The sequence below is a fragment of the Arachis ipaensis genome, chromosome B9 (assembly GCF_059453495.1).
Source record: "Arachis ipaensis isolate K30076 ecotype BB chromosome B9, ASM5945349v1, whole genome shotgun sequence".
Classification (NCBI taxonomy): domain Eukaryota; kingdom Viridiplantae; phylum Streptophyta; class Magnoliopsida; order Fabales; family Fabaceae; genus Arachis; species Arachis ipaensis.
Genome location: NC_142444.1, coordinates 38,482,305 through 38,554,393, shown reverse-complemented (window position 1 = coordinate 38,554,393; position 72,089 = coordinate 38,482,305). Strand labels below are relative to the sequence as shown.

Below are 72,089 nucleotides of genomic sequence, written 5' to 3'. Positions count from 1 at the left end.
AGGGTTACTCAACAGCACGGATTGTCGAAGGCTTTCAGAATTTGGTCACGTTATATCGTCTTTTTCGTGGTGGTTTCATTAAGCTCCGATATCTACATAAAGATATCTTCTATGTCATTAGAGTGAAGGACCATAACATGTTCACGAAGGCAATACTTTATAGTTATGTTAAAGGTTCATTAGTTGATTCCTTATTGATCAGGGAAAAAACTAATTTCGGGTGACACATTCTTCTATGAGGTTGAGAAATTCCATTGGTCAACCTACAAAAAAAGTAAAAGTAAAAAGAGGCTCATGAGTATATGTATTGGAGATCAAATTTATATCAAGAAACAGAGAAAAATTGGCATTCAGAAAAAAAATTCCTTCGCTCTGGGAATTAACTTGGGTTAAGTTTAATTTTGGTCTCTAACGTAGGGGTCGAAAATCGGAATCGTCTCTAACTTTTTTTTTTGCTACAAAATGATCCCCCAAGTTTCAGTTTGTTTTAAAATCGTCATTTTTACCAATTTTATTTTTTTATTACCAAATTACCCCTCATTAAAAAATTATAAAATAAAATAAATATAAAATAAATAAATAAAAAAAGAAGAAAGAAAGGGATACGAGAAGGGGGTGGGGAGAGAAAGAAAGCAGGGGGGCGCGAGAAAAAGGGGGGAGGGGCGAGGGGGAGGGAAGGGGGACCACCGCACCACCGCACCACCGCACCACCACCTTCTTCTTCTTCTTCTTCTTCTTCTTCTTCTTCTTCTTCTTCTTCTTCTTCTTCTCTCCTCGCCACCGCCACCGGTCTTCATTACCTCCGCCGCCGCTCTTCGCTGCCGCCGCCGCTCTGCTCCTCGGGAAAAGGGGGAAGGGAACGAGAAGGAAGAAGAGGGGGGGAGGGGGTTTCGGGAAGAAGAGGGGGAAGGGTCCTCGCCGCTGCCACCGATCTTCACGGACGCTGCCGCTCTTCGCTCGGCCGACGGGGTCGCTGCTCCTCGCCGGTTTCTGGTTTCTGGTTTCTTGTGGTTTCTTCTGGTTCTGCTGCTTCTGCATGCTTATGATTATCAATCTGGTTTTTGTGTTGTTGTTGTTCTTTTGATTCCATTATCCATTGAGTTATAAGTTATGGGGTTTTGTTTTTCTGATTTTGGGTTCTGAGTTTTGAAGATGACGATGATTTTGAGTTCTGGGTTGTTGTTCTTCTATTATTGTTGTTCTTCTATTTCTTGCTTTTTTTATTGTTGTTTGTTTGAGTTCAGATGATGATTTTTTCTAAGTTCTTGAGTTTTGATGATGATGATTTTTCTGAGTTCTGAGTTCTGATTTGGCTTGAATTTGGAATTTTGATGCTGCTTAGATCCATTGTTGTTCTTTTGGGTTTGTGCATCTGCTTCTGGTTTCTGGTTAATGTTGAGGAAGAAGAGGGGAGGGAAGGGTATTTTTGTCCGTCGGACGATTTTAAAACAAACTGAAACTTTGGGGACCATTTTGTAGCCAAAAAAAAGTTGGGGACAAAACAAATTTTCAACTCCTACGTTAGGGACCAAAATCGAACTTAACCCGAATTAACTCATATAAGAAAAATACATCTGTAAGTAAGTTTAAGTCATTTAATCCCATTTCTGCCCACCATGTTTTAGATCTGAACCTTTATCCAATTAACCATGAATCAAACGATTTGTCTTCATTTAGCCATAACTCCATGGGATGTAATATTCCAACTCTCTGTGTTGAAAACATTTGTCAGCCATGCACTGGTTCTTTTGTTCATTCGAAGTTACATATTTTTTAAATGTTTCTCCAAAGGATTCAAAATTCCATTTTAATAACCGTGAATTTTCAAACATTATACCTGCTTAGAAAGAACCAAAATGTGCGCTTTCTATGAACCAAAACGTAAAGTTTGGCAATATTACTAATAACTGTGTACCGAAGTATAGTGACCCTTCAAGATATTCATCCCTTCCTATTAAGTTCCATGACTTTTTAAATGTGTCACCATATGAGCAATATGTACAGCTGCCTAACCGTCCCTTTTTCTCCTCTGGTTTCAATGCACCATCATTCATCGAGTTCTTACCGGATGCATGTAACAAGAAGATTTATACGTACTCTTACATATGCTTTGTAACCAAGGATGAGATTGAATACGGCACACTGGTAATTTATATGCATTTTTTAGCTTTTCTTCTCATTAGTCTTCATTAATATTTATAAACTCTAATTTATTAGCTTATTATGGTTGTTAATTCTTCATACAAGTTTTGCACCCTGAATTTGTTATGCATGCATTCCCATCCAAGTTTGATTACGTTCGTGTGGTTTAAAAAGGTGGAATCTCATACCACATGGGGCTGCGATAGACTTCTATGAATGGTTTCTTTCATGCAGTAATGAACAAGGGATGGAGATCTTTTGCAAATTATAATTCTCTTCACCATGGAAGCATGTTGAGATTTATGGTGTCGTCCTTAAATGAGACATTAATGTTTGCAGAGGTGCTGAAATGTTGAATTTGGCTGGTTAGTATAAGTGTTAATTGGTTTATTAGCTGAACTTTCTTTATATTCCACAACTCTTTTGTTAACTCACTTATTGAACCATGTCACTAAAGATCACTCATATTCATCAGCCACTAGGAGAAACAGTTCAAATTCTTATTAGTGTTTGTATTAAGTGGTTCATCAAGTTACTTTGCCTATGTTACTTTTTGACTCATCTTCTGTTACATTTTATTTCTTTTTTCATCTACTACTTAATTTTGATAACTTCATGGAACCCATGATATTTGACAGTATTTCACTTAGAATCACCCATCTCGATAAGATAATTTAGACAATGTCACAACAAATATGGGAAAAATTTAGAGTATACAAATTTTTTTATTTGAGTTTTCATTGATAAGGTTCTAACCATTTTTTTTAGTATAGTTTACTTATTACTTGCCGGAATGGATTTACTCGCGTTTGTGTGGAGGCAATTTTCCTATTAAATTTTAAAAAACACACGGTAAGTATATACATAAGTATAAAATGTCCACTTTAAAATAATACGTTTGTCCCCTATTTTATTTTTTGTAATGTATGTATCCAAAAAGATAAATTCTATCTAACTCTCTCTAAATAAAGGATAATTTATTCCTTTATGAAATATCTTATTATTATTGGATAAAATAAGTTCACTTATCATAGTTAAATTATTAATCTAACCTAAATTATGTTAACCTAATTAACTCATTATGGTATAACCTTTTTTACAAATTATAAAAATCACTAGAAGCTGACTACTTTATAATTTTTTTTAAAAGAATAAATCACACGTCTATTAATTTATTTCAATCACAAAATAAAAAATCTAAAAAAAAAAACAAATACAAAAACCAAAGAGACACAAAATTTAAAATTTTAAAAACACTTTCTTAATAATTTTCTCTAACTTTCCTTATGCTTTCAAAACTCTTCTTTATTCCTCTTTACAATTAAATTAGATCTATTGAAAACATTTCAAAATAATCAAATTTTTTACATATTTGGCTTTCAAATTAATGGAAATGATCGATAATAAATAGATATAATTAGTTAATAATAGTAATGAAGAAGATTTTTTAAAAAAAGTTAAGAAACCAAGATACATAACATTTTTAGAATTTTAAAATTTTGGTGTCCCTTGAATTTTTTATTTATTCTTTTTTTATTTTGAGAATTTTTTTATTTTATGATTGAAAATTAATTAATAAAAATATATTATGAAAAAATAAAAAATTTATAAATTTAATCTTTTTAATAATGTTTATAATTTGTAAAAAAAGGTTACGTCATGATTAATTGATTAGATTAACAAGTTAGATTAAAGGTTAAATTTAACCATACTAAACCCTTTTATTTCATTTCATTTAATAAGTAAGACATGTCACAAGGGGTAACTTACCTTTTAATTTAGAGAGGATTGGGTAGAATTCAACATAAAAAATTACTCGAATAAAAATTGAGACTATTAATGTTTAATATTTTGTTTGAAATTTAATTTAGATAACATATATTATATATTGTTTATCTTTTTATTATTTTATTTTATTTGATTCCGATTTACATATAATAAATATTTGATTAAAAAAAATTTCTTCCACGAATATTAAATTATTAAATCTACAATTCAATGACAAAAAATATTTGAATAATTGATTGATAGAAAAAAGAGAAACTATCTATAAGTATATTTAAATAATAATGTTTTTTTTGTTTTGAATTTTTGTCGTTCTAGCCATTTTTTTTGTGTTTCTTTCCTTAATCCTATACTTTTTATAGATTCTTTAACTATTATGCTATAATTTTTTTTGTACTATATAAAAAATAATAAATAAAATGTGAGTTGATGGATACAAATAATATTTGAAAGGAAATTAATAGTAATAATAAACATATTATGTAACATTGCTAAAATTCATAACTAAGAAAAAATATTTCTTAATTGATATACATTTTGATGTGTTAATTAAAGTAATTAAATTTTGACTCAATAATTTTAGATCTCATAGTTTAAATACGCTGATGTTAATTTTTTAACCCAAGTTATTTTTGTTTCTATTACTAAAATTTTCTAAGCCTCTTCCCTGATTATTTGATATTGTATAATTTTAATGAACGAAGTATCTAAATAAAAAATAATATAATACTAAATTGGCTTGAGATATTTTTTTCATACAGAATTTAACCTACGTTATATTTATGTAGCCATCTCAAAATAATTATAGTTAACAAGTAACCTTAAATAATTATTTATTCACTCATGCATAGTTCAATGTGATTGAACTACACACTGTCATTTCTATTATTATAGTCATTCTTTTCATGCCTTTTTATGATGAACTACCCAACATACGTACGTATTATGTGTAGTCCTCAAACTCATGCCTTTTAATTGATTAATTAACTTGCTAAACTTTTTTTACACTTCACATTATTAAACTTTCATTTCTTTACCACTTTTTCGTTCCTCCGTCATAAAATGTAATATTTTCCTATTTTTATTACAATTTATTGTTATAAGGATTCGTTCAACCACACTGTTAATCACTTGCACATATATTTATATATATATATTATCAATTATCAATTATAATTTATTAATTTTAGAGAAATATATACTTACCTTATCTTTTTACTATTCATTAGTAGTTTTAAATTAGTTACAACAATTTTTCTTTAAGCAAGTCAATCTTGAATGGACTCCATCGATTACCATATTAGCCCAAAGTTAGCTAAGCTAAGGAGAAGATTAATCATGAAGCAGAAAATTAGAGAGAGGAATCAAAGAAGTTTTGAGGCTGGGCTGAGTACTGGTTAGTTTGACAACTACAAAGTATTTCAATATATTGATTTTCAAATTTGCTATGTATTCATGTGTTATTGAATATTGTTAAAAAAATAATTCAGCCATCGTCCACTATCCATTTCTTCCTCTCAAAAAACCAGCAACATCTCTAAGAAATTATTCTTCAAACTCAACCGAAGAAAATGTTATGGATTCTTCTACTGCTGAGTCTCATGTCTTTATTGATAAAGTACATGATGGGCCATTGGGCCACGTGAGAAAAACAAATCAACGAGTATATGCAAAAAAATATTGCATAGCAATAATGATTTACGTCAGCTACTATCAAATAATTCGATTGGTAGGTAAATATTTAATTAAAGTACTTTTAATTTTTTATCTTCTTAATAATAAATATAATTTTTTTGGAACAAAATACTGTTAATTTTTATGTCCACAGAATCAATTGGCCATTAACTAATGTTTATGTTGTCAGCGAATTGTTCTTCGCATTTCTCCATTCAGTCTAGAATCAAAACAACTGGGAAAGAGAACTCATATCATCAAACGAATTGCATGGGTGATCAACCTTCCTCGAGTTGTTATATAATGAAGTTTTCTCCAAATATCACAAGTAGTGGCAGATCGAATTCACCTGAATGGTAAGTACGTTATTATTATTAAATTAATCTATAATGAAATTATTATTTTATATACTTAATTATTATGATGTTTAGCTCAAATTTTTTTATGAACTCAAATTAGATGTTTAAGATTAATTTTTTTAGTTTTAATGTTATACTGTAGTCTTTGTACCTAATTATTATTAAGCTATTTTTTTAATGGAACTATTAGTTTAGATACTTAATTATTATAATGTTTAGTTTAATTTTTTTTATGAAGACGTCAAATTATTAGTTTAAGAATTTCTTTTTTAGTTTGAATGTTAGACCCCAGTCTATAGTCCAACGTAACAGGCAGATTACCAATTCAGTTAACCATCAATGTGATTCAGAAATTCTAGAAGCTCATCAAGATCACGAAAGTATTATTTTATTTATGTGTAATAAATATTAATATGCGGTATTTATTTAATATTAAATTCAATTATGCATAAATGCCTTTCAGTTATAGATGGATTTGACAACATTGTATTAGAGAATGATATCATTGATCGTGATAATTCATATAACAATGAAGGTATTATTATATCACTTAATACAACAACAAAAATTTTATACATAAAATTTATCTGTATGGTTTTGTTTAATTTATATAAAAAATAATTTTTAGACGTAGAGCACAATGTATGTGGTACATTATTTACTCCTTTAGTTAAAGAAGGTAACTCATGTAATTTTTTTTCATTTAATTTATGAAATTACATTATTAATATTTTATTATTACACAATCTTAAAATTGATACATATGCAGATACTTGGGATGCTGGTGATCTGATTTATAATCGTGTTTATTGTAAAGCAGCAATGTAGGAAGGTAAGAGACTCTCAAAAAGTGTGAGAAACAAAATTGCAAAGTTTGGATTATGTTGCATGGACGAAAAGGTTGAGCTCCCAAATCTTAAAAAGTTCCTATCTGTCTCGAAGAGTTGCATTGTAATGATAATGAAAAAGGAAAATACTTTCGAAAACACATACGTAAGTTTAATTCAATGTTTGCTTTCACGTCGATGGCTGAAAAAATTAATCGTAGCGTCAATAATGGCTCAGCTCCACCTACACTTTCAATCAGCGATCAAAATTACCTTTCAATTGGTAGTTTACTTCCAGTTGAAAATTATAGGCCCAAATTTGCCCAGCTTTATATTTATGATACAGAGAATGAAATCGAAAATCGAATATCTTCTGTGAGGTATATAATACTCTGCATTTTTTTTACGTTGATGAAATATTATTTCTCAATTCTTTTAAAAATAAGATTTAATTTATTTTCATTAACTTTATACCAATTCCGTTGATTCATCAAATGCTATTGAAAGACAAATTGTCCACGACCTAAAGGAAATGTTGATAACCACAATCAACTGGCGAGGAGTTTTCGTTATGCTAGAGAAAGGTTCAAGAATGAGAATAGTCCGGATATTAAGATGAAGCTTATTCATAACAGGGTTAAGGATGGAAGACTATACAATTTACCAACTGCTTTAGAGGTTGCTATTTTAATTGTTGGAGACATTGATGAATCTATTTTAGACAGAGATATAATCATCGAAACCACTTCCAAGAAGTTACAAAGGATTGACGTTCTTCACCCATTGTACTTGCCCCTTCAGTATCCCTTATTATTCCCCTATGGAGAAGACGGTTTTAGACCAGGAATTGAAACTTCTGTACGCCATGGAAGTACTTCTTCACATAAGAGAAAAAATATAAGCACGAGAGAGTTCTTTTCATATCAAATTCAGATGAGATTTGAAGATTCTCCGATTTTATTTTATTCTAGGAGATTATTTCAGCAGTTCTTGGTGGATGCTTACACTATGATAGAGTCTGAACGTCTTAGCTTCATACAAAACAACCAAACCTAAATTGAGGGTTGATAAGTACAGCTCTCTACATGAGTCATTAGTTAGAGGCGAAGCAAATGCTGTGGCTACTGGTCAACGTATAATCCTTCCAAGTAGTTTCACCGGTGGTCCAAGATATATGTTTAATAATTGTAAAGATGCTTTTGAAATTTGCAAATATGTATGATACCCAAGTTATTTTATCACAATAACATGCAATCCTGAATGGGATGAGATTAAACGTCTATTAAAGGACACAGGTCTTAAAGTTGAAGATCGACCCGACATAGTGTCTAGGATCTTTCACATAAAGTTGAATGAGCTTATTATGGACTTTAAGCACGGGAGATTCTTTGGCAAGATATCTGAATGTGATTAATATATTATTCTTTATTTAACTAGATTTCATCTAATATCTTTAACGTATTGTCTAATTTTTTGCAGATATATGTACTGTAGAATTTCAGAAACGCAGCTTACCACATGCTCATATTCTATTGTTCATGGATCCCAAACACACACCTAAATCTCCAAATGACATTGACAACATGATTTGTGCTGAGATACCAGATAAGTTACGTAGACCTAAGCTCTATGCAGCAATAGAGAAGTTCATGGTTCATGGACCATGTGGTCGTCATAATAAGAACAGTCCTTGCATGATCAATGGTCGTTGCTCTAAATTCTACCTAAAATAATTTCAAAGAACAACTATCATTGATGAAGCTGGTTTCCCAAAATATAAAAGGCTTGACAATAGGCGCACAATTTTAAAAAAGAACGCAGTTCTTGACAATTCTTTCATTGTACCCTACAATCCATCACTGCTTTTAAAGTATGGTTGTCACATTAATGTCGAGCATACATGTCAGACATCTCCAATAAAATATCTATTCAAGTATGTTCACAAAGGCAATGATAGGGTCACAGCTGCTTTTTATCAATCAACAGGTGATGGTGATTGCCAACAAGTTGTTGATGAGATACGTAATTATTATAACTGTAGGTACATATCTGCCTGTGAGGCTGCTTGGAGAGTATTTGGGTATGACATACAACAAAAAGAGCCTTTGGTAATTAGACTACCTTTTCATTTACCCAATGAACATCCAGTTGTCTTTAGAGATCATGAAAACATCATTGATGTCATAGAAAGGGTGGATGGCAAGCTCACTAAGTTGTTAGCATGGATGCTCGCTAATCAGTTGTTTCCTTTTGGCCGGTCTCTTACATACAGCCAATTCCCTAAGAAATTTGTATGGAAAGAGGACATATCAATGTAGATGCCAAGGAAGCAAGGATTTTCAATTTGTAGGTTGACCCATGTGCCGCGTGGCAATGGAGAAGACTACTACCTCAGACTTCTTCTGAACATTCAGAAAGGGTGCATGAGTTTCATCCATCTTTGAACGGTAGATGGTGTTGTGTATTCAACATTCAAAGAAGCGTGTTATGCTTTAGGTTTGTTGCAAGATGATAAAGAATTTATTGACGCTATGTTGGAAGCAAGCACGTGGGCTTTTGCAAGATACATTCGAGATCTATTTGTTGTTCTTTTACTATCAAACAACATCTCGAGTCCTATAAAGGTTTGGGAACAGTGTTATCATATATTATGTGAAGGTATCCTTTATTCTCATAGGAAGGCTATGCATTGCGAAGGTTGTATATTTAATTATATTCTATTATTATGTATATACATAACACCACACTAACAATAGTTGTTGTATGTACTGCAGAGTTACAACTTTCTGAAGAGCAAATTCTTAATCTAACTCTTTCCAAGATTGAGGAAAAATTACAAGCTAATGGGTAGATCGCTTAAGGAGTATGATCAGATGCCTCTCCCTACTATCGATGCTCTAGATGCCATAGATGATCCTCTAATAATGGATGAGATGAACTTCGATTTATCCCTGCTTAAGGAGGAGTTGCAGAATAATTTACCCACAATGAATTTGGAGCAGCGTGAAGCATTTGATAAGGTGATTAGTGCTGTAAATGATGATGTTGGAGGCTTTTTTTTTTGTATATGGATATGGTGGTACTGGAAAGACATACCTCTACAAGACACTATCAGCTGCTATACGGAGTAGAGGTGAAATTGTTCTAAATGTGGCATCCAGTGGGATTGCATCCTTATTACTCCCCAATGGTCGTACGACTCATTCAAGATTTAAGATACCACTTGATCTAAATGAAGACTCTATGTGTTGTATCAAGCAACGTACTTCGTTAGCCAAATTGGTATGTAAAGCAAAGCTTATTATATGGGATGAAGCACCAATATTGAATAAGCTATGTTATGAAGAATTGGACAAATGCTTGCGGGATATTCTGAGATATGAGAAATGTTATAATCCAGATCTTCCTTTTGGTGGCAAGGTTGTTTTGTTAGGCGATGATTTTAGGCAGATTCTTCCAGTCATACTGACGAACTGATTTTCTGCTAGTAAAGAATTTTATAAAAGTAATCGCATTGGTAGTATAGTTTCTAAACCAACAGAGAATCTTTTCGTACAAAAGTTTGGTTGTCACAAGTAACAAAACCCAATAAAATTTATAACCGAAGTATTTAAACCTCGGGTCGTCTCTCAAGGAATTGCAGGGAAGTATGATTTATTATTGGTTATGAAATTGTATATTTTTTTGGGTTTTTGAAATAAGGAACAAGTAATTTAAATGGCAAGAAAAATAAATTAATAATTAGAAAAACTCTTGGCAAGGTATGAGAACTGGAAATCACATCCTAGTTATCCTTATCAGGTGTGATGAGAATTGTTATTGCTCCCACTTAGTTAACCCTTACTAAATAAAGGAAAGTCAAGTGGACCAATTAATTTGATTCCTCAAGTCCTAGTCAACTCCTGTGGAAAGACTAGCTTTAGAGGGATCCAAATCAACCAGCAAGAATTTCAATTTTCAATCAACAGCTGAGTTTGACAACTCAAGTGTCACCAATTACTCAACCAGAGCCAAAAAGGGAGAAAATCTACTCGAATAAAAATGCCTTGAATTGGAAGCATCAATAACATAAATAAAAAAAAGCAATCCCAAATCTGAAATACCTCAAATTGCATTTAAACATAAATTCAAATCTAACATGAAGAGTTCATAAGCCAAATTGGCTAAATAAGTAATTACCAAGAGAAATAGAGCAACTAAAGTAATAGAATAAATAAAAGTAGATAAGAGAAACTAAATTTAAAAGAACATAGAACCTGGAATGCAGAAGAAGTAAACCTAACCTTTAAGAGAAATTCTAATCCTAAATCCTAAGAGAGAGGAGAGAGCCTCTCTCTCTCTAAAACTACATCTAAAACCTAAAATTATGAATAATGAATATTGTATTTTTGAATGGATAGATTCTCCCACTTTATAGCCTCTAATCTGTGTTTTCTGGGTCGAAAACTGGGTCAGAAACAGCCCAAAAATTGCTAGGGGCGAATTTTGCCACGTGCAGGTCGCTGATTTTCTGCAGAACCACACATGCGCGTGGATTCATGCATGCGCGTCACTTATCGTCAGAGAAACTATGGCATATTATATATCATTTCGAAGCCCCAGACGTTAGCTTTCCAACGCAACTAAAACCGCCTCGTTTGGATCTCTGTAGCTCAAGTTATGACTGTTTGAGTGCGAAGAGGTCAGGCTGGACAACTTAGCAATTTCTTCAAGTTCTTGTATTCCTTCTATTTTTGCAAGCTTCCTCTTTATTCTCTAAGCCATTCCTGTCCTATAAAGCCTGAAACACTTAAAACACAAATCACGGCATCGAATGGTATAAAGGAGAATTAAAATATACTAATTAAAGATCTCTAGGAAGCAAGTTTTCAGCGATAAAACAATACTAGGAACGAAAATATAAAATCATGCAATTAGTATGAATAAGTGGTTGAAGACTTGATGAAACCACTCAATTAATACAAGATAAACCATAAAATAGTGGTTTATCACATACCAATGGGCTCACGTCAAGACATTGTGCAGTCTTCGATAAATTCATCATATCTCTGGGAATTCCGCACAGTTATGAAGCTAACAACCAACATGCGGCTTACTGTTGGAGCTAACCACACTCAACTAAGATAGATTTCACAATTTGCTGAGTGGTTGTTGACTATTGGTGATGGTTTGGCAGGTGATTCTACTGATGGAGAAAGCAAAGTTAACATACCTGAAGACATCCTTATTCATGACAATGAAGATGGTTTCAATTCTTTGGTTAATTTTGTGTATCCAAATTTGTTGCTAAATTTAAACAATGGGTCGTACTTTAGAGACAGAACAATACTTGCCCCTACACTTGATATTGTCAACGATGTTAACAAGCACATAATGAAATCTTTAATTAGAGAGGCGAAGACCTACCTTAGCTCTGATTCATTGTCCGTAGAGGAAGGTAACATGGAATCTGAATTAGATACAATCACTTCAGATGTTCTCAATTCTATAAATTGTTCAGCCTTGTCTCCTCACGTGTTGACTCTTAAAGAAGGTGTATCAGTAATGTTACTACGAAACATTAATCAATCAAATGGGCTATGCAATGGCACAAGATCACAGGTACGCAGGTTAGGTAATCATGTTATTGAATGTATCACATTAACAGGAGATAAAGCAGGTCAAGTGGTTTTGATACCACAGATGAACATGATACCCAACAATGCTACTATTCCTTTTAGGTTTCAAAGGAGGCAATTTCCATTAGTTGTTTCATTTTCTATGACTATTAACAAGTCTCAGGGTCAAACTTTAACAACTGTGGGATTGTACTTGCCGAAACCTATTTTTACCCATGGTCAACTATATGTTGCTCTATCAAGGGTAAAATCAAAATCCGGTTTAAAGGTATTAATTGAGAATAATTCATTAAAGACAAAAGGTAATACCATCAATGTTGTTTATAGAGAAGTATTTAAGAACCTCAGTGACCGTGTATAATTCCAAAATTTTGTTGTCAATATATAATAATCACAACTTTTCTGTCGTCTATCAAGTTATTATTTTATACATGATTATAAAGTTAGCCTTCGTAAACCACTTTGTTAACATGTTCATTATATTATTACAATTACAATATGTTTTGCTTATTATTTAACAGAGGCACTTTTATCATAAGATGTCCATGACTTAATTATAACTTTATTTTTCATTAAAATTATCATACCGTGCATCGCACGGGGCACTTCACTAGTTAGACTCTAAAATCAACAAAAATAGCAATTCAGAATCTGAGAATCATTAGAACCAACTCCAGTTTCATAAACATAGGCAACTCAACAAAACAAAATAAGAAAAAATTAACAAAATCAGTAACTCAGAATGACGAACCCTAAATCAACAACTCAATTATTAACAACAGTAAAACCAGCAAATTTAGAAGAGACGACGAGGAAGCGGCGACACCGGCAAACACAATATAATCCAAGTCACAATGCTTACCGGCGGCGAGAAGGAAGGAGAGTGACGGCCACAACAGAGGAGATGGCGACACCAGCAAACACAGAGAGAGAAAGAGAGCTCGAATAGAAGAGACAACGGAGGTTCCTACAACGGTGACACAGCTCCTGCGACAGCGACGGAGCTTTCGCATGCGATGCCTCTTCCAAGTGGAGACGAGTTTGGCGATGACAACGAAGCGTGGCTGTGGGGGATGCGGTGGCTGCAGGGCCAGAGAGCTGGAGGGCTAGGGTTCTTTATGCTCTAAATTAGTGAATTTCTAATGTTCACTTCAGTTTCAGAGAGGATTCAGAGAGGAGAGGAATGGGGCTTGGGTGCGTTAGGAAATGGGGATTTAGGGGTTTTCTTTCTTTTTTAGGAATTTAAAATGGCACCGTTTGGAGAGGTTTTAAACCCAAAATCCTTTAAAAAATCGGTCGATTCCAGCGGTTTACCGGTTAACCATCGGTTCGATCGATTTTTTGACCGGTTTTTTGCAAACTAACTAGTCTGGTAACCGATTCTCAGTTATTCCAGTTGAACCAGTCAGTCCAGTTTAGTTTTCAGAACTATGACAAAAACTTATTTAGATTCTAATAAAATTCAAATGTAGTCCTTAGGTCGAATTATATGTCACGTTCAAAAGTTATTCTAATCCGAATTATATGTCACTTATTCAAAATTAGAGTGATTGAAAATCATGCATGTGTCGTACACTAATTAAACCACTATTCCTAGCCGAATTCAAAGAGCCATGTGAAAGAGTTTTCAAGGTTTAATTCAAATATCAAATTTTCCAATTATAATAAAAGAATTCAAAAGGGATTAGCATGGCTTCCGATGATACTAATCCGAATGAAGAATGAATAATTCAATCATGAAATAGATCAATGCAAGACTTCAAAATAAAATAAACGTATATTAATAACCCATAGAAAACATAAACAGAACTTCTACCCTTTTGAGTTACCCATGAAAAACGAAAGAAAACAATGAAAAGAAGTTAAGTGGAGGAACTGAATCTCCTTCTCTGTGAATAAGGTTCACTTATTTATATCTTAAATTCTAGAATTCAAATTCAAACTATCCTAATCTTATCTTTCAAAAAGAAAGATAAGATAACTACTTACCGACTTCAATTTCAAATTCAAAACAATAACTCAAATCAAATCATAACAACCAAATCTATTATGTTTTTAGAAAGAATTAATAACTAATATTCTAAAGTATTCAATCTTTTATATGTGATTAACACTTCTAATGATGTGGATAATTAAGCTTGGACCTTAATTGTTTCTTCCTAGAATTGTAATTAACTTTAAGTCAGGTTTATATTAGAGAAAATTGGGCAAAAAATCCAAAAATTCTGCTTCCAGGAAGTACATATACGCCGAACGTAGGTGCAGGTCCACCGGGTGTGCAGGAGGCTAGGAAGGGGCCGCCGGACGTGGAGGATGGTCTGTCGGGGTACATATACAAATTAATAAATTTTTGTATATTAATTTAAATTGATAAATAATCTTTTTTATGTAAAAAAAAAAGAAGTCAGGTTTATATAGTCTCATTTCGCATACATTATCTCTGCCTGTATCATCCACATTCATGCAGTACAACACCACTATTTCTCCCATTTAAAAATTAAATTGTGTATATAACATGGCTGTTTTTTTTTTTTTTTGTTATGGAAAGTAATAACATGTTAAACCATGAAATGGACGTGTACCAAAAAATTGTACTGCTATGGTGTAAGAACTAAAACGCAAGTTGCGTTTTGAACCTGTTTATTTTTTTTAATTTTGAAATACACTAAACGTAAGTTACGTTTTGTCATTTCCATTTTTTTTATTTTGTTTTAGGCTAAACGTACGTTGTGTTTTGGGAGCCAGAAAATTCAAAATTTTTTTGAAGCCCACAAACACAGGTTGCGTTTTTTGAGTGTCAGAAACTTTTTCTTGGAAGCCCAAAATGCAAGTTGCGTTTTGTACACAAAAAAAATATTTAAATTTGCAGCTTTGCCTATAAATACGAAGTCCGGTTTCATTCATCTTCATCTTTACTTCCCCTCTTACTCTTTCTTGCATAAAGTCCTTAGTGGTGTGTTTTTTGGCAGTTAACTATGTCAAAAAAATAGAGTTAGTTGAGGCTGAAGTTATGGAAAATGTTGCAAATTTGCGAGTATATTATAACGGTGAGGTTATATCAAACACGCATGAAGGAGTGACTTTTGTTTGAAAATGTCCATTTTCATTTGCTATTCCATGTACCATGAGTTTTGTCGAGTTGCAAAATGGTCTTTGTAATAACATTCAAAGCCACATTTTGAAAAGGGTGAGCAATCTTTTATATAGAAGTCCTGTGCAAGTATTTGGTGGGCTAATTCAGTTTCAAATAATGCCCATCACTGATGATGCCAGTATGCAGCAGATGTTGTATATTTATCAATAAACCCGACCTCAAGTATCGATGATAGAGCTGTACGTTGAGTTTGAATAGCAGTCGGGGATGGGTGCAGTCGGCGACGAGGTCAATGTTGATGAACTCGGGGATATAGATTGGGAAGAAGATAATAATGACAGTGAAGAGGAATTCGAAGCTAACTATGAAGTCGATGACGAAAACGATGACAAAGACTTGGCAGGTAATCCGGCGGTGCAAAATGAAGCGAATGCGATTGTAAGGCAGCACCCGTTTGGTGTTCCATCTTTTATGCGGACTCTAGATCTCGAAGCCATGCATGCCCCAGAATTTCTTGAGTTTGCGAATATGGGTATGATATGATTATTAACTCAAGTTTCCTATAGCACCTATTTTATTTTCCTTGTCTGACTGATGGTGGTGCGCATGTCGTAGGTGAAGGCAACACTGTGGCGGAAGATGGCGAGTTTAGTGTCGAAATGGAATTTGGTTCGAGAGAGTCGGTGATATCTGCAATCAAAAGCTACACCATCTCTAGAGGAGTTAATTACACTGTGTATGAGTCTGAGCTGCAAACATTCTATGCGAAATGCAAGGGGTATGGTGCGGGGTGCGACTGGCTTATCCGAGCTAGCTTGATTCGGAAAAAAGCTTGTTGGGAGATCAGGAGATACAATGGCAAGCACACGTGCACCATGGCACGATTTCACAAGATCATGCCAAGTTGGACTCGGACACAATTGCGGATGCCATTAGGCCGTTGGTCGAATCAGATCCCTCGATAAAGGTGAAGTTTGTTATTGCAGAAGTTCAATCCAGGTTCAACTACACTGTGAGTTATCGCAAGGTTTGGTTGGCAAAGCAGAAAGCTATCACAAAGGTTTTCAGTGATTGGAAAGTTTCTTACCAGACTCTTCCAGTATGGTTAAAAGTAATGACGGTGAAGATGCCAAGGTCTCGTGTTCAAATTAAAACGCTCCCCGTTTACCGTGAGAGTGAGGAGGTTCAAGCTGTAAGAGTTCTGCACTGTATTTTTTGGAGCTTCTATACGTGTATTGTAGCATTCAGACACTGCAAGCCACTAATGCAGGTTGATGACACGCACCTGTACGGAAAATATAAAGGTGCACTTCTAGTAGTGGTTGCATAAGATGGGAATCAAAACATTGTGCCTATTGCATTTGCGATAGTCGAGGGCGAGACAGCAGACGCATGGGAGTTTTTCCTAACCAATTTGCGGAGATATGTTGTTACCATTGATGGTGTGGGTATTATTTCTGACCGCCATACCTCCATCGACACTGCAATAGCTCGCAGTAACGGTGCATGGTCACCACCAAGGGCGTGGCACATGTACTGCATTTGGCACATCGGGTCCAACTTCTTAAGGAGGTTCAAGGATCCATATTTGCATAAACTCGTGGTGAACACAGGTATTTCAACTCGCTGTTATGGTTTTATTCATAGTAAATTTGTGGCATCTGCTTATGATTAAATGGTTTGTTCAACAGGCTATTCTAGGACGGAGCAGGAGTACAACAAAAACTACGAAAGGGTTAAAGAGCGGGGTGAGGTATATACTCAATGGTGCGATGAGATCGGTGTTGAGAGATGGGTGTTAGCATTCGATAGTGGTCATCGTTGGGGATATATGACGACAAACTTGGTAGAGTGCATAATTTCTGTCCTGAAGGGTGCACACAACCTTCCTGTAACTGCCCTTGTCCGGTCAACTTTCTATCGGCTGAATGAATTGTTCACTCGGAAGAGTATCGAGGCTCATGAGCATCTCCGCAACGGATTCACGTATTCAGAATTTTCAACGAAGAGAGTTGAAGAAAGCTTTTGACGTGTAGGAAACAGTGTGGTCAACCGGTTCAACAGGCGCAACGAGATGTTTGAGGTTCGCAAAATGCAAGATGGTACCATTTACACTGTTAACCTTATGCAACGACACTGCGAGTGTGGCCATTTCCAGGTCGAGTGACTTCCATGTCGCCACGTGCTTGCATGTTGCGCAAACCAGCGTCTTGATTGGAAAGTATACGTGCATGATGTGTACAAGATGTCTGAAATTTGCAAGGTTTATAGTGGCGAGTTTGTTCCGATGGGTGACCCATCTACGTGGGATAGATACGAAGGAGCGAAGGTGATCGCCAACTGGATATTGAGGCGCGCAACAAAAGGAAAAAACCGAAGTCAACCTGCTACTTGAATGAGATGGATTCGCGGGATATGCATGGTCCTCGCCGGTGCACTATATGTGGACACGAGGGACATAGCCGCAGCCGATGTCCTCAGCGCGCAGGTCCAAGCTCCGCTGGAGGTCATTAGTGGTTAAGCTTTTCAATGTAACTTTGTTATGACTTACTTCACAATTATATGTTACTTTTTTTGTAACGTTGTCATTTACTTTAACCTAGTTAACAATTTATAATAAATAAAGTTTTTAACCTCGTTATTTAATTTTTTAGAGAATGAACATTTCGATCCAAACAGAGTTATACGAGAACAAAGCTAAATATGTCATAATAATAATACTAAACAGAATCATCTAAATATAAGATACGACACTGAACACAAATCTGAATACAATACTGAATACAAGATCAACTGCAACAGACTACTTCCTCGACGCCTTCTTTGAATACAAGGATGGGGTGTATTTGTCCGGAGGCGCAGTCTGTGTCCGTAAGTTATACGTATGTCCCTGAGCCACACCGGCATCCAGCCCACTGCCAACGCCAGGACCACCAAAATCTGTCATGCTCGCACCACCAGTGTCATACAAACCGGAGCCACTCATCCCCAGAGCACTCGCTCCACTGATAAACCACTATTTTATGATTTATCTTGTGCTCAATAGAGTGGTTTTTATCAAGTCTTTGCTCACTTATTCATATAATTTGCATGGTTTTACAATTCCTTCATTATTCTATGATATATGTGAAAACATGTTTCCTAGGCCTTAAAACTGTTAATATTAATTATCCTTTATTACCATTCGATGCTGTGATCTGTGTGTTAAGTATTTTCAGGCTTTATAGGGCAGGAATGGCTTAGAGGACAGAAAGGAAACATGCAAAAGTGGAAGGAACGCGCAAAAATGAAGTTTTGAAGAAACTGACAGTGACGCGCACGCATGAATGACGCGGATGCGTGACAAGGAAAATGCCAAATCACGCGCACGCGTGACCTACGCGTACGCATGACAGACGCCACGTGCAGAAAGTTGCAGAATTCGCCCCCAGCAATTTCTGGGCCCCTTTTCGGCCCAAATCCAAGCCCGAGGACACAAAATAGAGGCTGGAGAATGGAGGAATCAATTCATTCAACATTTATTAATCATTCATTCAGAATTCACAATTTAGGTTTTAGATGTAGTTTTCTAGAGAGAGAGGCTCTCTCCTCTCTCTAGGTTTTAGGATTTAGGATTTCTCTTAGTTTTAGGTTTGTTTCTTCCCAATTCCAGGTTCAATGTCCCTTTAATTTATGTTCTCTTCTACTTTAATTTATTCTAGCATTATAGTTGATCTATTTCCTCTATTGATCACTTTATGTTGCTATTTGATTTATGAACTCCATGTTAGATTTGATTTTATATTTAATGCAATTTGAGGTATTTCAGATTTATGATTTTAATTTAGCTTTTTACATTCTTAGCTTGAATTGAGTAATTGGTGACACTTGAATTATCAAAATCCTTGTTGATTGAAAATTGGAATTTGCTTATTGATTTGGATCCCTCTAAAGCTAGTCTTTCCATAGGAGTTGACTAGGACTTAAGGAGTCCCATTGAATAGCCCACTTGACTTTTCTTTATTTAGTAAGGGTTAACTAAGTGGGAATAATGAACAATTCTCATCACAATTGATAAAGATAACTAGGATAGGATTTCCAGTTTTCATATCTTGCTAAGAATTTTTTTAATTATTAATTTACTTTCTTACAATTTACTTTTCTCATTTCATTTTCAAAGACCCCAAAAAGATACTTTTCGATAACCAATAATAAATCATACTTCCCTGCAATTCCTTGAGAGACGACCCGAGGTTTAAATACTTCGGTTATCAATTTTATTAGGGGTTTGTTACTTGTGACAACCAAAACTTTTGTACGACAGGATTCTTTGTTGGTTTAGAAACTATACTTGCAACGTGATTACTTTTATGAAATTCTTTACCATCAGAAATCCAGTTCGTTTCATCCACCAACATCATACCAGTGCTGCAAGTCGTATCCCAAGTGAAATACCAACATCGCCGAGCTGATCGCGGGGTATAGGTGCCAAGAGCATCATACGCTCCCACGCTCAAACAAAAAGCAGTATTAGTTGTCCATCCATCTCTTTACAGTTGTATCGTGAAGCACGACACAACGATCTGTATAGGTGTGCCAAACTGGCTGCCCCCCAACTGTATCCTGAAATCCGGTGAAAATCCCGAAGTAGCGGCAGAAACTTCAAGTTCAATGAAATGGTCGACTTATCTGGAAACACAACTGTTCCGAGCACGCAGAAAATGCGCGCCCGGACATACCGCTCAACAGACTCCTGAGTGTGACACGGCTCGGTGTCTCTACACCGCCGGACCCATGCAATATTAACCTTCCCCAACACGTGATCTTGCAGACTAGACTCCCAACCAAAACACGCAATGCAGTTCTCCACCAAAAACTGGTGACTGCTGTCTGATCTACCCGTAACGGCCTCCCTATTAATCGGGAGACTAAGAATATAGCTCACATCTTCCAGCGTCACCGTCACTTCACCGACCAGAAGATGAAATGTGTGAATCTCCTCCAGTGTTCCACCAAGGCACTCAACAGTACAGAATGGCCTCTCATTTTGCCTACTCGCGAAACGTGTTGAAACCCAGTTAATGCCAATGCCACTGCAGCTACCTCGTTAAAAGTATCTGACGGATCGAATTTTCTGGACAACAAATTCTTGATAGCTTGCAAAAAGAAAAATAATAATTATTTAAATTTTATATAATATCAGTTAATAATTTATTCAAAAATTTTGTATTATTAAAAAATATATAACAACAACTTATTATTGTCATCATTATTATTATTTTTTTGTCATTATTCTAAACGATATTTTATTATTATATTAATAAAAAAATATTAATAAATTATTAACAAATGATTAACATTTATTTAATTAACAGTATTATTTATTTATTTATTATTATAAAATAATAATAATTTATTATTATTGTCCTACACACTACTATTATAAAAATAACTTATTCTCACTATCATAATAATAATTACTTAAATATAATATAACAATAATAACAATAATAATAACCATTAATTATATTATCATTATCTTAAATGGTATTTTATGAATAAACAGTATTATTTATTATTAAAAAATATTAATAAATTATTAAAAAATAATAATTTTTTAATTAAACATTGTTAAAAAGAACCGTTTGCTAAACAATATTATGATTATTACACAATATTATTATTAAAAAATATTAATAAATTATTCTTGTTATGATACCCACTACTATAAAAACAAATAATAATAATAATAATAATAATAATAATAATAATAATAATAATAATAATAATAACAGTAAATAACAGTAATAAAAATATTTACCGTAATGAGAAATAAATAATAATATAATATTAATAATAATAATATTAATAATCATAATAGTACTAATTACAACACAAATAAATAAAATTCGAATAAATATGTATATATTCATCGTTAAATATTAAAAAAAAAATTTATATACCTATTGAGAATGATTCAAATACTCAATAATATGTTCTTTCGATTTGGTAAAATTCCGCATCATTTTTCTTTGCTGCACCGTTTGCTTCTTCTTCTCCCACACTTTTCTTCTTCACTCTTAACTCTCTTCACACCAGCTTCCTCACTCAGGTTCAACTCTTCCTCAGCATAGCTTACTTCGTTTTTTTACTTTGCTCCACTAGCCATCTGCGTTTTGGCTTTAAAAAGCATCAAAGTGAACACCCGCAAAGACACGTGTCGCGCATGCAGCTAGGAACGCTGCAAAACGCAACCTCCGTTTGGCTGTGCAAGACTAACAAATGCAACCTGCGTTTTGCCTAACCCTATGCTGGTCAACACTGCTCCTCTCCGCATGCAACCCATGTTTCGCAACCTGATTTCCTTCCCAACTCAATTGCAGCTTGCGTTTTGCAGGAGCTGCAGATTTTTGTTTTTATCGCCTGCAAAACGTTACCTGCGTTTTGCAGGTCCTTGAACAACGCAAGTCCACATTTGTGGACAACTCACCATATATACATATGTGTGCATAACACTATTTTTTCTTCCATTTTTAAATTATTTTCTGTATATAACACATCATATATATGAAAAATATTATATACAACACTTTTATATATATCGCTTTTAACATTAAAAATAATTGATAAAAAATAAAATTATATTATACTACAAAAAAATTTAATTATTTTATTAGTCTTTATAATTTTTTTAAATTTGTAATTAAGTTTCTTTATATTTTTTAATTAAATTTTTATATTATTTTTAATTTTGTAATAAAATATTTTTGTATAAAAAATGTTAAAATTTTATTTCTCTAAAAATATATGATAAAAAATTTAATTAAATTTTTAATTATAAATACTTTTAATTTAAAAAAATATTCTATTAATTTTAATATTTTTTATATTGGTAAATAATTATAAAATTAAAAATAATATAAAAATTAAAATAAAAAATATAAAAATTTAATTATAAATATGATAAAATTATATAGATTAATAAAAAAATTACTGAATTAAACTTAAAAGAAACTACATAAAAATAAGTATAATCATAATTTTTTTAATTGATATAACAACTTTTTTAACAATTAAAGAAAGAAAATCACTTAGACGTTCAAAGTTCAAACTTGGGAGGGTCAATCAGAGATTTCCCCGGTTTGCTTTATCCGTGTTGACCACCTAAGGTTTTGTGAACCAAAAATTACGTAGGCTTGACCGCTTGAGAGGATCCACTCCCCAACTTGGATGGTCTGTGAAGTGTCTAAAATCAAGATGGTTTTCGTTCGTGAAAACAATGGGCGACTACTGGGCGAGTTACAAATTATTAAAATTAATATTGCCACATGTTAATACTTAATATACCCAACATGAAATATAACATGCCACTGGCCGACTGGCGGCTGCCTGCCCACCCCAGCCCCAGCCAACCAATTTTGGCATCACAGGTTTTCAAATTCCATTACGACTTCGTTTTTGCAACGTACTTTATATTTTCTATTTTCTATTTCTATTCCCTCCCTAAAATCGTATATAAATCAAACTTTCTTGAAACCCTTAAATCCATATAACTTCCTAATCCTTTTTTGTTCGGTTCCGTCTCCTGATTCCTCTTCCTTCTCTAAATCCTTGCTATTTTCCCCAAATTTCTCTCTCTCTCTCTCTCTGAATCGCTGCAATGGCTGATGCTAAGACCCAATTTGAATCTGTAAGGAAGTGGGTCGTCGAGCACAAGCTCCGTACTGTTGGTCAGTTTATCATCTTTTTAATTTCAGATTAGATTAGATTCTTCTGAAACATCTTTTTTGTTGTTTGCGCGTGATATTTGGAATTTTGGATTGTGATTTTGTTGATAAATTTTGATTTGAAGGATACCTAATTTATTTCTGATTTGAATTGTTGCGATTGTTATTGGAATCAGGGTGTTTGTGGCTTAGCGGCATCACGGGTTCAATTGCATACAATTGGTCTCGACCTAACATGAAAACCAGTGTTAAGATCATTCACGCCAGGCAAGTTATATAATTTCTCATGTTGTGTTTGCGATTTTTTTTTTTTTGAGAAAATTAAAATGAGATAGAGATAAATTATCTTGATTTGTTTGCCCTTTCAAGTAGCTTGCTTTTATTCTTTTGCATTTAATGCAATCCAGTTTCTCATATTTATTCTCCGAGGAGCTGTTTCGTGATTTCATTATGAAAGATGAGTATGTTAGCTACGAGCTGAATATATGAGCTTTATGATTGATCATGTGTTCATATTGGAGCTGCGTTCATGTTTTTTTTTTTTTTTTGTGCCATGAGTAGCCTTATTAGGATAAATGAATCCTGCATTTGGGTTAATAATTGGTTTCATTGCTCCTTGGTTTGTTTCATTGAGGTTTTCTGCCGAGTGTTCTCACTTTTAACTTGTCCCACTTTGCAACTTGGTCCCTTTTAATCTCTTAAAACTTCTTTAACTAAAAGAAATTGTTTTGTGGACGGAGCAATGAGCTGCAATAATTCTTTAACATATATATGAATGAATGAAAGTAACTAAATTTGGCTTAAGAGTTAGATGTATGTTAAATTCTTAATGTCCATGTTTCACCAATACACTTGAGCATGTCTATGCTTCTTGAAACTTTTTTTATATTTGCCACTTCCCTTAAGAGTTAGACATATGAACCCTTTTAACATATTTCATGAAGTTAATAATCAAAATAGCTACTAGTGTTAAAATCCAATCTTGTTTCTATATATCTCATGTGGCAATGAGTTTTTATTGGTCAATAAAGGGTCTTGATTGTTGGGAATTCTGCTGTATTGTTTGGTTAATTACTTAATTATATTCTTTGTTGTCTTATTTATTTTTGTTTTACTTAGGCTTCATATATTTACATACTGGTAATTTTAATAGAAGTTGGTTTTATGTGATACCTTTGTGTTATAACTTTTCTCCTGTTATTTCAGCACAATGTGTGCATATTTGAAGGATTATTGTTCTGTTTTTTTTTTTAATGGAACACCCTGCATAACATTCCAACTAATGTTCTTTTGCTAATTTTCTTTCTCAAACTGTGTTTCAGGTTGCATGCACAGGCTCTTACGCTGGCTGCGTTAGCCGGTGCAGCAGTAGTGGAGTACTATGATCATAAGATGAGCGATAAGGCTGCAGAGCAACGACGATGAATGGACAGCAAGATTTTCCCCTTAATTATCTCTCTCCCCAGCACATTTTTCTCTGGTCTGTGTGGGGATTATTTTAAACCAGGGAATAAACATATCTTATTATGTTGTGGAATATTCTTTCATAAAATGAAACACACACAACATTGAAATTCTTTGTTGCCTGTGGCAGACAGACACAGAGTGAATGTAAGTTGCCGGAATGATCCAGTTCAGTTGTGTTCTAGATGAACTTGTTTAGCTTTTCCTTTAAGTTGGCAAAGGATTATATAGTTCCTCAACGTTTAGACTACTATTAAATGATTCTACTAATAAAATAATATATTTAAGTTTTTAAATAATTGTCAAATAGTTATCTTTTAATTTTATTTATTAATTAGTTTTTTTTTATATATTATATAATTTTAAAATCTATTTTTTATTTTATAAATTATTTTACTATTCATTATCTATTTTATTTTTAAAATTTTATCATTAACAATTTGAAACAGAAAAGAAATAGAATGTTTTATGAATTGGATCAAGAATTTGATGTAGAAACAACTTTAACTAATTTGATTTTTTAAATCGGAAAAGCTCTGTATCCATGTAAAAAATACATGGATGTTATCCAAGTAATTTCCTCCACATGCGTGCGTTCTTCCATCCTATAGTCGTTTGTTATACATGTGCCTCATATAACGTATATAACGTAAATTTTTTCTGCGTGATAAATTTTTTTGAACGTAAACCTTGTTCTTTTCTCGCGTTTTCGTTCTTCTTTTTTTCTGTTCGCGTTTTTCTTCTTTAACTTCAATCTAATAAAATTCCTTGTTCTCAGCATTATGGATCTGGATTGACTTTGACGTAATTAGTTTCGTCGTTCTTCTTCTTTTTTGTTTTTTTCTTCGATCTGGACTTTTGAATTGAAACAATGAATGAATCAAACTTCAATTCAGTTGAATGAGTGCGATTTGGATTATTCTTCCGAAACGCATCAATTTGATGAGGTTTGGATTATTAAATTTTGAATCGAATTCAATGGAATGTAATTGCTAATTTTGTTTGAATTGAATTGAATGGACAGAGGTGATCTGAATCTGAATTGAATTGAATTGATAATATCTAAATTGTAGATAGAGTTGTTTTGAATTTGGTTTTGTATAATGGATTATCTTTCGTTTACTGTGAGTAACCTTTCGGTTCGATAAGTATTATAGAATTGTTTCACCGTTAATGACGTTTTCGGTTCACCGTGCAGACCAGTTGTATTGTGGATGAAAGATTTATCCTAAAAGTGGGGATGATTTTTGAGACACTAGAAGAAGCTGCAAAGTTCTATAAACGTTATTCCAAACTTGCCGGTTTTTCTACCAAAATAAGGAACACGACTCGGGATGGAGACAAAATCAAGAATAAACTAATTGTGTGCACCAGAGAAGGGAGGTGGAAATCCAAGATATCTCCAACTCTGAAGACAAACCCCTCAGCTGGGTTAAACTGTCCAGCCAGGATTTATGTACACATAATGAAGGACGTTGGTGTTTGGACAATTTCCAAAGTTGTTTTGAATCACTCACATCCTTGCTGTCCAGAACGGGTAGAGATGCTCAAACAACACAGGGAGCTTAGCATGTTTGTGCGTCGCACCATTGAAATCCACGAGAAAGCTGGAATCAGACCGAGCAAAACTTACCAATCATTTGTGGCCGCAGCTGGTAGCCACCGTGAACTAGGTTTTATAGAAAAAGATGTGAGGAATTACATCACAAGGGAAGTACGGAATATTTCCGAAGAAGACGATGCCAAAGAATTTGGAAAGTACCTACTAAGAATGAAAGAGAAGAACAAAAAATTCTTCTTCAAGCTCAACCTTGAAAGCGATCACTACATTAAACATGCATTCTGGGCCGATGCAAGAAGCAGGGCTGCATTTGAGTATTCGGAGACGTGGTTTCATTTGACACCACCTATAATACAAACAGGTATTTCGTTTAGTGACATATATTTTCATGTTCTTTGAAAGAATATCTTTCGGTTCACCATGGTCTGGGTGCACTTATTTATGCAGGTACAATTTGGTTTTAGGTTCTTTTGTTGGCGTGAATCACCACGGCCAGTCGACACTTCTCGGATGTGCGCTGATAAAAAACGAGAACATTCAATCATTCAAACGGCTATTTGAGTGTTGGCTATGTTGCATGGGAAGGAAGGCACCAAAAGTCATTCTTACCGATCAATGCGCATCGATTCAAAGGGCAATTGAGCTATACATGCCAACAACAATTCACCGCTGGTGTATCTGGCACATCATGAAGAAGATCCCAAACAAACTAAACGGCTACAAGGGACACATCGATATTGAACAAGAGATGAGCCATGTTGTTTGGAACTCGTACACAAAAGACGCATTTCACAGAAACTGGAACGTTTTCCTCACAAAGTATGGCCTCGGAGGCAACAAGTGGCTTTCCAGTAATTGAGGTTTCAATTCGAATTATTTTCATGCCCATACCTTTTTTTTTTTCAAAACATACACTGTTTTCGGTTCATCGCACCTTATGGGTTTTACAAAACTGTACGAGGATTGGCATATATGGATTCCAGTTTACTTGGATCACCACTTCTGGGCCGGGATGAGAAGCACACAAAGGAGTGAGAGCATGCATTTATTTTTCAACAAGTTCATTACACGAAATAGCTCCTTGAGACAATTCGTGAAGCAATACGACAATTGCCTAGCAAGCAGAGAGCAAATAGAGAGAGAATTCGATGTTGCATATTTTTACACCGTGATACCGTGTGCAACAAAATCAGCAATAGGGGCACAGTTTCAGCATGTATATACCCATGAGAAGTTCATGGAAGTTCAAGCTCAATTCAGAGGTAAAGTGAACTGTATCACAAGATCAATGCATTCTACCCTAGGTTTCACAACATATGAAGTCATAGAGCAGGTTTTTAACTCCACATTCAACAAGTTTTTCATCACCTACGATGCAGTATCACGAGAGGTAAAGTGCCAGTGCTTGCTGTTCGAGTCTAGGGGCATATTGTGCCACCATTCCATAAGCATCCTAAGCTTTGATCGAGTGGATAACATGACACTGAAATACATACTGGAACGCTGGAGCAAGAACATAAAGAGGAGGCACACACACATCAAGAGCAGCCAAGATGAGCCTCTATTGGAGCCGAGAAGTAAGAGATTCGACGAATTGGTGTTTCAGTCGCACAATATATGCGAATTTGAATCCGAGTCCGAGGAGTTGACCAGAATTCTGCACTGGGAGTTTGACAAGGTCATGGCTGAGATGCAAGAATACAAAGAGAGAAGCAAAGGAAAAAGTTCGTTATGCCACGAAAAAGCGACACTGAGTGATGTGAATGAACTTCAAAGCCCGCACGTGTCAAAACAAGAGGCCGGCTCAAGAACAGACTTGGATCAAACTTGGAAAAAAAGATCTCAAATGCCATGAAGAAATAGAAAAAGACAGCTCCAAGTGAGGTAAAATTGACTTGCTTTCGATTAGCTAAAAATGCAATTGTGCATTTTGCTGATATATAATTAATTATGTCTTTTGTAGCTAAACCTTTTAGACGCTGGATCATCAATTCAGTCAAGCTCCACTCTTTACAATGCACCAAATATGAATTATCCAAGAGAGGATTATACGAGTTTTAGTTTTTATTAGTATAAATTTTTGTTAGTCTTTAATTAATAGTAATTTTTTTGTGAAATTCTTTATTCCAAAAGTCAATTTTTTCTTTATTGAATAGTCAATTTATTTTGCTATGTCAGAGAGTTCAGGTGTTTCTGAAACTGAATACTGATAGAAACATTTTTTTTTGTAATTAGCTCTCAGAATTTCTGTACAGTGTGTTTGCAACTTTCGGTTCGGCCAGTGTATTAATTTCGGTTCACTGTATTTTTTGGTGTTACTAATGTATTGGTAAATACACTGATTGTAATCACCGAGAACCTGGAATAAAACAGCAACCAGACAGTTCCAAGATATTTATAAACTAACATGAACCTTTTAGACACCGGATCATCGATTCAGTCAAACTCCATTCTTTACAATGCACCAGATATGAATTATCCAAGAGAGGATTATATGAGTTTTAGTTGTTAGTCTTTAATTAATAGTCATTTTTTTGTGAAATTCTTTATTCCAAAAGTCAATTTTTCCTTTATTGAATAGTCAATTTATTTTGCTATGTCAGAGAATTCAGGTGTTTCTGAAACCGAATACTGGTAGAAACATTTTTTTGTAATTAGCTCTTAGAATTTCTGTGTGTTTGCAACTTTTGGTTCGGCCAGTGTATTAATTTTGGTTCACTATGTTTTTTGGTGTTTGACGGGCAGAAAATTGTCGATTAAGAATTTATAATGAAAACAGCGTTGCAAGTACAGTTCTTAACTGACGAAAATTTCACTTATCAATTTAAAAAGAGTTGTCACAATTTAAGAATAAAATACTGGGAGTAGAATTTCCAGGTCGTCTCCCAACGAGTTGACAAAAGAGTGCAATTTATTGGTCAGGAATTTTTAGAGAAGTTTTAGAGTTGGGAATTAGAAAAATAAAATGATTATCAATTAAAGCAATAAAAATTAACAAGAGGTTTTATATATTTGAAATAAAAAGCCTTGACTACGAGAAGATTAATCGGAATTTCTATCCTTGTTGAATTTTCCCAAGTATAATAGTAAGAGGTTGTTGCTTCTACTTAGTTATCCTTTACCTAATAAAGGAAAGTCAAGTAACTAACCAACTCTGATTCACAAGTCCTAATCCCTTCCTAGGGAAGGATTAGAGTTAGTGACTAGAGAGTCAGCCAACAACTTCCAATTACAAATTAACACTTGAGTATTCCAATTCAAGGATCTCCTATTAATCAACTCCAAAGTCAAGTTGGGAGTCTACTCCATTGACATGGTTGCCATTTTCGCAAACATGTAAAGGGAGTAGAAAGGAGACATGGTAATAAAAATTAATTTAGTAAAAGCAAATTTTGAGCTAATAAATTAAGGGGAGATGATAATCAAACAAATAATGAAATTAAATGTAAAAATAAATCTTGCATTAATAATTCCCAAAATCAAAGATATCCATATGTAACTCTGAACAAACTGAATGGAAAGTAAAAGAGTAAGGAAATAAGAAAGCAAACTGTAATGATAGATACTTCAATCGAAGGTAGTAACTCTCTCAAGATCCAATCCAAAAGCATAAAACTAAAAATCTAAGAATGTGAGGAACCCTAGAGGAAGTAGTGTTTTTTCTCTAAGATTCAAAAAATAAAACTAAAACTAAGTGTATGTGAATGTGTGTTGAGTCTCCTGGCTCTAGTTTGTGTTTTTGGGCCGAAAACTGGGTCCAAAACCAGCCCAAAATCGCCCCCAGCATCTTCTGCAATTTCAGCACGTGACGCACGTCACGCGTACGCGTAAGTCACATGTACGCGTCGATGGTCTTCTGCGCGTGTCACACGTACGCGTCAATCACGTGTACGCGTCAGTCACGCATAAGTGACGCGCACGGTGAGCCATGCGTGCGTGTCGATCCTCGCTGGTCAGCTCCTTAGTTTTTTGTATTCCTTCCATTTTTGCAAGCTTCCTCTCCATCCTCTAAGCCATTCCTGCCCTATATAGCCTGAAAACACTTAACACACAGATCACGACATCGAATGGTATAAAAGGACATTAAAAATTGATAATTTAAAGGCTTAGGAAGCAAGTTTTCAACCATAGAACAGAATTGGGAAGGATTTGTAAAACCATGCAATTTGTATGAATAAGTGTGCAAAGAACTAATAAAAACCACTCAATTTAGCACAAGATAAACCATAAAATAGTGGTTTATCAATCTCCCCACACTTAAACATTAGCATGTCCTTATACTAAACTCAAGGAGACCAAAAGAATGAATGGGGGAAAGTAAAACTCATGCAATACAACCTATGTATATGAATGCAACTATATGCTAAGATGTTTCTATCTACTTGGTTAAAAGTAGGCAAGTTCTCCAAGACAAATAATAATCAGATTCTACTAATTCAAATCACACAATAAGAGGCAAGTAAACTTTCAAGAAGATAGCTCATGAAAGCCAGAAACATAGAATCAAGTATTGAACCCTCACTGGAAGTGTATATGCACTCTAATCTCTCAGGTGTCTAGGGTTAATCCACTCTAATCTCCTCTAGTCATGCTTTCTAAAACTTTGTTCTTCATCTAACTAATTAACAAATATCTAGTATACAAATGCAAACATCATGAGGTCTTTTCAAGGTTGTAATGGGGCTAAGGTAAAGGTGAGGATATATGTATGGTCACGTGAGCTATAATATGAATCTTTGACTAACCTAAGTTCTCAACTAACACACACACACTCTATATAATTCTAAAATCATGCCTAGCTACCCAAAATCCCACTTTTGCATCATATACTCATGTATCAATTTTTAATTCCACCACATATGCATTGATCTTTCTATTGGACTTAACATTGGGGTAATTTTTGTCCCCTATTCATTTATTTCTTCTCTCTTTTTTTATTTTTTTTATTTTTATTTATTTTTTTTATATAAATGAAACCATAATATATCAATGCATATGATTTCTATAGTTTCACATGAGCAAGCACCCAAATTATCAAAATTTGTCAATAAAAACAAAACACATTCTCATTAACACAGTTCGCACAATTCCCCACACTTAGTTGACACACACTCTCTATCTTAAGCTAACCAAAGATTCAAATGGGGTAATTAATTATTTTTTTACTTAAGGTTAGTGATGTGGTAATATAAGGAACAAATGGGGATTAAAAGGTTCAAAGTGGCAAACAAGGGTAAATGAAATGGTAGGCTATTTGGGATAAGTGAGCTAATAACAAATGATGGCCTCAATCATATGTATGCATGCAAATATAATAAACAATGGACATATAGAATGGAACAAACCATAGATTACAATCATAGAGAAGAAAACACACAAGAATAAAAATCATGGTTAAATAATGTAACCATATAATTAAGCTCAAAATCTCACAGGTTGTGTGTTCTTGGCTATAAATCATGTTCCAAATTACAATCTTCAAACAAGTTTAACACAAATTTTAATTTGAATGAGTGAAATACCATAAAATAGGGTTTTAAAAAGAAATTCATTACTTCAACCAAGCAATACATATATGCAAGCAACTACTATCATGCAATTTATCCTATCTAACAAGAGAAAAATAAAATGTTGGTGTTAAAAGAGAGAGATTACCTCTGGAAGTCAAGGACTGACCTCCCCACACTTAAGGCTTGGCACGGTCCTCTGTGCCATCAGTAAGGAGCAAGGTGGGGCTGGTAGCATCGCCTCCGCTGTCTGGCTCGACATGGCTCCCTGTGCAACTAGGTGAAGGGGAGTCCGGGGTGTCCTTCTGTTCCGGAGGTGGGTGAGTACGAACAATGAGCTCCTTCAGATAGGTGTATCGACGCTTGTTGCGGCGCTCTATTTGCTCCATCCGCCGGTCTTGCCAATTTAACCTCTGAAGGATCTGAAGGAACATCTGATGGGTGGATGGTGCTTGTGGTGTGGATAATAGTGGAGCAGAAGAAGGAGGAGTGTCCAAAGATGGGCCTGGAGGCCAGCTCGTAGAAGGGACTGGGGGTCTGATGGACTTCTCATTCGGGACATACTGATTGGCCCTCGGGATCATGGCCTTCGTGTCCCCAGCCCGATAGGAGACACCTGCTGCAGAGACTAAATCTGAAACCAATGTGGGGAAAGGTAGGTTACCTGTGATCTGCACATGTCCTATTGCCTACCGGATGAGTCGGGGTCGGTTGAGAGGTTGTTCCGTAAGGATGCACCAGATGAGAACAGCCATGTCCGCTGTGAAGGTGGACTCGTGAGTGCTTAGAAAGATATAGTGGGACATAATCTGTGCCCACACGCGAGCCTCTAATGTAAGTGCTTGGGCTGAGATACTTTTGGGTTTTAACCGGTGTTTCCTGTAGATCCAGGTGCTGCCAGGTTGGGCTATAACGCCAAGGACGCTGTCCTAGTCAAACTGATACATCTGGCGCTTAAGTTGGGCCTCTTAATATGCATCCAATCCCTCTGGGTTTGGTGGAAGATCCAGTACTCTCTGTATAGCATCGTCGGAGATAGGGACTTGCTGCTGACAAACATAGACAGACTGTAGGGTAGGCGAGTAGAAGTTAGAGTAGAATTCAACTACCCATGATAGGTTGGCCTCCCGCAGTTGCCTCCTCAAGAATCCCCACTGTATCCTTTCGATGCGGGGCTCCACAAAATCAACAAAATGTGTTGGGAGAATGAGTAGATGTTCACTATTGTTTCCTCTTGGCTAGGATGGGGAACATCTGCTCGCAGTAACGGTTAGTGAACTGTGTGGAGTCCCGTGCGGGAAAAGCTTTCTCCGCTTCATCAACTTTGATGATCCTCTTCACCCGCTTTGTTGGTGGCTTGACGCTTGTAGATGGTGGTGCCTTAGCTGGTGCTCTCTTGGTTCCTCTCCTTGTCGGCGGCTTGTCAGAAGCCTTCTCCTTTCCTCTTTTAGTGGCCATACTAAAGAAGGAAGAAGGAGAATTAATTTCAAGTATAGATAACTAACATTTGGAAGGAATAAAGTCCAAGTAATAATGAATGCCAAAGGAAAAGGGATGTCCTATACATGGTAGCTACAACATGCATGGAAGACATTAAGTAGAATCATGAAGGCAATTCATAACAATTAGATGTAAGAGGGTTAAAGGCATGCAAGTAATAGGCATGAGAAGCATAACTCAAGCATCAATTATTAAATGTACCAAATTAAAGAGAACTTGTATGATGACAATTGTGAATGATAATCCCAATACATGTGGATTGCAAGTGTTGTGAAAAGAGGCATTAAAGTGTGAGAGTAAAATAGAATGGGATTCAAAATGCCATGAGAGCTTTTTCACAAACACTTGGTATGCAAGTTAAAATAGGAATTAAAATAATTAATTCAAGTGTATATGAGATCCATAATAAAATGTCAATTGTCAAATTACTCTTCATAATATTCACAAGCTCAAATATAATAAAATAATACCCAAATAAAGCTCCAACACCAACATAAAAATGCATGATAAAAGAATGAAAAAGAAACCATAAATAACTAAGCTAATATAAAATTGAGAAGAAGGAAAAATAATTAAATGCAATAAATGAAAGAAGAATGAAAGAGTAGAGGAGAGGAAGAAAAGAAACCTTAGGAAGAAGATAAAAATAGGAAGGTGAGTAGAAGTAAGAATGAGAGAATAGGAGTAGGAATGGTAGAGGAGAAAGAAAAGGAAATTGTAGTTGCCGGAGTTAGTGGTCTCCGGTGGTGGTGGAAGAAGGGAAGAAGAAAGAAGTAAGAAGTAAGAAGAGGGAAAGAAGGAAGAAGAAAGAAGGAAGAATTAGGATTGAATGAAAATTAGGATTAGAGAGGGGGAAAGAATTGAAATCTATGCGGCGAGCTGGATAAGTGATGCGGCGCATGCGACGCGCACGCGTACCCCACGCGTACGCGTGGGTTGCGCAAAAGTGAAGGCGACGCGTAAGCGTCTGGCACGCGTACGCGTGCCCTTGGTCGTGCCAGTCGCGCGAATCCAGCCGCATGCACGCACAACTCTCTGTTCGAAATGCACTGGGGCCAAAATCGCATATGACGCATGCGCGCGTAACACGCTTACGCGTGGATGGCCTTAAAGCGAAAATGACGCGTACGCGTACGCGTGGGTGAATTTGTGCCTCTAGCACAATGCCAGCGCCAGACCATCACAACTCTCTGTTCAAACACTTATTTACGCCGATTTCCATGTCCACACGTGCGCGTCCTGGACGCGTACGCGTGGGTTGCCAAAATTGCAAGTGACGCGTACGCGTTGTGCGCAAGGCACGCTTCCTACTCAACTCCCGCGTAACTCTCTGTTCAATTCTAATGTGTTGCGCATTCACGAATGACGCGTACGCGTCATAGATGCTTGCACGTTGAATGCTTTATATATATATCAGTGTTCAGTTCTGCATAATTACTTCTATATTGCATTCATATATATAGAAGTAATTATGCAAAACTGAACACTGATAAAAAATAAAATAGGAATAAGAATAAAAATGGAAGATCATACCATGGTGGGTTGTTTCCCACCTAGCACTTTTCTTTAACGTCCTTAAGTTGGACGGTCCACAAGCTCAGTCTTCTGCTGTTGCTGGATCCGCCAAGAGGAAGATCTCCAGCTCCTTATTGTTCTTCATCTTGTCACCATGGTATAGCTTCAAGCGATGGCCATTGACCTTGAAGAAGTTGGGGCTTAAAGGATGACTCAGGTGGAAGACTCCATATGGTTCTGCCTTTTCTACTCTGTAGGGTCCTTCTCTTCTTGATCTCAACTTGCCTGGCATGAGTCTCAGCCTTGAGTTGTAGACTAGGACTAACTCCCCCGATCTAAACTCCCTTCTCTTGATGTTCTTGTCATGCACAGCTTTCACCCGTTCCTTGTATAGCCTCGAGTTCTCGTATGCTTCTAGCCGAAGGCACTCCAATTCTTGTAGTTACAGCTTCCTTTCAGCCCCGGCTCTCTCTAATCCCATGTTGCATTTCCTTACCGCCCAGAAAGCTTTGTGCTCTACCTCCACTAGAAGGTGACACGCTTTCCTGTAGACTAGGCTGAATGGACTCATTCCGATTGGTGTCTTGTAAGCGGTCCGATAAGCCCAAAGCGCATCTGCCAGTCTAGTACTCCAGTCTCTTCTGTGAGGATTCACAATCTTCTCTAGTATGCACTTTATCTCTCTGTAGGACACCTCGGCTTGTCCATTGTTCTGGAGATGGTAAGCCGTCGCTACCTTGTGAACAATGCCATGCTTCTTTAACAAACTTGTCAGTCTCCTGTTACAGAAATGAGTGCCTTGATCACTCACGATTGCTTGTGGTGATCCAAAGCGACAGATAATATTATTTCGAACAAAAGAGACAACAACGTTAGCATCATCAGTACAGGTAGAAATTGCTTCCACCCATTTAGAAACATAATCAACAACTAACAATATGTATAAGAAACCACTAGAGTTTGGAAATGGACCCATGAAGTCAATGCCCCAAACATAAAAAATTTCACAGAACAACATAAGTTGTTGGGGGCATCTCATCCCTCTTGGATATATTCCCAAACCTTTGGCTTGGGGAGCAAGATTCACAGAAAGCAGTTGCATCCTTAAAAAGCGTGGGCCACCAGAATCCATAGTCTAAAATTTTTCTAACTATTCTTTGAGGTCCAAAGTGTCCACCACTCTCAGAAGAGTGGCAGGCCTCTAAAATTGACTGAAATTCTGATTGTGGCACACACCTTTTAATTATTTGGTCTGCACCACATCTCTATAAATATGGGTCATCCCATATATAATATTTGGACTCGCTTTTAATCTTGTCCCTTTGATACTTAGTAAAATTAGGAGGGAAGGTACGACTAACCAAATAATTAGCTATAGGTGCGTACCAAGGAACCACCTCAGATATTGCGTGCAAGCTATCAAATGGAAAAGCATCATTGATAGGAGTGGAGTCATTCTTAATGCGCTCTAGGTGACTCAAGTGGTCCGCCACTAAATTTTGGGAACCACTCCTATCTTTGATTTCTAAATCAAATTCTTGCAGCAACAATATCCAACGGATTAACCTTGGTTTGGACTCTTTTTTAGCTAATAAATATTTTAGAGATGCATGGTCTGAGTATACTACCACCTTAGTACCAAGTAAGTAGGCTCAAAATTTATCCAGAGCAAAAACAATAGCTAAAAGCTCTTTCTCAGTGGTAGTATAATTAGACTGAGCAGCGTCTAAAGTCTTAGAAGCATAAGCAATTATATATGGGTCCTTACCTTCGCGCTGAGCCAGTGCCGCTCCTACTGCATAGTTGGAGGCGTCACACATGATCTCAAATGGCTGACTCTAGTCGGGCCCTCTTACAATCGGAGCTTGAGTCAAGGCAATCTTCAGCTTATCAAACGCTTCCATGCAGTCCTCACTCAGCTCAAACTCAACATCCTTCTGCAGTAGTCGGGATAAAGGCAATGCTACCTTACTGAAGTCCTTGATAAATCGCCGGTAGAAACCTGCATGACCAAGAAACGAACGGACTTCCCTCATGGAGGAGAGGTAAGGTTAACCAAAAATAACATCTACCTTTGCTGGATCAACTGAAATACTAGTATTAGAAACAACATGTCCTAGAACAATACCTTGTTTTACTATAAAATGACATTTTTCAAAATTGAGTACAAGGTATGAACTAACACACCTTTCTAATACTCTAGCTAAACTATCCAGACAAAGGTCAAACGAATCACCATACACACTAAAGTCATCCATAAAAACTTCCATACATCCCTTAAGAAGATCTAAGAAAATACTCATTATGCATCTTTGAAATGTAGCCGGTGCATTACATAAGCCAAAAGGCATTCTCTTATATGCATACGTTCCAAAAGGACATGTAAAAGTAGTTTTCTCCTGATCTTCAGGAGCTATATGAATTTGAAAATAGCCAGTGTAACCATCTAAAAAACAGTAGTGTGATTTACCTGACAGGCGATCAAGCATTTGATCGATGAAAGGCAGTGGGTAGTGATCCTTGCGAGTATCCTGATTGAGACGCCTATAGTCAATGCATACTCTCCAGGAATTCTGTACTCTAGTAGCCATGAGTTTTCCATGCTCATTCTTCACTGTTGTGACGCCAGACTTCTTTGATACCACCTGTACTGGGCTAACCCATTCACTATCCGAGATGGGATAGATGATGTTAGCTTCAAGTAGTCTGGTCACTTCCTTCTTGATAACTTCTAAAATGGCGGGGTTCAACCGCCTTTGAGGTTGAGGGATAGGCCTTGCTCCCTCTTCTAAAAATATGTGGTGCTCACAGACTTGAGGGCTGATGCCTACTATATCCACCAAGCTCCACCCAATAGCTTTCTTGTGTCTTCTCAGCACACTAAGCAACTGCTCTTATTGTTGGGAAGTGAGTTTCCTTGCAATAATAACTGGGAGCTTCTGATTATCCTCAAGATAAGCATACTTGAGGTGGGGTGAAAGGGGCTTCAACTCCATTTTTAGCTCATGGCTGGGCACTTGATCATCTGGAGCCATTGGTGGTGGCAAAGTATCTTCAGTAAGCTCAGAGGGTTTCCCCACACTTGCGCCTTGCTCCATGTTCATCTCTTCTACTTCTTCTTGGTGAAATTCAGCCACTGTCTCATCAATGATATCACACTAGAAGATGGAGTGATCTTTCGGAGGGTGCTTCATAGCTTCATCCAGGTTGAAGCTCACTGCTCGGCCATCTATCTCAAAAGAGTAAGTTCCTGAAAAGGCATCCAATTTAAACCTCGAAGTCTTCAGAAATGGCCTTCCATGCAGGATGGATGATGGTCTTCCTGAGTCATTAGGGGGCATCTCCAAAATATAGAAGTCAATAGGGAATGTCAACCCCTTAATGCTCACCAGCACATCTTCAGCAATTTCAACAACTGAGATTATGCTCTTATCTGCCAAAACAAAACGTGCTACCGACCTTTTCAAGGGTGGAAGCCTCAAGGCATCATATACAGATAATGGCATAATACTAACACATACACCTAAATCAGACATGCAGTAAAAAAATTGTACACCCTCAATAGTAATAGTAACCATGCATGGACCCGGATCACCACATTTTTCCGGTATAGCACCCATTAAAGCAGAAATAGAGTTACCTAGAGGAATAGTTTCTAAATCATGTATTTTATCTTTATTCATGCATAAATCTTTTAGAAACATAGCATACTTGGGTACCTGGCGAATAGCATAAAAAAGGGGAATAGTTACCCCAACCTTTTTGAAGATCTCCACCATCTTGGGGTCTAGCTCCATTTGCTTTCTAGGTTTCCTAGCAAGGTGTGGAAATAGAATGGGAATGGCGTCTCTTACAGCATCATCTTCCTTAAGTGCTCCGTTCCTTGGTTGAGCTGTTTCCTCTTCATCCACATCTTGTGCCTCTCCCTCTTCTTCAACATCTTCCACCTCAACAATGTCTTCAACTTGGTTGTCTTCATTAAAGATTGGCTCTTTGGGACTCCTCTCTTGCAATGTGATTTCGGACCTCAAAGTGATGGCATTGATTCCACCTTTGGGGTTGGGTAAAGGTTGAGAAGGGAGTGCACTAGAGCTTGAAGGTTGATCGTTGGGAGTAGAAGGTGGTTCCATGAAAGATATGAATGATTGTAGAGTGGAGTTAAGACCGTTTATGGTAGAGTTAATTGTATTCTGAATGTATTTTTGTCCTTGCATAATACGCGAAGAATCTCATCATTGGGAGAGGAAGGGTGGTAAGTAATTTAAGGGGCTTGTGGTTGGTTGTTCTGAGGCGCTTGGGCTTGCCTTTAGTGAGGTGCTCGGTAAGTCTAGCCTTGATTCTGTTGTTGGTATGGGGGGTTCTGTTGATACCGGTTCTGCTGATAGCTGTTGTTATTGTTGTTCCATCTCTGATTTCCACCGTTGTCTCTGCCTCCTTGGTTGTAGTTGTTCCTCCATCCTTGGTTGGAATTGTCTCTCCACCCTTGGTTAGAATTATCTATCCATCCCTGGTTGGAGTTGTCTTGCCAACCCTGATTATAGTTCCCACATTGGTTATAATTACCGCCTTGTTGATAGTACCCTTGATTCGGGTGATTGTAGTAATTATTAGTAGCTGCCAAGGTGTTGTCTTCTTGTTGGAGTTGAGAACATTCGTCAGTGTAGTGGGAATAGCAGGCACATATACCACACACTCTTTGAGGAACCAACTGCTGACACTGTTGTTGTGGAGGAGGCTGAGGTTGTTATTGATTCAGTTGGAGCTGCTTCAGTATATTGGTCATCTCTCCCGGAGTCTTTGTGAGAGCAGCAGTCTCACTACTAGAGGAAACCTCCGCAATAGCCTTGGGATGGTTGTTCCTGTACCTTGCATTTCGGGTAGACTCAGCTAGATCGGTGATCAGTTGCCACGCTTCTGTCGCCATCTTGTACTTAGTCAGAGAGCCATTACTCACAGCATCTAATATAGTCTTGTGTTGAGGCTTCATGCCTTGGCAGAAATAGCTAATCAACACCAACTGGTCAATCTTGTGATGGGGACATGAGTTTAGGAGATTCCTGAAGTGTTCCCAATACTCGTAAAGAGTCTCTGATTCGCATTGAATAATGCAGGAAATTTCTTTCCTCAGTCTATCTGTCTATCTGTAACTTCAGCTGGAAAGAACTTGTCCAGGAATTCTCTTCTAAGTAGATCCCAATTAGTAACAACTTCTTCAGGTTGAGTGTAGAACCACTCCCTTGCCTTTCCCTCAAGATAAAATGGGAAGGCATATAACCAAATAGTAGCCTCATCCACACCATGACGCCTAGTAGTTGAGCAGGCTGTTTGAAAATCTCTAAGGTGCTTGATAGGCTCTTGAGCAGGTAAGCCATTAAACTTGGGCAGTAAATTGATCAGTGTAGTCTTCAATTCAAAATCCGCAGCTAAATTCGGATGACGCGCTTGGTATGGTTGCAGTGTAAAGTCCGGAGCTCCTACTTCCTGGAGAGTAATCCTTCTAAGCTCCGCCATATTACCTGCACGTAAATCAACATAATCAGTAAAAGAGGAGCTTGTTTCTTCCTCAAATAACGCTTCAGATTTGCCCTCAGATAAGACTGGTGAATTGGTAGAGACCCCTTCACCACCCTCAGAGGCTAACTGATGAATGGTTTATTGACGGTTTAGAATTTCACAAATAAAATCTCGTTGCAAGTATAGTTTCTAAACCAATAATAATCCTTTCATACAAACATTTGTTTGTCACAAGTACAAACCCCTAAAACTATAAACCGAAGTATTTAAACCTCGGGTTGTTCTCCCTAGGAATTGCAATAAAGTGTTCTTATTATTGGTTATGAGGTATGTTTGGGGTTTTTGAGATAATAGACAAGAAATATAAATGGCAAAGGAAATAAACTAACAACTAACAAAGCTCTTGGCAAGGCATGAGAATTGGAAGTCCTATCCTAGTTATCCTCCTCAATTATGATCACAATTGTCCATTGCTCCCACTTAGTTAACCTCTAACCATGGAGGAAAGCCAAGTGGATGGATTAACTTGATTCCACAAGTCCTAACCAAATCCCAAAGGAAAGACTAGCTTTAGTGGCATTCAAGTCAATTAGCAACTTCTAATTATCAATCAACAAAGAAATTAGATAACTCAAGAGTCACTAATTACTCTATCAAAGCCAAGAGGAGAAAAATCTATTCTATAATCCAACCAAGTATTTCATCATACACTTGGAAGACATCTACACTACTCAATTGCAAGGAATTAACAACAATAAAGCAAATCAACAATAAAGGAAATCAAAACATGAATTGCATTAAAAGGAAAAGGGAAGAACCAAAATGCATCAACATAAAAGTAAAGGAATACAAGAATTAAATGCTAAACTAGAGAGAGAAAAGGTAGAAGAAGAAGAAATTTCAAGGGAAAAGTAAATCAAAGCAAGAAATTAACCTAGATCTAAGAAATTCTAATCTAGATCTAACCTAATCCTAATTCTAGAGAGAGGAGAGAGCTTCTCTCTCTAGAAACTAACTTTCCCTCCAAAACTAAACTAAAACTAAACTAATGTGTTCAAAAGTTGTGATTCCCCTTCAGTCCTTGGGTTAAATAGCATCAGAGATGAGTTGGATTTGGGCCTGGGAAGCCCAGAAATTGCCCCCAGCGGATTGCCTTTAAGTGAGTCACGTGCGAGCACGACGCATATGCGTGGGTCACGCGTACGCGTCTCTTGATAATTTCATATCCACGCGTACACGCCATGTACGCGTACGCGTCGCCATGCGACCTCACAATCCACGCGTGCGCGTCTGCTGCGCGTGCGCGTGGAGTGAATTTCACCCAATCCTTGATTTTCCATGATATCTCCACTTTGCATGCTTTTCTCTTCATTTCTTTGATCCATTCCTAGCCTTTCCAACCTGGAATCACTAACAAACATATCAAGGCATCTAGTAGAATCAAAGGTGAATCAAAATTAGCAATTAAGGACCTGAAAAGCATGTTTTCACACTTAAGCACAATTTAGGAGACAATCATGAAATCATGCTATTTCATTGAATAAATGTGGGTAGAAGGTCATAAAATTCCCTAAATTAAGCACAAGATAAACCCTCAAGATGGGGTTTATCAACCTCCCCACACTTAAACCATAGCATGTCCTCATGCTAAATCAAGAAGGAAATAAAGGGTATCAACATTTATTCAATGTAACAACTACTGAATGTATCCTATCTAAATGCAACTATCTATATGAATGCAACTACTTGGTCAAAATAAATCAATTCCCAAGAGAACATATATAGGCACAAGGGCTAAGGCAATAGCAAATCTAATCCACAATTGAATTGAGTTATTAAATATTTGGGTAAAGTATATTTTTTATCCCTGAAGTTTGGCAAAAATTTCAAAAATATCTCTAAGTTTTATTTTGTTTCAATTTTGTCCCAAAAGTTTTCGATTTGCATTAAATATACCCTTAACGAATAAATTTTCAAAAAAATTAAGACCAATCTAACAATAATGCATGAAAATTATGCTTGCTTTGCTTGTGTTGAGGGTTGTTGTTATGAAATTGTTGTTGAATTAGTCTTAAATTTTTTGAAAAATTACCAGTTCGGGGTATATTTGATGCAAATCGAAAACTTTTGGGACAAAATTGAAACAAAATAAAACTTAGGGATATTTTTGAAACTTTTGTCAAACTTCAGGGACAAAAAATATACTTTACCCTAAATATTTTTACAAACTTGCAAGAGAAGTGGAGGCATGTAGTTGAGCAATCGAACGCTCACCGGAAGTGTTTACACTCTAGTCTCTCAAGTGTTTAAGGTCGATCCACTCAATTCTCTCCTAATCATGCTTTCCAAGATTTGTTTTTCATCTAACAATCAACAAATATTTCATGCATGCATGCAATTATCATGAGGTCTTTTCATAAGGTTGTAATGGGGCTAGGGTCAAGGTAGGATGCATATGGTCAAGTGAGCTTGAGATTTGAATCTTTGATAAGCTTAAACTTCCCACCTAACCTATATAGCAACCTATACAATTCTAAACAAAACCTAACTACCCATTCTTCACTTTTTCACATACTCATTCATTTTTTCCTTGATCACAACACATATGCATTGATTATTATTGAACTTTACTTTGGGGCATTTTGTCCCCTTTTTTATTTCTTTCTTTTATTTCTTTTTCTTTTCTTTCTATTTTTTTTCTTTTCATATGTATATTTTTTTTTCTTTTTGTTTTTCTCATTTTTTTTCTTTTTGTAATAAAGTATATACAAAAGCATCAATGCATATAGTTTTACATTTAATTAACACATGAGCATGTACCTAATTCCCAATATTTTCAATAGAAATACCACACACCTTTTCCCAACCAATGTCCCAAGTTTCTCCACACTTGAATGACACACACACACACTAGCCTAAGCTAATCAAAGATCCAAATTAAGGACATTTATTGTTTTTCGCTTTAAGGCTTGTAATGTGCTAAAATTATGAACAAGTGGGTTAATCGTAGGCTCAAAGTTGGCTAACAATGGATGATAAAAGGTAGGCTATTTGGGTAAGTGAGCTAAATGAAATGATGGCCTCAATCATATAAATGCATGAATACACAAAATAATGGACATAGAGAATCAAACAAATCAAAGATCACACTCATAGAAAGAGAATAGTGCACACAAGAAGGAAAATAAGTGGTTATAAGATGTAACCACACCATTAGGCTCAAGTCTCACAAGGTTGTGTATTCTTAGCCCAAAACATATTCCACAAGATATAAATCAAGCAAGTTCAATGAAAGATTTTCACTCAAATCAATTGAGGTGCCCTATAGATAAAATCCTTGGAAAATTTCATTATTTTGACTATGCTTATATATATATATATATATATATATATATATATATATATATATATATATATATATATATATATATATATATATATATATATATATATATATGCAAAATAAGAAAATACAACTAGAAATCCTAAAAGACCTAAGAATGAAATGCAAAAGTGTTGGGATTAGAAATTTGTCACCCAAAAACGCCGAATTTGTCACCCAAGACCTCCCAACACTTAAAAGTTTACACCGTCCTCGGTGCACTCAAAGATGAGAAAGGGGGTACGGCGACTCTCCGGATTGCTACCTTCAGCTGGTAGGTCAACCGGTGCTGCGTGTTCTTTCTTCCGCTTCCGTGTTTGCTTGTGGTGCAGGAATAATAAAAAACAAAAAATAACACCATAAGATAAGAAAATACACAAGCAAGGAAGCATACATTACTGGAATGAGGTAAAAACTACTAGAATTGAGTGAGTGAATTAGTGTGACATTGATGAAAAAGAGGTGTGTGAACCTTAAATTAGGCGCCTTTTAGAACACACACACTATCATAGAGAGCTATGTCACAAAAGAAGCATGTATTTTACTCATTCTAGTGTGCTTGAAATAATTTTAACTTGTGGTAACAACCAAACAAGCAATAAAGAAGCATGAAATCATTCAAGCTAAAAATATATGGATGTATATGATCAATGATAAACCCAAATTTTGTGGTTTATCTTGTGCTTAATTTGGGGGATTTTATCAACTTTTCTCACATTTATTCAATGAAATAGCATAGTTTTGTAATTCTCCCTAGATTTGTGCTTAAGTGTGAAAACATGCTTTTTAGGCCTTAAAATAGCTAAATTTAACTCACTTTAATTCCATTCGATGCCTTGATATGTTTGTTGAGTGATTTCAGGTTCATAAGGCAAGTATTAGATGGAAGAAGTGAGGAGAAAAACATGCAAAGTGGGAGAACTCATGAAGAAATGAAGGAACCGCAAAGTTGTCAAGCCTGACCTCTTCACACTCAATCGACCATAACTTGAGCTACAGAGGTCCAAATGAGACGGCTTCAGTTGCGTTGGAGAGCTAACATTCGGGGCTTCGAAATGATATAAAAATTTCCACATTTTCTTGATGTATAGGGGCGTGTACGCGCACATGACGCGCATGCGCCGATGGATCAGTGTGGGTCCATTTTTGGCAACTCGTTGGGGGCGATTTGTAACTTATTTTGGGTGCAATCCAACTCATTTATGATGCTATTGAACCCAAGGATTGAAGGGGGAATGAACCAAGTAGTCATAGTTTAGTTTTCACCATGGTTTAGGGTAGAATTCTAGAGAGAGAGAGAGTCTCTCTCCTCTCTCTAGATTTAGGATAGAAATTAGGGTAAAGTTGGGTTAATCATTCTCAAATTTCTCTTTTAATTCTTGTTTTGATTTCAATTCTCTTTATGTTTTAGTGTTCTATTGTCTTTGATCTTCTAGTTTCTCTTGTTAATTTCTTATTTTGCTTTCTCTTATGTTGATGAACAATTGTTGGATCTTGATTTCTTTTAATGCAATTTTATGTTTCCGTGTCTCTTTTATGTTGATCTTAATTGTTATTATTGATTTCTTGCCTATGTTAGTTGTGGGTTACTTTAACTCTTGCATTTTGTGATGTTTATTTTTCTTGCACACTAGGTGTTTGATAGAATGTTTACACTAGTTTTTGAGTAGTTTTCTTGACTCTTGGCCTAGGCTAAGGGAATTGAGTGACCTTGAGTCATTGGGTCTCATTGAATTGGTGAATTGAGAACCCTATGTGATCAATTTGATATACATTGACACTAACCCACTACTAATCTAATTAGTAGATAGGTTGGGACTTATGGATTGATGTGATCAAGCCTATTTGACGTACTTCAAGCTTTGGAGTAGACATTAAACGTACTTAAAGCTTTTAGAAGTAGACTTAATAGGTTGGCCTCTCATAATTATCAATGTATGGTTTGTAGACAAGGATGGTGATCTCAATTACCTATGTCTAGCCAAGAGTTCCATTTTCTTTTATTTAGTCAATTGTTCTTTTACTTTGCTTGCCATTTATTTTCTTGCCAAAATATAAAATCAAACCCCTTGCTCTTCATAGCCAATAATTGATCACTTCATTGCAATTCCTTGTGAGACGACCCAGAGTTCAAATACTTCGGTTAATTTTTATTTGGGGTTTGTTATTTGTGACAACCAAATTTTTTATTGGGAGGATTGTTTGTTGGTTTAGAACTATACTTGCAACGAGAATTAATTTTGAGAAATTCTATACCATCACAATAATTTCTCTCCATCAAAAATGGCGTCGTTTCCGGGGAGTTGCAATGGTGTTATATTATTGGCTATTGTGAATATGTGAATATGTTTGTCTTTTGCTAGTTTGTTAGCTTTTGTTAGGCTTAGGACTTATTGCTTATTTTTGTAGATTTTGTTTTTATTTGCTATTATGAATTCTCACCCCTTTGGCTATGAGTTTGACTCAAATTATGTTGTAGGGAATGGAAGCTACAATGAGGATGTGCATCAAGGATGGAACAATCAAAGATGGGAGGAGCCTCAAGGGATTGATCAACCTTCTTAGCAACAACAACCTCCGGACTCTTATGGGTATAATTCCAATCCTAATGCATATCAATCTGATGGATGTGGTGACCCTTATTGTGATTGTCAACAACCACCACCATATGCCTATGAACAACCTCCTCAACATAATTTTGAACCACCTTACTCACAAGCCCCTTTTTCACTAAACACCTCCATATGACCCTAATCCTTACCCACCATACCAACCACCTTATGAACCATATGAACCATATGTAGAACCACCCCAATTCCACCACCAATACCCTCAAGAACCACCACCTCTATACTATTACCAAGATGAATCACTGATGAGCGGATAATTTATACGCTTTTTGGCATAGTTTTTAGTATGTTTTTAGTAGGATCTAGTTACTTTTAGGGATGTTTTCATTAGTTTTTATGTTAAATTCACATTTCTGGACTTTACTATGAGTTTGTGTGTTTTTCTGTGATTTCAGGTCTTTTCTGGCTGAAATTGAGGGACTTGAGCAAAAATCAGATTCAGAGGTTGAAGAAGGACTGCTGATGCTGTTGGATTCTGACCTCCCTGCACTCAAAGTGGATTTTCTGGAGCTACAGAACTCGAAATGGCGCGCTCCCAATTGCTTTGGAAGGTAGACATCCAGGGCTTTCCAGCAATATATAATAGTCCATACTTTGGCCAAGAATAGACGACGTAAACTGGCGTTCAACGCCAGCCTTCTACCCAAATCTGGCGTCCAGCGCCAGAAAAGGAGCCAAAACCAGAGTTGAACGCCCAAACTGGCACAAAAGCTGGCGTTCAACTCCAAGAAGGACCTCTACACGTGCAACACTTAAGCTCAGCCCAAACACACACCAAGTGGGCCCCGGAAGTGGATTTATGCATCAATTACTTACTCATGTAAACCTTAGTGACTAGTTTATTATAAATAGGACCTTTTACTATTGTATTAGACATCTTTGGTCTCAGTTGTAATCCATTGTTCATCTTAGGAGACTATTGATCACGCTTTAGGGGGCTGGCCATCTCGGCCATGCCTGGACCTTCACTTATGTATTTTCAACGGTAGAGTTTCTACACTTCATAGATTAAGGTGTGGAGCTCTGCTGTTCCTCAAAGATTAATGCAAAGTACTACTGTTTTCTATTCAATTCTTCTTATTTCTCTTCTAAGATATCCATTCGCACCCAAGAACGTGATGAAGGTGATGATTATGTGTGACGCTCATCATCCTTCTCCCTTATGAACGCGTGCCTGACAAACACTTTCGTTCTACATGAAATAAGCTAGAATGAATATCTCTTATATCTCCTAACCAGAATCTTCGTGGCGTAAGCTAGAATGATCACGGCATTCAAGAGAATCCGGAAAGTCTAAACCTTGTCTGTGGTATTCCGAGTAGGATTCAATGATTGAATGACTGTGACGAGCTCCTAACTCGCGATTGCAGGGCGTTAGTGACAGACGCAAAAGGATAGTAAATCCTATTCCAGCATGATCGAGAACCGACAGATGAATAGCTGTGCCGTGACAGGGTGCATGAGCATATTATTCACTGAGAGGATAAGATGAAGCCATTGGCAAGGGTGATGCCTCCAGACGATTAGCCGTGCCGTGACAGGGCATTGGATCATTTTCCCGAGAGATGACCGAAAGTAGCCATTGACAGTGGTGATGTATCACATAAAGCCAGCCATGGAAAGGAGTGAGACTGATTGGATGAAGATAGCAGGAAAGCAGAGGTTCAGAGGAACGAAAAGCATCTCCATTCGCCTATCTGAAATTCCTACCAATGATTTACATAAGTATCTCTATCCCTATTCTATTATTTATTATTCGAAAACTCCATGATTATTTTATATCCGCCTGACTGAGATTTGCAAGGTGACCGTAGCTTGCTTCATACCAACAATCTCCGTGGGATTCGACCCTTACTCACGTAAGGTATTACTTGGACGACCCAGTGCACTTGCTGGTTAGTTGTATCGAAGTTGTGAACCATGGTATTGGTACCATGTTCTTGGCGCCATTGCCAGGGAAAGAAAGAGCCATGAATTTTACATCATTAAAGTGTAATCACGATTACGCGTACCAAGTTGCTCACGTTTCCAGGGATTGTTCGAGCCTGGACATCACAATTTCGTGCACCATGTTTTTGGCGCCGTTGCCGGGGATTGTTCGAGTTTGGACAACTGACGGCTCATCTTGTTGCTCAGATTAGGTAATTTTCTTTTCGTTTTGTTTTCAAAAAAATCTTTCAAAAATATTTTCAAAAATCTCTCATCTGTTTTCGAAAAAAAAAATAAAAATGTTTTCAAAAATTTTATTCAAGATTTTTAAGAATGAATTCTAGTGTTTCATGAAGCATGTGAAGCCTGGCTGGCTGTAAAGCCATGTCTAAATTCTTTTGGACTGAGGCTTCCAAACCATCAGAGGTAAGTTACATACTTGATAAATGATGAGCAGCAATTTGTTATCAAGAGCAATATACTCTGGTGTTAAATGCTGAAGCTTGGCTGGCCATTGGCCATGTCTAGTGTTTTGGACTGGAGCTTTCATTGAAAGCTTGGCTGGCTAGTGAGCCATGTCTAATTCCTGGACTGAAGTTTTAGACTAACATGGCAAGATTCCTGGAATTCATATTAAAAATTTTGGAATCCTTATTTTTCTTTCTTTCTAAATAATTTTCAAAAAATATAAAATAAAAAATCCAAAAAAAATTTGAAAATCATAAAAAATCAAAAATATTTTTTGTGTTTCTTGTTTGAGTCTTGAGTCATATCATAAGTTTGGTGTCATTTGCATGTGCATCTTGCATTTTTCGAAAATTTCATGCATTCATAGTGTTCTTCATGATCTTCAAGTTGTTCTTGGTAAGTCTTCTTGTTTGATCTTGATGATTTTTTGTTTTGTGTTGCATGGTGTTTTTCATATGCATTCTTGAATTCTTAGTGCGTAAGCATTAAAGAATTCTAAGTTTGTTGTCTTGCATGTTTTCTTTGCATCAAAATTTTTTCAAAAATATGTTCTTGATGTTCATCTTGACATTCAAAGTGTTCTTGGTGTTCATCTTGACACTCATATCATTCATGCATGCATTCATTGTTTTGATCTAAAAATTTCATGCATTGCATATTTTTCATATTTTTCATAAAAATTTCAGAAATAAAAAAAATATCTTTCCCTTTTTCTCTCATCAAATTCGAAAATTGAGTTGACTTTTTCAAAAATTTTTAAAAATCAAGTTGTTTCTCATAAGTCAAATCAAATTTTCAATTTGAAAATCTTATCTTTTTCAAAATCTTTTTCAAAAATCAAATCTTTTTCAAAATTTTTAGTTATTTTCGAAAATTCCAAAAATATTTTTCAAAAAAATTCTTTTTCTCATTTTTTTCATCAAATTTTCGAAAATAACATAATCAATTAATGTTTTGATTCAAAAATTTGAAGTTTGTTACTTGCTTGTTAAGAAAGATTCAAACTTTAAGTTCTAGAATCACATCTTGTGATTTCTTATGAATCAAGTCATTAATTGAGATTTTAAAAATCAAATCTTTTTCAAAACTAATTTCAATCATATCTTTTCAAAAATATCTTCTTATCTTATCTTTTTCAAAAATATCTTTTCAAAATATCTTTTCTAACTCCCTAACTTCTTATCTTTTCAAAATTTGTTTCAACTAACTAACTAACTTTTTGTTTGTTTCTTATCTTTTTCAAAACCACCTAACTAACTCTCTCTCTCTCTCTCTCTAATTTTCGAAAATATCTTCCCTCTTTTTCAAAAATTTCTTTTTAATTAACTAATTATTCTTAATTTTATTTTTGATTTTAAAAATTTTCGAAAAATACTAACATTTTTCAAAAACCATTTTCGAAAATCACTAACCCTTTTTCAAAAATTATTTTCGAAAATTATCCCTCCCCCATCTTATTCTATTTATTCATTCATATCCTAACATCTCATCTCACATCTCTGCCATCCTCACAGTTGTGTTTCTTCCATTATATTACATTATTTGTCTCCCCCTCTTCTTCTACTCACACAGGGATCCCTATACTGTGGCATAAAGGATCTCTATTATTATTATTATTATTTTTCTGTGCCCTCTTCTTTGTCATATGAGCAGGAGCAAGGATAAGAACATTCTTGTGGAAGCAGATCCAGAACCTGAAAGGACTCTGAAGAGAAAATTAAGAGAAGCTAAAATACAACAATCCAGAGATAACCTTTCAGAAATTTTCGAACAGGAGAAGGAGATGGCAGCCGAAAATAATAATAATGTAAGGAAGATGCTTGGTGACTTCACTGCACCTAATTCCAATTTACATGGAAGAAGCATCTCCATTCCTGACATTGGAGCAAACAACTTTGAGCTGAAACCTCAATTAGTTTCTCTGATGCAGCAGAACTGCAAGTTTCATGGACTTCCATCTGAAGATCCTTTTCAGTTCTTAACTGAATTCTTGCAGATATGTGATACTGTTAAGACTAATGGAGTAGATCCTGAAGTCTACAGGCTCATGCTTTTCCCCTTTGCTGTAAGAGACAGAGCTAGATTATGGTTGGATTCTCAACCCAAAGACAGCCTGAACTCTTGGGATAAGCTGGTCACGGCTTTCTTAGCCAAGTACTTTCCTCCTCAAAAACTGAGCAAGCTTAGAGCTGATGTTCAAACCTTCAGACAGAAAGAAGGTGAATCCCTCTATGAAGCTTGGGAAAGATACAAACAGTTGACTAAAAAGTGTCCTTCTGACATGCTTTCAGAATGGACCATCCTGGATATATTCTATGATGGTTTATCTGAGCTATCAAAGATGTCACTGGACACTTCTGCAGGTGGATCCATTCACCTAAAGAAAACGCATGCAGAAGCTCAAGAACTCATTGACATGGTTGCTAATAACCAGTTCATGTACACTTCTGAAAGGAATCCTGTGAGTAATGGGACGCCTATGAAGAAGGGAGTTCTTGAGGTTGATACTCTGAATGTCATATTGGCCCAGAATAAAATATTGACTCAGCAAGTCAATATGATCTCTCAGAGTCTGCATGGAATGCAAGCTGCATCCAACAGTACTCAAGAGGCATCTTCTGAAGAAGAAGCTTATGATCCTGAGAACCCTGCAATAGCAGAGGTAAATTACTTAGGTGAACCTTATGGAAACACCTATAACTCAACATGGAGAAATCATCCAAATTTCTCATGGAAGGATCAAAAGCCCCAACAAGGCTTTAATAATGGTGGAAGAAACAGGTTTAGCAATAGCAAGCCTTTTCCATCATCAACTCAGCAACAGACAGAGAACTCTGAACAAAATGCTTCTAATTTAACAAACTTAGTCTCTGATATATCTAAGGCCACTGTAAGTTTCATGAATGAAACAAGGTCTTCCATTAGAAATTTGGAAGCACAAGTGGGCCAGCTGAGTAAAAGGATCACTGAAATCCCTCCTAGTACTCTTCCAAGCAATACAAAAGAGAATCCAAAAGGAGAGTGCAAGGCCATTGACATAAGCGCCATGGCCGAACCTGTGAGGAGAGGAGAGGACGTGAATCCCAAGGAGGAAGACCTCCTGGGACGTCCAGTGATCAATAAGGAGCTTCCCTCTGAGGAACCAAAGGAATCTGAGACTCATCTAGAGACCATAGAGATTCCATTGAACCTCCTTATGCCCTTCATGAGCTCTGATGAGTATTCCTCTTCTGAAGAGAATGAGGATGTTACTGAAGAGCAAACTGCCAAGTTTCTTGGTGCAATCATGAAGCTGAATGCCAAATTATTTGGCATTGATACTTGGGAAGTTGAACCTCCCTTGTTCATCAATGAACTAAGTGATCTGGATCAACTGACATTGCCTCAGAAGAGACAGGATCCTGGAAAGTTCATAATACCCTACATCATAGGCACCATGATCTTTAAGGCTCTGTGTGACCTTGGTTCAGGAATAAACCTCATGCCCCTCTCTGTAATAGAGAAACTGGGAATCTATGGGGTGCAAGCTGCTAAAATCTCATTAGAGATGGCAGACAGTTCAAGAAAATAGGATTATGGACAAGTAGAGGACGTGTTAGTAAAGGTTGAAGGCCTTTACATCCCTGCTGATTTCATAGTCCTGGATACTGGAAAGGAAGAGGATGAATCCATCATCCTAGGAAGACCTTTCCTGGCCACAGCAAGAGCTGTGATTGATGTTGACAGAGGTGAAATATTCCTTCAATGGAATGAGGACTCCCTTGTGTTTAAAACTCAAGGATCTCCCTCTGCAACCATGGAGAGGAAGCAGAAAAAGCTTCTCTCCAAGCAGAGTCAACCAGAGCCCCCACAGTCAAACTCTAAGTTTGATGTTGAGAGGCCACAACCAAACTCTAAGTTTGGTGTTGAACTTCCATATCCAAACTCTAAGTTTGGTGTTAGAGAGTCTCAACAAAGCTCTGCACATCTGTGAGGCTCCATGAGAGCCCACTGTCAAGCTATTGACATTAAAGAAGTGCTTGTTGGAAGGCAACCCAATCTTTATTTATCTAACTATATTCTTCTTAGTTATATGTCTTTGTAGGTTCATGATCATGTGGAGTCACAAAATAAATATAAAAATTGAAAACGGAATCAAAAACAGCAGAAGAAAAATCACACCCTGGAGGAGCATCTGTCTGGCGTTCAGCGCCAGAACAGAGCATGGTTCTGGCGCTGAACGCCCAAAATGGGCAGCTTCTGGGCGCTGAACGCCAGAACAGGCATGGTTCTGGCGTTCAACGCCAGAAATGGCACACAAATGGGCGTTGAACGCCCAAAATGGCCACCAACCTGGCGCTGAACGCCCAGAGTTGGGTGCAAAGGCATTTTTACATGACTAATGGGTACAGGGATGTAAATGCCTTGACACCTCAGGATCTGTGGACCCCACAGGATCATCTCAGGATCTGTGGACCCCACAGGATCATCTCAGGACCTGTGGACCCCACAGGATCCCCACCTACCTCCACTCACTTCTTCTCACCACTCTCTTTCACACAACCCCATAAACACTCTTCCCCAAAAACCCTTCACCAATCACCTCAAACTCTCTTCCCCATCACCTCTTCACCACTCACATCCATCCACTCTTCCCCATAAACCTACCTCATAAACTCCACCTACCTTCAAAATTCAAAACCAATTTCCCACCCAAACCCACCCATATGGCCGAACCTTAACCCCCCCTCCCTTCCCTATATAAAGACCTCCATTCTTCATCAAATTCACACAACACACCCCTCTACACTCTCCTTGGCCGAAACCACATCTCCCTCTCCCTCTCCATATTTCTTCTTCTTCTCCTTCTATTCTTTTGTTTATTGCTCGAGGGCGAGCAATATTCTAAGTTTGGTGTGGTAAAAGCATAGCTTTTTTGTTTTTCCATTACCATTGATAGCACCCAAGACCGGAGAATCCTCTAGAAGAGGGAAAGGGAAGACAAAAGCTTCCACATCCGAGTCATGGGAGATGGAAAGATTCATCTCCAAAGCCCATCAAGACCACTTCTATGATGTTGTGGCCAAGAAGAAGGTGATCCCTGAGGTCCCTTTCAAACTCAAAAGAAATGAGTATCCAGAGATCCGACATGAAATTCAAAGAAGAGGTTGGGAAGTTCTAACAAATCCCATCCAACAAGTCGACATCCTAATGGTTCAAGAGTTCTATGCCAATGCATGGATCACCAAGAACCATGATCAAAGTAAGAACCTGGATCCAAAGAACTATGTTACAATGGTTCGGGGGAAATACTTAGATTTTAGTCCGGAAAATGTGAGGTTGGCGTTCAACCTGCCAAACATGGAAGAGAACGCACGCCCTTACACAAGAAGAGTCAACTTTGATCAAAGGTTAGACCAAGTCCTTATGGACATATGTGTAGAAGGAGCTCAATGGAAGGTTGACTCCAAAGGCAAGCCGGTTCAACTAAGAAGATTGGACCTCAAGCCTGTAGCTAGAGGATGGTTGGAGTTTATTCAATGCTCAATCATTCCCACTAGCAACCGGTCTGAAGTTACTATAGACCGGGCCATCATGATCCATAGCATCATGATTGGAGAAGAGGTGGAAGTTCATGAGATCATACCTCAAGAACTCTACAAGGTGGCTGACAAGTCCTCCACCATGGCAAGGTTAGCCTTTCCTCACCTCATCTGCCACCTATGCAATTCGGCTGGGATTGACATAGAGGGAGATATCCTCATCAAAGAGGACAAGCCCATCACTAAGAAAAAGATGGAGCAAGCAAGAGAGCCCACTCATGGAGCTCAAGAGGCGTATGAAGCTCATCACCATGAGATTCCAGAAATGCCTCAAATGCACTTTCCTCCACAAAACTATTGGGAGAAAATCAACACCTCCCTAGGAGAATTGAGTTCCAATATGGGACAACTAAGGGTGGAACATCAAGAGCACTCCATCATGCTTCATGAAATAAGAGAAGATCAAAAAGCAATGAGGGAGGAGCAACAAAGACAAGGAAGAGACATAGAAGAGCTCAAGGACATCATTGGTTCCTCAAGAAGGAAACGCCACCATCACTAAGGTGGATTCATTCCTTGTTCTTCTTTCTTCTGTTTTTCGTTTTATATGTTATGTGCTTATCTATGTTTGTGTCTTCATTACATGATCATTAGTAGTTAGTAACTTTGTCTTAAAGTTATGAATGTCCTATGAATCCATCACCTCTCTTAAATGAAAAATGTTTTAATTCAAAAGAACAAGAAGTACATGAGTTTTGAATTTATCCTTGAACTTAGTTTAATTATATTGATGTGGTGACAATGCTTCTTGTTTTCTGAATGTATGCTTGAACAGTGCATATGTCTTTTGAAGTTGTTGTTTAAGAATGTTAAATATGTTGGCTCTTGAAAGAATGATGACTAGGAGACATGTTATTTGATAATCTGAAAAATCATAAAAATGATTCTTGAAGCAAGAAAAAGCAGCAAAGAACAAAGCTTGCAGAAAAAAAATAGGCGAAAAAAAAAATATAAATAGAAAGAAAAAGAAAAAGCAAGCAGAAAAAGCCAATAACCCTTAAAACCAAAAGGCAAGGGCAAATAAAAAGGATCCCAAGGCTTTGAGCATCAGTGGATAGGAGGGCCTAAAGGAATAAAATCCTGGTCTAAGCGGCTAAACCAAGCTGTCCCTAACCATGTGCTTGTGGCGTGTAGGTGTCAAGTGAAAACTTGAGACTAAGCGGTTAAAGTCAAGGTCCAAAGCAAAAGAAGAGTGTGCTTAAGAACCCTGGACACCTCTAATTGGGGACTTTAGCAAAGCTGAGTCACAATCTGAAAAGGTTCACCCAATTATGTGTCTGTGGCATTTATGTATCCGGTGGTAATACTGGAAAACAAAGTGCTTAGGGCCACGGCCAAGACTCATAAAGAAGCTGTGTTCAAGAATCATCATACTGAACTAGGAGAGTCAATGACACTATTCAAAATCTGAAGTTCCTATAGATGCCAATCATTCTGAACCTCAATGGATAAAGTGAGATGCCAAAACTATTCAAGAGGCAAAAAGCTATAAGTCCCGCTCATATGATTGAAGCTATGTTTCATTGATAGTTTGGAATTTATAGTATATTCTCTTCTTTTTATCCTATTTGATTTTTAGTTGCTTGGGGACAAGCAACAATTTAAGTTTGGTGTTGTGATGAGCGGATAATTTATACGCTTTTTGGCATAGTTTTTAGTATGTTTTTAGTAGGATCTAGTTACTTTTAGGGATGTTTTCATTAGTTTTTATGTTAAATTCACATTTCTGGACTTTACTATGAGTTTGTGTGTTTTTCTATGATTTCAGGTATTTTCTGGCTGAAATTGAGGGACTTGAGCAAAAATCAGATTCAGAGGTTGAAGAAGGACTGCTGATGCTGTTGGATTCTGACCTTCCTGCACTCAAAGTGGATTTTCTGGAGCTACAGAACTCAAAATGGCGCGCTCCCAATTGAGTTGGAAGGTAGCCATCCAGGGCTTTCCAGCAATATATAATAGTCCATACTTTGGCCAAGAATAGACGACGTAAACTGGCGTTCAACGCTAGCCTTCTACCCAAATCTGGCGTCCAGCGCCAGAAAAGGAGCCAAAACCAGAGTTGAACGCCCAAACTGGCACAAAAGCTGGCGTTCAACTCCAAGAAGGACCTCTACACGTGCAACACTTAAGCTCAGCCCAAACACACACCAAGTGGGCCCCGAAAGTGGATTTATGCATCAATTACTTACTCATGTAAACCTTAGTGACTAGTTTATTATAAATAGGACCTTTTACTATTGTATTAGACATCTTTGGTCTCAGTTGTAATCCATTGTTCATCTTAGGAGACTATTGATCACGCTTTAGGGGGCTGGCCATCTCGGCCATGCCTGGACCTTCACTTATGTATTTTCAACGGTAGAGTTTCTACACTCCATAGATTAAGGTGTGGAGCTCTGCTGTTCCTCAAAGATTAATGCAAAGTACTACTGTTTTCTATTCAATTCTTCTTATTTCTCTTCTAAGATATCCATTCGCACCCAAGAACGTGATGAAGGTGATGATTATGTGTGACGCTCATCATCCTTCTCCCTTATGAACGCGTGCCTGACAAACACTTCCGTTCTACATGAAATAAGCTAGAATGAATATCTCTTATATCTCCTAACCAGAATCTTCATGGCGTAAGCTAGAATGATCGCGGCATTCAAGAGAATTCGGAAAGTCTAAACCTTGTCTGTGGTATTCCGAGTAGGATTCAATGATTGAATGACTGTGACGAGCTCCTAACTCGCGATTGCAGGGCGTTAGTGACAGACACAAAAGGATAGTAAATCCTATTCCAGCATGATCGAGAACCGACAGATGAATAGCCGTGCCGTGACAGGGTGCGTGAGCATATTATTCACTAAGAGGATAAGATGAAGCCATTGGCAAGGGTGATGCCTCCAGACGATTAGCCGTGCCGTGACAGGGCATTGGATCATTTTCCCGAGAGATGACCGAAAGTAGCCATTGACAGTGGTGATGTATCACATAAAGCCAGCCATGGAAAGGAGTGAGACTGATTGGATGAAGATAGCAGGAAAGCAGAGGTTCAGAGGAACGAAAAGCATCTCCATTCGCCTATCTGAAATTCCTACCAATGATTTACATAAGTATCTCTATCCCTATTCTATTATTTATTATTCGAAAACTCCATGATTATTTTATATCCGCCTGACTGAGATTTGCAAGGTGACCAAAGCTTGCTTCATACCAACAATCTCCATGGGATTCGACCCTTACTCACGTAAGGTATTACTTGAACGACCCAGTGCACTTGCTGGTTAGTTGTATCGAAGTTGTGAACCATGGTATTGGCACCATGTTCTTGGCGCCATTGCCAGGGAAAGAAAGAGCCATGAATTTTACATCATTAAAGTGTAATCACGATTACGCGTACCAAGTTGCTCACGTTGCCAGGGATTATTCGAGCCTGGGCATCACAATTTCGTGCACCAATCACCTCCCATGCATGATAACTTTCAACCACAAAATGAATTTCCCTTTCCACCACAATCCTCTATGGAAGAATACCCATACCCATCAATCCAAGAGCCAATGGATCGCCTCAAGGAAGCAATGGATCGGCTTCAAGCAATAATCCATCAAAAGGAGCAAGAGGAAGCCCAAAAGAATTATGAAGCTATCGAGGCTAACCTTGCCAAAATTAAAGCCAACTTGGACTCAAAGGACTCATGCAACAAGAAAAGCATCTCTACGGATGAATGTGAGAAATCAACCGAAGAAAGGAGCATGAAGGAGATTTTAGAATCTCAACATGAGGACAAGGAGATGGGGTATGTCTTGCAACAAGTGGAGAGTGAAGAGATTGTTAATGAAGAAGAAGTGGTTGAAAGCCTAGGCAAAGTTGAACAAGAGGTGGATTTCAAACTTGAGAGCACTTCCACACCAAGTGATGTTGTTGATGATTTTGTGGAAGTTATTGAACTTTCTTCCATTGAACTTGAAGATGATGTTGAGGAGGGTAACGCGCAACCTCCTAAGCATATAATGAATGATGAAGAATTGGAAGAGGGTGAGCTAACAACAAATCCTCCTCTTAAAGATGATCCCACACCAACACATGATCCTTTGGTATTTGAGGAACCTTCTCCTATTGATATTGAGGTAAATGTTGAGATAAGTTCGACATTACCTCCATGTTATAACATGAAGAGTGGGGAAGAGCTAGAAGAAGTTAGTGAAGAAGTGGTTGAATGTGAAGAACTTTGTCAAGAAGAAGAGGTTGAAGTTGAAGAAGCTTGCCAAGAGGTGGAGGTATTCAAAGAAGAGCACAAGGGAATGGAACTTACAAGACCATTAGAGACGTCCCTTCCTAAGTCGCCATCCAACATAACATTCAAGTGGGTAAAATTCTTATCTCTAATCTTTACTTTTCCACTTGAATATGGTTTGATTGAAAATGATGGGCAACTTAGAGCTCTTTGTGGGGTTAAGAACAAAAGAAAATTGAGTAGTGGTTGGAAATACCAATCAAGGTTCCTTATGGTTGGAAGCTTAAAGTCTAAGTGCAATGGTTGGTATAGTTCTCAACTAAAGGGGTCTAGGAAGATGCTTTGTTGTTTACTTGAGAATTCGGATCACTTCTCACCAAATTAGAATTGTGATGATCAACTTGAAGATGGGTGTAGAAACAAGATTTGGGATCCGGGAATAGATGAAGATCAATTTTGGAAGCCCTTAGCTTGTGTGGAACTTCATCAAAGCTTGGTGCCATTGGTTTTGAATTTTAGAGCTTACTTGAAGTCCAAGCATTGTTGGAGATTTCAAGATGAGTACAAGCATAATCCACCATAACAAGGAGCCTTCCAAATGTCCAACTTAAGGACTTAAACTAAAAGTGCTAGGTGAGAGACACCCCACCATGGTAAACTCTTTCCATTCTCTTTTAGATTTTGGTTAATAAATGATTGGAGTTGCCATTGTAGGTAGTCTTTGTTATTTTCTATACTCTTATCCATTTTGCTTTGATTGATTGGTTGTTTCTTAGTTTGTTTTGATTAGTTTAGTTGTTGTTAAATTGCATTTTGCTTGAGGTGTAATTTTTGTTTGTATTTGAAAATTTTTCAAAAAAAAAAAAAAAAAAAGAAAGGGGGCATCGGCGCGCAAGCGCGCTGGTGTGGTTTCACAACTCTTAGTACTAAAACCCGAGAGTTGTGCCCACTTCATGCCTACTTTGTGCCATGCAATCTGCGCATAAGCACGCATGACGCGTACGCGTGGATTGTCCCTACTGATCTGTGCGTAAGTGCACATGGCGCGTACGTGTCCCTCTGCCAATTTGCGCATCGGCGCGTGGGCGTGCATGACGCGTCCGCGTCGCAAAAATTTTTTTTTCTCATCTTCCATTTTCTTTTGTCCATTGCATTCGCATACTTTTATTCTTTTCATTTTCATTTTATTTTTATAGCTTGTTTTTACCTTCTTTTTTTTGAGCTTATTTGAATAACGGTGTTGAATTTTATTACTCAATTGTTGAGAATTTCTTGATTAATCTTGGTGCTTCTTGACTTGTTTGATATTGTTGGGTGATGAAACTTTTAAATTAATGCTTAATCTTGTATGACTCTTATATTCTTTGTGCATTGATATGAACTTGCATGTCTTTCATGGCCCACTCTTTCTAGTCGAACTTGATGCTTTTGAGTGCTCTTCATGCTTTGAATTTACTCTTGCATCAAGTGTTAGTTAATATGCCTTAGCTTATATTGTTTTCTCACTCACATGTTGTAGCTACCATGTAGTGAGAACCTTACTCTTATTTGGCGTTAGCCCTCGACTATGTTCTATTTGCTTTGATATCTTTGTTGTAGGCTTAATTTTCTTTCTTTTTCTTTCCTTTTAGGTTGGCCACCGAAAGAGGAAAAGGAAAAGCTTCTAAATGGGGCAACAAACAAGTCCTTCCGTACAACCTTTTGGAGGAGCTCATCAATTGTAGCAACCCGTCCACCTTGCTCTTCTTTGCATGCACCGAGGACGGTGCAAATTTCTAAGTGTGGGGAGGTCGTCCGACCGACCTCCATGGGTAACAACTTCCTTTTTCAACACCAATTTTTAATTTTTGTCTTTGTTAGATTAGTTGTTGCATTGCATGATAGATTGCATGTTAGTTAGAATTTGTACATATTTCACCATTTCTTTTTATGTTAGGACTACTTGGTTAGGGTGATGATTTCTTTTCCAAGAAAAATTGTTCTAGGGTACCCTACCAATTTGAAAATTTTTTTGTGATGAACTTGCTTGAAGAATTTATTTTGGAACATGGTTTTTGAGCTAAGAACACAAGCATGTGAGTTTTGAGCCCAATTGCGTGGTTACATCACATAACCACTTATTTTCATTCTTGTGTGCATTGTTCTCTTTCTATGATTGTAATCTTTGATTTGTTTGATTCTTTATGTCCATTATTCTATGTATACATGTATTTATATGATTGAGGCCATCATTTCATATAGCTCACTTATCCAAATAGCCTACCTTTCATCAACCATTGTTAGCCAATTTTGAGCCTAATTAATCCCTTTTGTTCTTAATATTAGCACATCACTACCCCTAAGTGAAAAATAATAAATATCCCTTAATTTGGATCTTTGATTAGCTTAGGCTAGTGAGGGTGTGTATCATTTGGGTATGGGAAACTTGGGACATTGGTTGAGGTAAAAGTGTAATTTTTATTTTTGTTAAAAATATTGGGAATTGGGTACATATTCATGCACTATATGTAAAACCATATGCATTGATATATTTGTATATACTTTAGAAAAAAAATGATAAAGAAAAAGAAAAAGAACATATATATATATATATATATATATATATATATATATATATATATATATATAAGAAAATAATATACAAAAAGAAAAAAAGAGAAAAAGAAAAAAAAAGGGGACAAAAATACCCAAAAGTAAAGTTCAATAAAAATCAATGTATATGGAATGTTAATTAAAGAGAATGCATGAGTATGTGAAAAAGTGGGAATCATGGGTAGCTAGTTTGTGTATTAGAATTGTATAGGTTGTTGTATGTGTTTGGTAAGAGCCTAGGTTAATCAAAGATTCAAATTTTAAGCTCACTTGACCATATGCATCCTACCTTGACTCTCGCCCCATTACAACCAATGAACAAGTCCTCATGATGAATGTATGCATGCATTGAATAATTGTTGATTGTTAGATGAAAAAAAAATCATGGAAAGCATGATTAGAAGAGAATTGAGTGATCAACCCTATACACTAGAGCGACGAGAGCGGAAACACTTCCGGTGAGGGTTCGATGCTCAATTCCTTGTTCCCAGCTTTCATGAGCTTTCTTCTTGCAAGTCTATTTGAACTTCATTTTGATACTTGAATTAGTAGAGTTTGTGAGTCGTCATATGACTTTGCCCTACTTGCTTATATATGTTCTTGGAGATTGATTTACTTTTAACCAAGTAGGTAGAAGCATTTTGCATTTAGTTGCATGCATGTAGATAGGGTTATATAGTTTCTTTGCATTGAATAAATGTTCATACCCCTTTTCTTGTCATTCTTTATTCTTAGCATGAGGACATGCTTGGTTTAAGTGTGGGGAGAGTGATAAGTCCCGATTTTGTGGTTTATCTTGTGCTTAATTTGGGGGATTTATCAACTTTTCTCACATTTATTCAATGAAATAGCATGGTTTTGTAATTCTCTCTTGATTTGTGCTTAAGTGTGAAAACATGCTTTTTAGGCCTTAAAATAGCTAAATTTAACTCACTTTAATTCCATTCGATGCCTTGATATGTTTGTTGAGTGATTTCAGGTTCATAAGGCAAGTATTGGATGGAAGAAGTGAGGAGAAAAGCATGCAAAGTGGGAGAACTCATGAAGAAATGAAGGAACCGCAAAGCTGTCAAGCTTGACCTCTTCGCACTCAATCGACCATAACTTGAGCAACAGAGGTCCAAATGAGGCGGTTTCAGTTGCGTTGGAGAGCTAACATTCGGGGCTTCGAAATGATATAAAATTTTTCATAGTTTCCTGAGGTATAGAGGCACGTACGCGCACATGACGCGCACGCGCCGATGGATCAGCGTGGGTCCATTTTGGGCAACTCGTTGGGGGTGATTTGTAGCTCATTTTGGGCCCAATCCAACTCATTTCTGATGCTATTGAACCCAAGGATTGAAGGGGGAATGAACCAAGTAGTCATAGTTTAGTTTTCATCATGGTTTAGGGTAGAATTCTAGAGAGAGAGGCTCTCTCCTCTCTCTAGATTTAGGATAGAAATTAGGGTAAAGTTGGGTTAATCATTCTCAAATTTCTCTTTTAATTCTTGTTTTGATTTCAATTCTCTTTATGTTTTAGTGTTCTATTGTCTTTGATCTTCTAGTTTCTCTTGTTAATTTCTTATTTTGCTTTCTCTTATGTTGATGAACAATTGTTGGATCTTGATTTCTTTTAATGCAATTTTATGTTTCCATGTCTCTTTTATGTTGATCTTGATTGTTATTATTGATTTCTTGCCTATGTTAGTTGTGGGTTACTTTAACTCTTGCATTTTGTGATGTTTATTTTTCTTGCACACTAGGTATTTGATAGAATGTTTACACTAGTTTTTGAGTAGTTTTCTTGACTCTTGGCCCAGGCTAAGGGAATTGAGTGATCTTGAGTCATTGGGTCTCATTAAATTGGTGATTTGGGAACCCTATGTGATCAATTTGATATCCATTGATACTAACCCACTACTAATCTAATTAGTAGATAGGTTGGAAATTATGAATTGATGTGATCAAGCCTATTTGACGTACTTCAAGCTTTGGAGTAGACATTAAACGTACTTAAAGCTTTTAGAAGTAGACTTAATAGGTTGGCCTCTCATAATTATCAATGTATGGTTCGTAGACAAGGATGGTGATCTCAATTACCTATGTCTAGCCAAGAGTTCCATTTTCTTTTATTTAGTCAATTGTTCTTTTACTTTTCTTGCCATTTATTTTCTTGCCAAAATATAAAATCAAACCCCTTGCTCTTCATAACCAATAATTGATCACTTCATTGCAATTTCTTGTGTGATGACCCGGAGTTCAAATACTTCGGTTAATTCTTATTTAGGGTTTGTTATTTGTGACAACCAAATTTTTGATTGGGAGGATTGTTTGTTGGTTTAGAACTATACTTGCAACGAGAATTAATTTTGAGAAATTCTATACCATCACAATAATTTCTCTCCATCAATCAAGTAGTACAATGCATTAAGATAAATGCGCAACATCCATCAAGAAATTGCCTAATCAAAGAAAGGGTTCAAATCACATGGTGGCCAAATCATGCAATTCAAACAATTTAAAAGCTCGAAGGCAATGTCACATGTACTTTGTAGGCACAAAATCAAGAATGAAGAACTCAAAACCAAGTAACAATTAAAACCTCAATAAAGGATCCAACAAGGATTATCAGCGCAGGGATGTTAAGATAACATCCTCCCTTTGATGTTCAACAGCAATTAATGGTAAACAAAATCAATAATCCAACACTTATAAAGAAAAATAGAAAGTTAAATGAAAATTAAACTAACTAACTAACTACCTAAATGGTTACAAGTGGTGTTTGGAAGTGTTGGATGAGGGGTAAGAGAAGGGAAGAAGAAAGAAGGAAAGAAATGGAAATAAGAGAAGAAAAGAAATGTGTGAAATAAGGCGGTCCACGCGTACGTGTGCAACGACGCGTGCGCGTGGATGGGGTGAAATGGGTGCGACGTGTACGCGTGCATCACGCGTCCGCGTCGATGGGTTATTTCGAGAGTGACGCGTATGTGTCGTGTACGCGTATGCGTGGGGTCACTTGTGCGAAATGCACAAGACGTGCACAGTGTAGGCGCAACTCTCTGGAAATTGGCTTGGAAGTAGAATTGTGGCATCCACACGTACGCGTGTATTTCGCGTGCGCATGGATGGTTGAAAATTCTTGGAGCACGCGTACGCGTGGATTGGTGCCCTGTTTTTCAAATTTTTTTCTATGTTTTTGCACCAAACCAAGCATTCCAAACCTCCAAACAGCTACCAAAACACCAAAAAACCTTATTTAACATACTAGACTACCAAATATACTCAACAAACTCAACAAAACATGAAATTAAACTAATTACCAATATTTACAAAAGAGAAAATGAAAAGATTTTACTATGGTGGGGTGTCTTCCACCTAGCACTTTTGTTTATTGTCTTTAAATTGGACTTATGGGGAGCTCCTCATCAAGGTGGCTTGTGCTTAAATTCTTCTTGGAAATCCCACCAATGCTTGGTTCTCCATTGTGCCCCAAGATTTCTCATGAGTTGCACCAAGTCTTGATGGAGTTCTTCACAAGCTTGGGGCTCCCAAAGTTGATCCCCTTCTTGTAATCCAGGATCCCACACTTTATTTTCACACCCATCTTGAAGTTGATCATTATTGTCCCAACCGGGTGGCAAGCAAGATGAATTCTCAATGAAGTGACCAAATATCATCCTAGACCCAAGCAATTTAGTCCTACACCAATCCTTGCAATTAAGCTTTGAGCATCTAACCATAATGAACCTTGATTTACGATGCCAACCACCAACCATCTCCCTTTTGCTCTTAAAGCCACAAATGTGTCTAAGTTGACCATTGATGCCAAGGCATCTTAGGCTAGTTTCACTAGCATTTTTTTGTTAGTTTTAGTTGTTTTATGCATTTTCTTGAGCTTAAAGTAACCAAGAATGGTTAAATGAATAACAAAGCAATGAACCATCCAAACAGTATGATTTTTGATGCAAATTCCATGAGTTTTTAGTTATATTACTTGAATGCTATGAATGGAAGATTTCTCATGAAATTTTGCAAGACTTTGATGCAATTGTTTGGATGATTTCAGGGAAGAAGAGGCTAGGCAAGGAAGCAACAAAATCAATAAAGGAAGCTTGAATATCACATGTGGAGTTTAAGTTCCAGTTTAAGCTTAAACTGGAACTTAAACTACCAAGCCATATAAAGCTGGAAATGGCGTTTAAGTTCCAGTTTAAGCCTAAACTGGAGCTTAAATGCCAGAATCATGAAGGGTAGGAAATGCTGGAACTGGCGTTTAACCTCCAGTTTAACCTTAAACTGGAAGTTAAACGCCAGAATGAGAATTTCACCAAGGGAGCATTTCCACGTTTAAGCTCCAGTTTAACCTTAAACTGGAGCTTAAACGTGTTCGACACAAAGTCTCACCAAAGAAGCATTTCCACGTTTAACCTCCAGTTTAACCTTAAACTGGAGGTTAAACGCCAGAAGTAAGAAAGGCACCAGGAGCATTTCCACGTTTAAGCTCCAGTTTAACCTTAAACTGGAGCTTAAACGTGGTCGACTATTTCTCCCCTCCAGGGTTGCTTTTTTCATTTCCACGTTTAAGCTTCAGTTTAACCTTAAACTGAAGCTTAAACGTGTTCGACTACTTTCCTCCTCCAGGGTTGCTTCCTTCATTTCCACGTTTAAGCTTCAGTTTAACCTTAAACTGAAGCTTAAACGTGTTCGACCCAATTACTCCTCCAGGGTTGCTTTCTTCATTTCCACGTTTAAGCTTCAGTTCAACCTTAAACTGAAGCTTAAACGTGTTCGACATTTCACACTCCTGGGTTGCTTTCTTCCATTTCCACGTTTAAGTTTCAGTTTAACCTTAAACTGAAACTTAAACTTCAACTTAAACGCCACTTTTTGAAAAAGGTTTCTGGGCCAAATATCTTGAAGTTTAAGTTAGCAATTGAGCACAAACATTAACTTAAACGTATTATGGTATGAAACCCAATTGAATATCATGGTTTATGGGATTGGGCCTGAAGGATTGATGAGTCTGGAGCTTTAATTTGTTGAGTTTTGTGTCATTACTTGTTTATCACTAAGTTTGCTCAATGAATGTTACAGAATTGGATCACAGCCTCATCAGGATTATGGACCATAAACCCAAAGCAAAAGGAAATCAGGGAAAGGCCTCAAAGCCCAAGAAACACAACAGAAGCTCAATTTAGAAAGTGTATAAATAGGATAGAATTTAAGTTAGTTAGGATCATCGGGAGAGAACTTTGGATCATTTTCTTTTAGTTTTGTAATTGAATTCAGAGCTATGACTCACTAAACCCCTTTCATTGGGTTAGGGAGCTCTATTGTAATTCAATGAATCAATAATAGTTTTATCTTCTTCTTCAATCTTTTCTCTTGAATTTTGTTAGAAAGCTTCTCGATCTAATTCCATTGGGTAGTTGTCTTGGGAAAGAAACTACCCATAATTGGAATCCTTCGGAACCTTGGGAAAGGAATGGAGGATTCATGCTAGAGAAGCTTTCTCACAGTGAATTGGATTGGGGTTTGGATGGATATTGTGACATGTAATCCTACCAAATTGTGGTTCATGAAACTATGTGGTATAATCAGTGATCGAGCATCATCTCTTCTTATGAACATTTAAACCAAGGGATTGGGAATTTGTTCGTTTTTAGAGAGAATTGGTGAGCCAAGGGATTGGGATCCAATCATATAAGATTGCCAAGCAAAATTCAATGAATGCATTGGTTGAGGAAGGAATAAAAATGTTTTGATTCGGAGATCTCAATATCTCCTAACACCCAATGAATTCCCCATTTCTGATCTACCACTTTCTCTTTACATTCTGCAATTAAATTCATGCAATCACCCCCATCCCTTTTAATTTCAGCAATTTAGCTTCTCGCTCTTTAATTCATGCAATTTTCCATTCCGCAATTCTCATCTAAATCTTGATTCCGCTCAACTAGAACATACTTCTAATCCGAATTGCTCACTCAACCAATCCTTGTGGGATTCGACCTCACTCTATTGTGAGTTTTTACTTGACGATAACCGGTGCACTTGCCGGAAGGAATTTTGCCGATCGTGCAATTTCCTAAATCGTAGCATAACAAGTTTATGCGCATCAACCATCCGTCTCAAGAAAACCGTATTCAAGGGGAATCTTGAAGCTTAAGTATAAGGAATCTACCCACTTGAATGAAAGAATGGATGGTAATGGCTTGGGGAGAGGTATCTCCAATGTCCTTGCAAGCTCTACTCCCTTATGTTCTTCCTTGACCACCTCCACCTCTTCACAAACTTCTTCACTTTCAATCCTTTGTTCATCAATTTCATCTAACTCTTCTCCATTACTCAAATCATAAATGGGAAGATGAGAAAAATCTACGTCCACATTGCTTTCTATCTCATTGGAAGAAGGTTCTTCAAGTTCAAAGGATTCACCACCAAGAAGATTGGATGCACGATCTTCATCTCCAAGGGAACTCAATTCTTGCTTCACTCCTTCCAAGTCTTCATTCAAGAATTGTTTTAGAGGCAAATTCAACATCAAATTCAATCTTCTTGGAGGCATGTTCTATGGTTCTAGATCCCCATGGAAGTTCTGCATCCCCTAAGTCTTCAACCACTTCTCCCTTTTCTTCAACAAGCATAGGTTCCTCCAATTGTTCTAATACAAAGTGGCCTCCTTCATCACCCATCGGAGTTTCCAATCTCTCCTTCATGCTATGCTCTTCAATTGATTCTCCACATGTGACCATGGGAGTGCTTTGAGTCTTCAAGCATTGGGATGCTAACCGGTGTACAACCTCATCCAAGGAGGCCGTGAATTGTTGCACATCCCTTTTTATATCCTCTTGTCCTTGAACAAGAACATCAAGGATGTCATCCATTAGAGGTTGGGTTGGATGGAAGGATGCATCATTTTGGAAGAAGGACTCATAGTAGGAAGGTGGTTCATCGTAATAAGGATGTGGTGGTTCATCTTGGTAATAGTATGGAGGAGGTGGTTCTTGGAAGTATTGAGGTTGAGATGGCGATTGATAAACCACTATTTTATGGTTTATTTTATGCTCAATTGAGTGGTTTATATCAATTCTTTATTCACTTATTCATGTAATTGCACGAGTTTACATTTTTCCATCCTGATTTTGTGCTATGATTGAAAACATGCTTCTTTGACCTTAAATTTCCTATGTTTAATCCTCTCTTATTATCATTCGATGTCGTGATATGTGTGTTAAGTGATTTCAGAGATTACAGGGCAGGAATAGCTTAGAGGATGGAAAGGAAGCATGCAAAAGTGGAAGGAATACAAGGAACTGAAGGAACTGCTAAAGCTGTCCAACCTGACCTCCTGGTACTAAATCGACCATAACTTGAGCTACAAAGATCCAAATGATGCAGTTCTAGTTGCATTGGAAAGATAACGTCCGGGGCTTCAAAATGATATATAATTTGCTATAGTGGCCGTATATCTAGGTGATGCGAACGCGTGCTTCACGCGGACGCGTCGCAGTGACGAAAATCAGCGTGTTTGAATTCACAACCAGCGAATTCTGGGCTGTTTCTGGCCCAGTTCTCGGCCCAGAAAACACAGATTAGAGGCTATAAAATGGGGGAATATATCCATTCATCAGGGAACAACTAATAACAAAAAAACAACTTTCATATACATAATTTTAGGTTTTAGATGTAGTTTTCTAGAGAGAGAGAGAGGCTCTCTCCTCTCTCTTAGGATTTAGGATTTCTATCAGCTTATGGTTATTTTCTTCATACCAGGTTCATTGTTCCTTTAATTTACTTTCTATTTTTATTTATTCTATTACTTTAATTGTTATTTATCTTTTCAATTTGATTTATGAACTTTCCTATGTTAGAATTGAATATTCAATTTAATATTATTTGAGGTATTTCAGATTTATGATTGTTTTATTCTATTTTTGATGCTTTCAATTTAATTTAGATTTGTTTTCTCCTTTTTGCTTTGGTTAAGTAATTGGTAACACTTGAGTTGTCAAACTCAGCAGTTGATTGAGATTTGGGAATTGCTGATTGATTTGGATCGTTCTAAAGCTAGTCTTTCCACAGGAGTTGACTAGGACTTGAGAATCAAATTAATTGGTCCACTTGACTTTCCTTTATTTAGTAAGGGTTAACTAAGTGGGAGCAATAACAATTCTCATCACACCTGATAAGGATAACTATGATGGAATTTTCAGTTCTTATACCTTGCCAAGAGATTTTCTAATTATTAATTTATTTTTCTTGTCATTTAAATTACTTGTTCCTTATTTCAAAAAACCCAAAACAAAATATACTTTTTTCATAACCAATAATAAATCATACCTCCCTGCAATTCTTTGAGAAGACGACCCGAGGTTTCAATACTTCGGTTATCAATTTTATTGGGTTTTGTTACTTGTGACAACCAAAACTTTTGTACGAAAGGATTCTCTGTTGGTTTAGAAACTATACTACCAACACGATTATTATTTTTTATAAAAATTTCTTTACTAGCAAGAATCCTGGTGCACGAAATTGGAAATCACAATTCTTCACAAATTCGCACAACTAACCAGCAAGTGCACTGGGTCGTCCAAGTAATACCTTACGTGAGTAAGGGTCGATCCCACGGAGATTGTTGGCTTGAAGCAAGCTATGGTTATCTCGTAACTCTTAGTCAGGATATAATATCAATAATAATTCTTAATTTGAATTGTAAAAAGTAAGAAGGGCAGAACACAAATTATACTTGTATGCAGTAATGGAGAATATGTTGGAGTTTTAGAGATGCTTTGTCTTCTGAAATTCTGCTTTCCTCTGTTTCGTGATTCACGCACGCACGTCCTCCTATGGCAAGTTGTGTGTTGGTGGATCACCGTTGTCAATGGCTACCATCCATCCTTCCAGTGAAAAGGGTCTAGGTGCGCTGTCACCGCACGGCTAATCATCTGCAGGTTCTCAATCGTACCAAAATGGGATTTACTATCCTTTTGCGTCTATCACTACACCCAGCACTCGCGAGTTTGAAGCTCGTCACAGTCATTCAATCCTTGAATCCTACTCGGAATACCACAGACAAGGTTTAGACTTTCCAGATTCTCTTGAATGCTGCCATCAATCTAGCTTATACCACGAAGATTCTGATTAAGAGATCCAAGAGATATTCATTCATTTTACGGTGAACGGAAGTGGTTGTTAGGCACACGTTCATGGGGGAATGATGATGATTGTCACGTTTATCACATTCATGTTGAAGTGCGAATGGATATCTTAGATAGGAACACGTATGTTTGAATGGAAAACAAAACTACTTGCATTAATTCATCGAGACACAGCAGAGCTCCTCACCCCCAACAATGGAGTTTAGAGACTCATGCTGTCAAAGAGTACAAAATTCAGATCTAAAATGTCATGAGATACAAAATAAGTCTCTAAAAGTTGTTTAAATACTAAACTAGTAACATAGGTTTATAGAAAATGAGTAAACTATGATAGATAGTGCAGAAATCCACTTCTGGGGCCCACTTGGTGTGTGCTGGGGCTGAGACTAAAGCTTCTCACGTGCCTGGGCTGTTTTGGGCGTTCAACGCCAGGCTGTAACCTGTTTCTAGCGTTGAACTCCAACTTGTAACGTGTTTCTGGCGCTGGACGCCAGACTGCAACATGAAACTAGCATTGAATGCAAGTTTACGTCATATATCCTTGAGAAAAGTATGAACTATTATATATTGCTGGAAAGCCCTGGATGTCTACTTTCCAACGCATTTGGGAGCGCGTCAATTGGACTCTTGTAGCTCCAGAAATTCCATTCCGAGTGCAGAGAGGTCAGGATCCAACAGCATTAGCAGTCCTTTTTCAGCCTGAATCAGATTTTTGCTCAGCTCCCTCAATTTCAGCCAGAAAATACCTGAAATTACAGAAAAACACACAAACTCATAGTAAAGTCCAGAAATATGAGTTTTGCCTAGAAACTAATGAAAATAAACTAAAAACTAACTAAAACATACTAAAAACTATATGAAATTAACCCCAAAAAGCTTATAAAATATCCGTTCATCACAACACCAAACTTAAACTGTTGCTTGTCCTCAAGCAACTAGATAAATAAAATAGAATACAAATGAGTCAAGAAACAATAATGTCTCAGAGTTTTTGAGTGAAGCTCAGATTCTATTTAAACGAGCGGGGCTAGTAGCTTTTTGCTTCCGAACAGTTTTGGCATCTCACTTTATCCATTGAAGCTCAGAATGATTGGCATCTATAGGAACTTAAAATTCAGATAGTGTTATTGATTCTCTTAGTTCAGTATGTTGATTCTTGAACACAACTACTTTTATGAGTCTTGGCCGTGGCCCTAAGCACTTTGTTTTCCAGTATTACCATCGGATACATAAATGCCACAGACACATAATTGGGTGAACCTTTTCAGATTGTGACTCAGCTTTGCTAAAGCCCCCAATTAGAGGTGTCCAAGGTTCTTAAGCACACTCTTCTCTTTGCTTTGGACCTTGACTTTAACCGCTCAGTCTCAAGTTTTCACTTGACACCTTCACGCCACAAGCACATGGTTAGGGACAGCTTGGTTTAGCTGCTTAGACCAGGATTTGATTCCCTCAGGCCCTCCTATCCACTGATGCTCAAAGCCTTGGATCCTTTTTATTACCCTTGCCTTTTGGTTTTAAGGGTTATTGGCTTTTTTTGCTTACTTTTTTTTTCTTTGCAAGCTTTGTGTTCACTGCTTTTTCTTGCTTCAAGAATCATTTTTATGATTTTTTAGATTACCAATAACATGTCTCATGTTTATCATTCTTTCAAGAGCCAACATATTTAACATTCAAGAACATCAAATTTCAAAGACATACGCACTGTTCAAGAATTCATTCAGAAGGCAGAAATTATTGCCACCACATGTAAACAATTAGAATTTGTTTTATTAAAAACTCGAAAATTATTGCCTCTTTGTTCTAAAGAAAATATTATATTTTATTCATGTTTAATGATGATGAGAAAAATAAATTATAGCTTAATTGGGGATA

General features: G+C 36.8%; 5 protein-coding genes and 1 non-coding gene across 6 annotated transcripts; 5 read left to right on the top strand and 1 right to left on the bottom strand.

Moving 5' to 3' along the window:
• Positions 1–6,985: 6,985 nt before the first annotated feature.
• Positions 6,986–9,105, top strand: LOC148544358 (uncharacterized). Its single transcript, XM_088498922.1, has 4 exons — positions 6,986–7,167; positions 7,423–7,658; positions 8,267–8,439; positions 8,695–9,105. Exons 1-4 carry the CDS (start codon positions 6,986–6,988, stop codon positions 9,103–9,105), a joined length of 1,002 nt encoding a protein of 333 aa, XP_088355048.1.
• A 525-nt stretch (positions 9,106–9,630) lies between these two features.
• Positions 9,631–12,766, top strand: LOC110266821 (ATP-dependent DNA helicase PIF1-like). Its single transcript, XM_021111851.1, has 2 exons — positions 9,631–9,850; positions 11,964–12,766. Exons 1-2 carry the CDS (start codon positions 9,631–9,633, stop codon positions 12,764–12,766), a joined length of 1,023 nt encoding a protein of 340 aa, XP_020967510.1.
• A 9,888-nt stretch (positions 12,767–22,654) lies between these two features.
• LOC107619171 (uncharacterized) lies at positions 22,655–24,853 on the top strand. The gene is made up of 3 exons (XM_016321410.2): positions 22,655–23,208; positions 23,382–23,472; positions 24,528–24,853. The coding sequence occupies exons 1-3, from the start codon at positions 23,139–23,141 to the stop codon at positions 24,628–24,630; spliced, it is 264 nt and encodes an 87-aa protein (XP_016176896.1). The 5' UTR covers positions 22,655–23,138; the 3' UTR covers positions 24,631–24,853.
• Positions 24,854–25,860: 1,007 nt separating this feature from the next.
• LOC110267379 (protein FAR1-RELATED SEQUENCE 1-like) lies at positions 25,861–28,687 on the top strand. The gene is made up of 3 exons (XM_088497766.1): positions 25,861–26,591; positions 26,678–28,114; positions 28,194–28,687. The coding sequence occupies exon 2, from the start codon at positions 27,168–27,170 to the stop codon at positions 28,083–28,085; it is 918 nt and encodes a 305-aa protein (XP_088353892.1). The 5' UTR covers positions 25,861–26,591; positions 26,678–27,167; the 3' UTR covers positions 28,086–28,114; positions 28,194–28,687.
• LOC148544357 (protein FAR-RED IMPAIRED RESPONSE 1-like) lies at positions 26,135–27,089 on the top strand. The gene is made up of 2 exons (XM_088498921.1): positions 26,135–26,591; positions 26,695–27,089. The coding sequence occupies exons 1-2, from the start codon at positions 26,135–26,137 to the stop codon at positions 27,087–27,089; spliced, it is 852 nt and encodes a 283-aa protein (XP_088355047.1).
• Positions 28,688–50,854: 22,167 nt separating the features above from the next.
• Positions 50,855–50,962, bottom strand: LOC148544356 (small nucleolar RNA R71). Its single transcript, XR_015900888.1, has one exon. It is a non-coding gene; the product is annotated as a small nucleolar RNA R71 (small nucleolar RNA).
• Positions 50,963–72,089: the final 21,127 nt, after the last annotated feature.

Excerpts from the sequence above, each read along its gene's own strand:
- LOC148544358 (XM_088498922.1), top strand. The coding sequence starts at position 6,986 with ATGGCTGAAAAAATTAATCGTAGCGTCAATAATGGCTCAGCTCCACCT. Across the intron at positions 7,168-7,422 it reads AATCGAATATCTTCTGTGAG|GGTTAAGGATGGAAGACTAT; the intron begins GTATATAATACT and ends TATTCATAACAG. Across the intron at positions 8,440-8,694 it reads CAGCAATAGAGAAGTTCATG|ACATCTCCAATAAAATATCT; the intron begins GTTCATGGACCA and ends CATACATGTCAG.
- LOC110266821 (XM_021111851.1), top strand. The coding sequence starts at position 9,631 with ATGGGTAGATCGCTTAAGGAGTATGATCAGATGCCTCTCCCTACTATC. Across the intron at positions 9,851-11,963 it reads TGTTGGAGGCTTTTTTTTTT|GTGATTCTACTGATGGAGAA; the intron begins GTATATGGATAT and ends ATGGTTTGGCAG.
- LOC107619171 (XM_016321410.2), top strand. The coding sequence starts at position 23,139 with ATGGCTGATGCTAAGACCCAATTTGAATCTGTAAGGAAGTGGGTCGTC. Across the intron at positions 23,209-23,381 it reads GCACAAGCTCCGTACTGTTG|GGTGTTTGTGGCTTAGCGGC; the intron begins GTCAGTTTATCA and ends TATTGGAATCAG. Across the intron at positions 23,473-24,527 it reads GTTAAGATCATTCACGCCAG|GTTGCATGCACAGGCTCTTA; the intron begins GCAAGTTATATA and ends ACTGTGTTTCAG.
- LOC148544357 (XM_088498921.1), top strand. The coding sequence starts at position 26,135 with ATGAAGGACGTTGGTGTTTGGACAATTTCCAAAGTTGTTTTGAATCAC. Across the intron at positions 26,592-26,694 it reads ACCACCTATAATACAAACAG|GTTCTTTTGTTGGCGTGAAT; the intron begins GTATTTCGTTTA and ends ATTTGGTTTTAG.
- LOC110267379 (XM_088497766.1), top strand. The coding sequence starts at position 27,168 with ATGGGTTTTACAAAACTGTACGAGGATTGGCATATATGGATTCCAGTT.